This window comes from Mixophyes fleayi, chromosome 2 (assembly GCF_038048845.1).
Source record: "Mixophyes fleayi isolate aMixFle1 chromosome 2, aMixFle1.hap1, whole genome shotgun sequence".
NCBI classification, from domain to species: Eukaryota; Metazoa; Chordata; class Amphibia; order Anura; family Limnodynastidae; genus Mixophyes; species Mixophyes fleayi.
Window position 1 is genome coordinate 9,465,841 of NC_134403.1, and position 72,089 is coordinate 9,537,929.

Sequence of the window (72,089 nt, forward strand, 5' to 3'; positions counted from 1 at the left end):
GGCGGTTGCCAGGGGTAACTGCAACCCGCAGTACCTGTGAGAGGTCGGAGATTTAGGGGTAACAGTTCTTAGGCAGTTGCCAGGAGTAACTACAACCCACAGTACCGGTGAGTGTCTGGAGATTTGAGGAAAACAGCACTGTGTAAACAGTCAAAAGTACCTGTGGCAAGGTTGAGTTCGGAGCCAGAGGAAGATTGTTGAAATCTCAGCGCAGAGATGCTGTAGGGGCTCCGTATAATGTTAGGATGAGCAGAGGAGCTGCAGATCATGCCGGAGCCATGCCTGGGAGCAAGACTCCAGGAGATAGCTGACTGGAACTGGTGAGTAGATAGTAGAATAGTCAGGAACAGAATCAGGTCTGGTACACGGGATATCAACACAGGAGAAGATTTAAAGCAGAGCTGAGTTGGTACACAGGGAAATCCAATGCAGAGTAGACAGGAACGGAAACGGTATGGTACATGGGGATACACTAAGCCGCCAGGAAATAACAGGAACAGGTAACAGGGAAAACACAAGGGAGGAGAACACTATGATAAATGTATTACCGGCAATCCTGCAGAGGATTAGCTGGCTATTTATGGAGAGCAGAACCAATAGGCTGCATGTGATAATGAGGAGCCAGGTGAGTTAGCTATGAGAAACAGGCTGGCCAGGTGAGGCATTACCTAGAAATGACAGCATGAATGAGGGCAGATTCTGACAAAGAACAGACCTAATTGACCCTATCTAAGACCTATCTAATCTATCTAGCTAATCTATATTCCTATCTAATCTACCTAAACTATCTATCTAATCTAAGAGCTAAACTAACTACCTATATAAACACCCAAGTGGCTATCTAATACCTAACAAACTACCTATCTACCTACCTATCCCTAACTATCTACCTACCTATCTCTAACTAACTATCTATCTACCTAACTATCTATCTAGTTACTCTGACAGAGAGCCCGGCGAGTCATAACAGGTAGTTTGCTCCCCTCTTTGTTGCTTCCACTTTTGTGCAGAAGGACTACATTTGCTCTTTTAAAGTCTTCTGAAATTACTCCTGGAGCTGGTGACCGGTTGAATAATTCTGTTAACTGTGTTACCAGCATCCCTTTACGCTCTTTTAATATCCTTGGATGTATCCCATTTGGCCCTATTAATTTATCCACTTTCAGTTTTGAGAGCTCTGTTAGGCTCTTCTCCACTGCCAATGTATTATTATTATTATTATTATTATTATTATTATTATTAATTTTTATTTATAGGGCGCCACTAAGTGTCCGTAGCGCCGTACAGGGACAAACAAGTACAATACAAGGTGGGACAGCACGGTACAGTAAACAATAAGCACAGTAACTCAGTAAGCTCAAAGCACAGCTAGAGAGAGGGGGAGGGAAGACCAGCAAGCGCTGGAGCCCAAGAGGAAGGGAACGGATGACGGGGAGACCCCCAGAGGGGTGGGGGGAAAGGTAGTTGGAGAGCAGAGTTAGAAGTGAAGGAAACAGGAGGAGAGATGGCCCTGCTCAAGGGAGCGTACAATCTAAGGGGAGGGGAAGACAGACATAGAGACACAGGGATGAGAGGGAGAGAAGGGGGAACGGGAGCAGAGTCAGGGGAGGGGGAAGGAAGAATAGCTCTCACACCCTATCCATATCTTGAGTCGTTGGTGAGAAATGGAGGCGTACGTAGTGGTTATGAGTGTTCCACCGGTGGGTTGAAACAGGGGAGGGGGATAAGTGACAGAGTCACTGATTTAAATGGCAGGTATCCATTCCCAGGCTGTTTGACTTACATCCATTAGGCCTGTACCCGGGTCTTTCAGGAAACTATGCTAACCTGCTGCTAATTAGATGTGCAGGTAAGAAGCTGCTCCTCAGCACAGTCTCGCTCAGTCCTGGGGAGGAGGCTGGATGCTGGAGGCCTGCTGAAAGATACTGCTGAGGTTAGCAATGATGTGTATATGATTTGTTTGTGGGACATAAGGTCCTGCATAGGAGAGAAAGTCTCCACAAATGTTTAAGCAAATGCCGGACAGGCAAGGTTTTTATTTATGTTTTGTATATTTTGATTATGCTAATAAAACTAGAGGCCAATTAAACCGAAAAAACACTGCATTCAAGAAACAAATTGCTGCTGTTCGTTGCCATCTATCCCAGGAGATGGTACCTGTTCCCTCACATGGTCTCACCTGTTATTAAGTAACCCTTTCTGTCACGTAGTGACATATTTAATGATTTAAACTCAACACTGAGTATAGTCCATTTTTTATAAGCATATTGATAATTTGATGATTCCCATCTTCAGGAAACACCAGGGGTATATGCTGAAGATAATAAGTGGATGCTATGGGCTGGATGTTCAATTCCACATTGTATCCCACGTTCTTTTTATTGGTTGGGATTCCTGGTCTAGAGAATGAACTCAAGTGGATTTCTCCCTCCTTCTGTATATTTTATTTACTCGCCTTGTTGGGAAATATCACACTACTGGTTGTCTTCTCAGCCTCATCTGGACTCCACAAGCCTATGTTTATATTACTTTCGATACTGGCCTTCAACGACATCCTACTTAGCACAAGCATAGCCCCTAAAATGTTGTGTATATTTTGGTTCAATGCCAGACTCATTAGCTTTGATGCATGTCTTTTCCAAATGTTCTTCATCCACTCCTTTACAAGCATTGAATCTGGGTTACTACTGGCCATGGCATTTGACCGTTACATTGCCATTTATCAGCCACTCAGGTATGGTTCTACAATGACCAATAATCTGATAGGTAAATTGGTCATCATGCTGCTGGTCAGAGCTGCTGGTGTGGTTGGTCCATTTCTCATTATGATCAAGAGATTTCCAGCTTTCAAGACCAACATCATAGAACATTCTTACTGCGAGCACATGGCGGTTGTGAAACTTGCTGCAGCTGACATTAGAATAAATAGTGCTTATGGGTTATTTGCAGCCTTTAGTATTCTCGGTGTTGATTTACTATTTATTCTAATATCTTATGGCATGATATTCCGTGCAGTCTTCAGTCTTCCATCTAAAGACTCTCGTCTCAGAGCATTAAACACATGTACACCTCATATTTGTGTTTTTTTAAGTTTATATATCTTGGCCTTTTTTTCTTTCCTATCTCACCGGTATGGTAAGAGGATTCCACCCTATATCCACATTATACTCTCTGATTTGTACCTCCTGGTTCCACCAATGCTAAATCCACTTGTGTATGGTATGAAGACAAAGCAGATTCGGGAACAGTTTTGGAAAGTCTTATGTAGATATCAAGGAACCTCATTACCTTAAGTGGTATAAAAAAATAATGTCCAATGTAAACTGAGGTTCTGCATCACTTACCTTACAGCTGAAAAACTGAGGTTGAAATTACAGGGAAGAGACAGCTCATGTGAATGTCGCTGGAGAAAACGATTACATTTTGTGAAGTGAGATTATGATATTGCAATATCAGGGGTGAGGATTGGAGGCTGCATGGTCATTGGCAGATGGCCATTTCTATTCCACAAGATGATTGGATTGTTGCACCAGCTGGAGTCTCTTCCTGTATTTTTAGTAGGATTTATTTTGAACCTTCCAGGTGCATGTTATTTGAGTAGTAGATTTTTAGATGTACTTAGTGCAATATAAAAATAAGCTTCAAACATATGAGTGCACCACTTGTAATAGAAACAGCCCAGGTGTCAACTCACTTTTATTATAATTTTAGGCATAAATAGGGCTAAAATGATCATTTTAAGATAAAAACAAATGTTTTATTTAATGAAAAGAATTATTATTATTATTATCATCATTATTATTAATTTTTATTTATAGGGCACCACAAGGTATCCGTAGCGCTGTACAGGGACACACAGTATCACAGTACAGAGTGAGCTCAAAGTACAGCTAGAGGGGGTGGGGGAAAGGGAGAGTCTGGATACGTTGGTAGACTGAGTCCAAAAGGTAGGGCGCAGATGACAGGCGAGAGCCCCAGAGGGGTGAAGAGAGTAGAAGGAGGGGTCAAGGGCAGAAGGTCCTCAAGGAGGAGGCTAAGTAGCTGGAGAGCAGAGTTATAAGTGGTAGAGAACTGGAGGAGCGGTGGCCCTGTTCGAAGGAGCGTACAATCTAAGAATGGTCTTAAAGATGTAGGAGGTTGGGGTTTTCATGTGACTTTTGCACAGATCTGTACCCCTCTCTGCACACATAGCTGTTCTTCTGGAGTAGAGAGTAGGCAATTACCTTGATGTACTTATGGCAGATCATAGAGGTGAATTGGGGTAAACCAAGGCATTGTGTACTCCGCATCAAGTGTCTTTCATACATGAGGTCCAATGGAGAATATAGTGGAAACGTCTCTCAGTTAGAAATAGATGACTGGCAGACATGGCTGATAGCTATATGGCGTCAGGTAGAGTTGGTTGTATTTGCGCCCCAAATGTACGCAGGAAAAGACACATAAAAGGCGTATATGTAACATATGTTCTGTTAGATGCATCTCCAGATGTGTCCAGCTGTACATCACTAGCATCTGTGCCCGGTGTACTGAAGGAGTACATCAGCCATAGCAACACCCACTTCTACATACCAACATGGCTAAAATAAAGGACAGGATACTTTGAATGTAAAATAGGGCCTTTCTCACATTTCTCAATAATGACAGCTCAAATATAAAAAGTATTTGTTACATTATATTTTTGCAAACAGAGTAATTCTACATTAACAGTCACATGTCTTGTGTACTGCGACCGCTCCAATAACAATTAAGAAACACACTTGTTTCCCTCTGCATATTAACATCTTATTGTCTCTGACAACAAACATTAAACTTTATTTTAACAATAAAATAAATAATATGAAACTAATAGAACAAACCAAAATAAAAAATTGAGTCCAGTGCTTAATTAATGTGCACACAACTGCTGTATACGACCATAGTTTGACCCAGAGTAAAGCAGATGACACCCATATGACAATGGATGTCTTCCAGATATGTCCGGGAAAGTTCTCTCTACAGCTTTGAAGCTTTGGCTCGGTCCAGTCGTCCTTGTGAGCAGCATCTAAAAATAAGATCTTTTAAGTGTAATAATATACAACTATTATTTCTTAAATTTCAAACATGCCGTAAATACTGAGGTCATCCATTGCAGTTTAAAATTGTGTGTATATGTATTTTCAGTTTTTCCATTTTCAAATATTGTATGTTAAGAATATATGAATTATATGGTTTTGGATTATTTTTTCTTAATTTATATGCTTCTGTACAAAAGCACCGATTATACATTGGTCTACTCTATATAGCCTGTTGCCAGGGAATAATACACTGAAGCCTCTATGGATTACACTTCTTTGCCACATTTGGTCTATTATCGATTATTCTGTTTTTGCTAATAAGTATTTTTAATGTCATAGTTTGGAAAGTGCTTCAATAAACAGTTTGTAGATGACTTGTATTTTATAACAATATCTGGGTTCATCTATCATCATCATCGCTATTTATTTTTATAGCGCCACTAATTCCACAGCACTGTACAGAGAACTCACTCACATCAGTCCCTGCACCATTTGGGGCTTACAGTCTAAATTCCCTAATATACCCACACAGACCAGGGTCAATTTGTTAGCAGCCAATTAACCTACCAGTATGTTTTCGGAGTGTGGGAGGAAACCAGAGCACCCGGAGGAAACCCACGCAAACACATCGAGAACATACCAACTCCTCACAGATAAGGTCGTGGTCAGGAATTGAACTCATGACCCCAGTGATATATATATATCTGTCATCTAGTGACTTCTTGACATGTAATGACACTTTTCACTGAAGTAAAGGCAGAGGCCTAGTTATCTTCGCCTCTCCTCAGCCCCAAGCTGTGCAGGCTCAATGAACAGGAATGGCATGTGGATATAGTGGAATAAAATTGCACTCAAGCCTCTTATCTCTTAAGCGTTAACCAATTTTGATCGCCAATTGCATTAAAGTTTCCATAGTATCAGGAACTGTACTAAATGTCCAAGATTTGGGATCACTCTGGACTGTCTAAAATATTTGAGCGTTTTTTGATTACCAGTAAACCGGTCAGTGAGATGCTTCTAAGACACAAGAGACTGCACCCTTAGTCACTCAGGTTAATTCACTATGATCAGTAGCCCTTACAGATACATTCTGTATTAGCTGGGTCAGGATCTGTAACTGGTTTGCCAATAGCTGGGCAGGGCTAGACTCCATGAGGGTAGAAGGACTGTTTTTATGTAATGTATGTCTCATAATCTAATATCACTGCATCTGTATCACCTATAACAGCCCATATTTCCCATAGAGTGCTTTTTACTAAGTGGTAAACAGTTGCCCCCAGGTTTTGTGGAGATAGAGAGGGGCACCAGAAAATGTGGAGAGAAATTGGGGGGCACCTGAAAATGGGGAGAGAGAGAAGGGGGTGGGGAAAATGGGGAGAGAGAGAAGGGGCACCAGAAAAAGGGGAGAGAAGGGGGTGGGGAAAATGGGGAGAGAAAGAGGGGGCTGGAGAAAATGGGAGTGTGTTACATTCAGATATCCCCACAAGTTTCATACTATTAATTTACAGGAATCTAAGGTTTGAGAAACCGTTTATTTTATTAGTATTTGCACACCGTTTGGCTCTCCCCTGTTGCTATCTATTAGTAAAATTAATTTCAAACTGCAGAATACATTAACACATAAACAAAGGTAATCTACATAACATGCATACAGCATTAAGCTGTTTATTTCTTAGAATTTTGTGGGTAAGAGTGAGAGAAAAACTGGTGGGGAAGGGGCATATGTGAAAAAAATCTGGTTAGGGTGCCTAGGGCAGCAGTGCATATGAAAGAAAAGCTAGTGGGCAGGTGGCATGTAAGAAAAGCTGGTATAATGGAGGTGGCATGTGCAGGGCTGGCGCTCCCATTAGGCAGCCTTAGGCAGCTGCCTAGGGCGCCGGCCTCTGGGGGGCGGCACTAAGGCCAGGGACCCAGTGCTAATTTATAAATAAAAGCTGGCGGTGCGATCGCCCGCCCGCCTGCAATAATGCGGTGCTGCACTGTAACAGCACCGCATTTTAAAATTTACCCGGCACCTGGCTCCCGGCTTCTGGCAGCATCGTGACGTCATGACGCTGCCAGTGTAGAGGAGCCGACAGAGAAAGGAGAAAGAAGCAAGAAGTGAGCAAGAAGAGAAAGGAAGGAAAATGAAGAAGCTAAGGTGAGTACAGGAAAGAGGAGGCTACAGAAAACAGGAGGGGACGGGGACGGATGCTATACATAGGGGGTAGAACGGAGGCTATAGAAAGGGGGGAGAACGGAGGCTACAGAAATGGAGAGAGAACGGAGGCTACAGAAAGGGGTGAGAATGGAGGCTACACAAAGGGGGGAGAATGGAGGCTACAGAAAGGGGGGAGAATGGAGGCTATACAAAGGGGGGAGAATGGAGGCTATACAAAAGGGGGAGAATGGAGGATATACAAAGGGGGGAGAATGGAGGATATACAAAGGGGGGAGAATGGAAGCTATACAAAGGGGGGAGAATGGAGGATATACAAAAGGGGGGAGAATGGAGGCTACAGAAAGGGGGGAGAATGGAGGCTACAGAAAGGGGGATGAAGGCTACAGAAAGGGGGGAGATGGAGGCTATACAAAGGGGGTGAGAATGGAGGCTATACAAAGGGGGGGAATGGAGGCTACAGAAAGGGGGGAGAATGGATGCTACAGAAAAGGGGGGATGGATGCTACAGAAAATGTGGGGGGGGTGGATGCTACAGAAAATGTGTGGGGGGGAATGGATGCTACAGAATATTGGGGAGGGGGAGGAGACTGGAGAAAATCGGGAGACGGGGGATTAACCTTAGAAATGTCCTTGAGTTAGAGACTATGGGGTCTTTGTACTAAAATAGTGCCGTGACAAAATGCAGCTATGCATAATGAAGCACAGCTTTAATTCACCTTGCTGGGGCTACTCTAGGATAGTTAAGGAACCATTTATGTGTTTTAGTATTTGCCCTCTATTTGGCTCTCCTTTGTTGCCCTCTATTAGTATAATTAATTTTACATCTGCAGAATACATTAACAAATGCAAATAAAATACGGAGGCTATAGAAAGGGGGGAGAACGGAGGCTATAGAAAGGGGGGAGAACGGAGGCTACAGAAATGGAGAGAGAACAGAGGCTACAGAAAGGGGTGAGAATGGAGGCTACAGAAAGGGGGGAGAATGGAGGCTATACAAAGGGGGGAGAATGGAGGCTATACAAAAGGGGAAGAATGGAGGCTATACAAAAGTGGGAGAATGGAGGATATACAAAGGGGGGAGAATGGAAGCTATACAAAGGGGGGAGAATGGAGGCTTTACAAAGGGAGGAGAATGGAGGCTATACAAAGGGGGGGAGAATGGAGGCTATATAAAAGAGGGGAGAATGGAGGATATACAAAGGGGGGAGAATGGAGGCTACACAAAGGGGGGAGGCTATACAAATGGGGGGAGAATGGAGGATATACAAAGGGGGGAGAATGGAGGCTATATGAAAGGGGGAGGATATACAAAGTGGGGAGAATGGAGGATATACAAAAGAGGGGAGAATGGAGGCTATACAAATGGGGGGGGAGAATGAAGGATATACAAAAGGGGGAGAATGGAGGCTATACAAAAGGGGGGATGATATACAAAGGGGGGAGAATGGAGGATATACAAAAGGGGGGAGAATGGAGGATATACAAAAGGGGGGAGAATGGAGGATATACAAAAGGGGGGAGGCTATACAAATGGGGGGAGAATGGAGGTTATACAAAAGGGGGAGAATGGAGGCTATACAAAAGGGGGGAGGATATACAAAGGGGGAGAATGGAGGATATACAAAAGGGGGAGAATGGTGGCTATACAAAAGGGGGAGGATATACAAAGGGGGGAGAATGGAGGCTTAACAAAGGGTTGAGAATGGAGGCTATACAAAAGGGGGGAGGATATGCAAATGGGGAGAATGGAGGATATACAAAAGGGGGAGAATGGAGGCTATACAAAAGGGGGAGGATATACAAAGGGGGGAGAATGGAGGCAATACAAAGGGGGAAAAAGGAGGATATACAAAAAGAGGGAGAATGGAGGATATACAAAAGGGGGGAGAATAGAGGCTACAGAAAGGGGGGAGAATGGAGGCTACAGAAGGGGGGATGAAGGCTACAGAAAGGGGGGAGATGGAGGCTATACAAAGGGGGTGAGAATGGAGGCTATACAAAGGGGGGGAATGGAGGCTACAGAAAGGGGGGAGAATGGATGCTACAGAAAGGGGGGATGGATGCTACAGAAAATGTGGGGGGGGTGGATGCTACAGAAAATGTGTGGGGTGGGGGAATGGATGCTACAGAATTTTGGGGAGGGGGAGGAGACTGGAGAAAATAGGGAGACGGGGGATTAACCTTAGAAATGTCCTTGAGTTAGAGACTATGGGGTCTTTGTACTAAAATAGTGCCGTGACAAAATGCAGCTATGCATAATGAAGCACAGCTTTAATTCACCTTGCTGGGGCTACTCTAGGATAGTTAAGGAACCATTTATGTGTTTTAGTATTTGCCCTCTATTTGGCTCTCCTTTGTTGCCCTCTATTAGTATAATTAATTTTACATCTGCAGAATACATTAACAAATGCAAATAAAATAGAACGGTCTAGATTACCTGTCATTTAGATTACCTTTCTCTATTTATTTGCATGTGTTAGTATATTTAATATATCATCTACAGAATACATTAATAGACAGCAACAGAGGAGAGCCAAGTAGTGGGCAGGGGGGCATGTGAGTAAAGCTGGTGTCGCATATGCGGCTGGCATATGTGACACAAGCTGATGGGCAAGGGGTGACATATGTGAAAATAGCTAGTGGGCAGATGGGTATGTGTGAGAGAAGTTAGTGGGCAGCGGGTACATGTCGGTGTGTAACAGGTGAGTGATAACAACTTTTCTTTTCTTTTGTTTGTTTTGTTCTGGAGCCTCCCCTCTAGATATCCTGTGTTTGCTCCTGGACAGCAGTGAAGCCTGGACAGCATTCTGCGTCAGACATCTGGGGGTAAATGTATCAAGCTGAGAGTTTTCCGGCGGGTTTAAAAATCCAATCAGATTCTAGCTATCATTTATTTAGTACATTCTACAAAATGACAGCTAGAATCTGATTGGTTGCTATAGGCGACATCTCCACTTTTTATACTCGCCGGAAAACTCTCAGCTTGATACATTTACCCCCTGGACTGCATCCTAGCCAGCCAAGAGGAGGTAAGAGTAATTTTTATTTTAGAAATGTCAAGTGTGTTAGTGGGCTAGGAAATTAGATTTATTTTTTTGGGGGGGGGCGACAAGCTTAAGCTTTGCCTAGGGTGCCGGGCAACCTGGCACCGGCCCTGGGCATGTGTGATAAGATCTGATGGGTATGGGTGGCATGTGTGAGAAAAGGTGATGTGCAACAGGGAACATGTCAGTGTGTAACAGGTGAGAGATTTTTTTGGAGCCTCACCTCTAGATATCCTGCATTTGCTCCTGGGCAGCATTGAAGCCTGGACAGCATTCTGTGTCAGACATTAGTGCATCTGAACATCAGAGCATCTGGACTGCAGACTTACCAGCCAGGCAGGAGGAGGTAAGAGTTACTATTTTCATTCTACATATATCAAGTGTGTGAGTGGCCAGTAAGTGAGAATAGGGGGGAGGAGGTGCGGTAGGCTGAAACTTTGCCTAGGGCGCCTGTTCTTGATTCTTTACTCTTCTATCTCTATATTGCCTCTCTTGATGAACTGATATCGTCCTTCATCCTACACTATCACCTATATGATGACAAAACTCGGATGTACTTTTCATCTGCTGACTTCTCTTCATGTGTCCAACTGCCTCTCAACCATCTACACCTGGATGACCCAATGCCACCATAAACTGAATGTCAAAGTCTGAGCTCACTATCTCCGCATCCTCTAAAGCAACTGCCCCCGATATACACACACACACATCTCCCTTCTAGTTTAAAACATCACCACTGCCTTGGTGTGACAATCTCACGCACCTTTTTGTAAAGTTTTAGCCCAAAGCAAAGAGGGTGGTGTCTACTGATTACTGCCTACGCCATGCTATGCACTCAGGAAAAGATTGGCAATAACCATACTTGAGTACTATGCAAAAATCTCTGCATTACTTCAAATGACCACAATTTTCTGGATTTTAATGACTTGAAAGACTTTTAAAATTGTTTCCCATTTAATTAATAGAGTCTGTAAAGTTCATGGTGAAGATCTAGGTCTGTTGGGATTTGGAGACTGATAGAAACCTGCTGGGAGAGCAATCAAATTCCTCCTCGCTCAGTATTAATATCTCCCAGCAAGACTGGGGCTGCAGGTTGTCTGAACATTACACAGGTGAGTCTCTCAGTCCTTCATCCAGGAGATGGGAGGAGATGGAGATGTTTTACTACAGGTACTTCATCATCATAACTGTACTGTATTATTACATAGTGTATCATACTGTCCAATGCTGTATGTTCTGTCATGTTTATCTCTTCCTTTCCTGTATCTGCATCTATATCAGTAAGATAAACACATATGTGGTAGACAGACGCTATGGAGCTGGGTTGTGGGTATTGGAAACTGCTTTATGCAGAGTGTGCAGAGTGTAGATTGGGAGCAGTCTGTACTCTGATGAATAACACATAGTGACAGGACACACAACACGTTACATGCTTTGCAAAACATTTCTGTATCTTTATTCCATAAAAGTAAGGTATGTCATTGTTTTGTACCAGCTGAGTTCCTGCACGATCCCTGTATTAAAGTTTCCAATAGAACTGAGCACGGAATATAAGATCAGCCATGAGAATTCTGGACACATACAGATGTAACCATACATGGTGTGTATGTGTGGGGGGGTATATAGGTGCCAGGAAGCCCCCCCCCCATACCATGCTTACTGTAACATTTAAAGAAAAGATGCTGAGCTGTATTATGTAGCCCAGTGCAGACATTTACATGGACCTCTATATTCTGTGCATGTTATTTTTGGTATCTACACTCCATGTAATATTTGTAGATCATGGACCCATAGAATATGAATATAGTGGAAATAAACCTTAACATATCCCCTGTATAAATCTTGTGCTTGCCCCTGACATACAACACGCGTCCTGCCCCTGGCATATAACACACACTTCCTGCCCCTGGCATATAACATGCACATCCTGCCCCTGACATACAACACGCGTCCTGCCCCTGGCATATAACACACACTTCCTGCCCCTGGCATATAACATGCACATCCTGCCCCTGACATAAACACACGCGTCCGGCACAGTTTCTGTACAATAACTTGTGGCAACTGAAGCACCTTGTGCTATATTTTTCCATCGATCTATGTTCCATCCCTCATTCTTCCTGCATCACCCAGAACATTCATGTGACTGATCCTTGTTATATGGTCCTTATTTGAAGCCCCATGTGAGATGTATTCAATGTATGTTTATTGGAAAGCAGATAAGAATGCCGAACATTGCTGGCTGACTTTTTATTTTCATTTTGTATGTTCAGTTGAAATTTAAGTGGAAATTAGTCATATTAAATATTTCACCAATCACTGACCTAATCTGATGCACATTGGTCGTAGGAAACAGCCATGTGTCTGTGTGAGGAACATCTGGGAGTAAATTTATCAAGCTGAGATAAATTTGGAGGAATAAATAATACTGATATTCTGATGATTATGTGAAACTATTTTTTATGTTTAACTGTCAGATTAATTGTCATTTACAAACAGTTAAATATATCTCACTGTCTCATCCTCTTCTGTTATCTTTTTCTATCTCTTATCAATTTCTCATTATAATCCTATCTTTCACACACTTTTTAATGTCTGTCCCAGATTTTTTTCTCAATGTGTCTTACCACCTTTGTTCAGTGCTGCTCCTTTGCCACTTCGTTAGCTGTATTTTGTATCTGTTTTTCCTCTATTTTCTCCATTTACGAGGCTCCTCAGCCCTCTATCTGTTACCCTGCTTCCCTTTTCTCCATAGTATTTCTTTCCTATCACACAGAACACAGAACTTTTCAGCAGACTGACAGACTGGGTCTTAAGATCTCTCTTATATCATGCTACCAGACAGTCCTGTCCCACAGGGTTCCAGTGCCCAGCAGTTTTCTGGGTATTACAGCCTCCAGAATTGAACTATTAATTCTAGATGAGGCCGTACCAGTGACCTATACAGTGACATTATTACTTATTTCCTTCTGCTAATGATTCATCTCTCTTTGCAACCAAGCAGCTGACTTGCCTTTCTCATTGTTTTGATACATTGCTTACCTGCCTTTAAGTCACCTGAAATAGTGACTCCTAGATCACTTTCCTCCTCAGTAGTTTCCATTAATACTATATTTAGCCTTTGATTTTTTGGGACCCAAGTGCATGATTTTGCATATTTTGGCATGGTACTATAATTGCCACTCTCTTGACCATTTACCTAGATTATTGATCATTTGTTTTACCCACCCTGTTGCATATCTTTTTGTCATCTGTAAAAAGGGATACTTTCCCTTCAATACCATTTGCAATGTCACCAAAAAGGATATTAAAAAAACACTGGTCCATGTACAGATCCTTGGGGTACTCCACTGGTAACCTTTCCCTCCTGTGAATGCACTCCATTTACTATAACTCTCTGTGTTTTATCCTGCAACGTGGGACAGTGTCAAAATCTTACTAAAATCTAGATAAGTTACATCTACGCCCCACCTTGATCTATTACTTTAGACACCCAGCCAAAAAGTCAATAAGATTTGTTTGACATGATCTCCCCCCAGTAGATCCATGCTGTTTGGGATCCTGTAAGCTACTGAATTTAAGATATTCTACAACTTTTAAGAGTGTTTCACTAATTTTCCTACTACTGATGTAAGGCTCACTGGTCTGTAGTTGCCTCTTCCTTGCTTCCACCTTTGTGTAGTGGGAGTACATTTGCTCTTTTCCAGTCCTCTGTTATTATTTCTGTAACTAGTGACTGGTTGAATAATTCTGTTAATAGTGTTACCAGCCACCACTTTAAGCTGTTTTAGTATCTTTGGATGTATCCCATCTGGCCCCATTGATTTATCCACTTTCAGTTTTGAGAGCTCTGTCAGGACCTTCCCCTCTGTAGATGTACTTGTATCTACCTACTTTTTATGAGTAAACTTACAACTTAACTGTGGTCCCTTCCCCGCTCTCTGTAGTGAACACTGAGCAAAAATAATTATTAAGATGATCTACTATTAACTTGTCTCCCTCAACAAGACTCTCACTCTTTCTTTAGTCTTATTATTCCTCCTTTTGTTTTTCTCCTTTCAATTTTATACCTAACAAAAGTTTTGCCCTCTTTACCTACTGACTGGGCCATTATCTCTCCAGCTTGTGCCTTTGCACATCTGATTACCTTCTTAGCCTCCTTCTGTATAACAAAATACACCTCATTGTCTTCATTATTCTGAGTCTGCTTATATTTCTTGAAGGCCATCTATTTTTCTTTCACAATACTTGCTACATCTTTTGTAAATCACACTGGCTTCCTTTTCCTTGTGTTTTTCCTAATCCTTTTGACACAAAAGTCTGTTACTTTTAGTATTGCACTTTTTAATTTTCCCACCTCTCCTGTGCTCCTTTCAAGTTATTCCACTCTGCCAAAAAAGTCACTTACACATTTTTTCAATTTCTGCAAAGTCAGCCTTCCTAAAATCTAACACCTGTTATTGTGTGGTATGAGTCGGTCTCTGTCTTCATACTAAACCATACTGCTTGATGGTCGCTGGATCCTAGGTTCTCCCCCACATTTACATCAGATATTCTGTCACCATTTGTAAGAATTAATAGCAATATTGCGTCTTTGCGACTGGGCTCCCTCACCATTTGATTGAGGAATGCTCTCTGCAAGGAATTCAGAATGTCCCTACTTCTAGTGGAACTTACAAAAGACCCCTCCCAGTTCACATCCTGTAGATTAAAGTTTCACCATGATTATTGCCTCTGCTTTTAATGCCATTTTATTGATGTTCTGCAATAGGTTCCTGTCCAGTTCCTCTTCTTGACCTGATGGTCCATAGGTCACCCCAATACAAAGTTTTTATGGTCATCCAAAGGGTCTCAGATTTTTCTTCAATACTTTGTATTAAAGTTGCATTTATGCTTTTTTCACATACATTGCTACCACTCCTCCCATTCTTCCCTCTCTGTCCATCCTAAATAAATTATATCCCGGTATATCTATGTCCCAGTCTTGATTTTCATTGCACTATGACTCCGTAATAGCCACAATATCCACATTGTTCCTTGTAATTATCGCACAGTTCTGGGATTCTATTTCCTAGGCTCCTAGCATTAGCACACATAGCTTTAAGAGTTTTGTTTGTGCAACTTTTATTCCTAGCTATGCATATATATCTCTCTGTCTATGTTTATTTGGTTTTGATCTGCATTGTGTTCTGCTGCTGTGGATATAACTTATTTGTATTAAATTTCATAAATTTGCAAAAGTATTGAATTCTGCCACATTTGGGGATATGCTATAACTAAAATTGCAGCTTCACACAAAGTCCGAGATGAATTAATAATCTGTATGAGTAGTCTCACCACCCCCAATCCCCACCAGATCATTTAAATATTCAATTCTGCACAATAAAAACTTTGATTAGTGGATATTTAGGTGCATGATTGTCCAGTAGCAGAGAAGAAAGACTATGGGCCGCTATTTTTCTGTTCTAAATGTATATTCTTTTGATCCAACTGTAGTTCCACAAATTTAGGCACATGGTCTGCAGCTAGAGCTTTGGAATACTTGTTGGGCACTTCCGCTGTGTATCCTGTTCTTAAGTGACCCTTTCTGTCACATATTTAATGACTTAAAGCCTCGGCTGAGTATAATACATTTTTTATAACCATATTCATAATTTGATGATTCCAATCTTCAGGAAACACCATTGGTATATGCAGAAGAAGATAAGTGGATTCCATGGACTACAATGAAACATGTTCAATTCCACAATTTATCCAACCTTCTTTATATTGGTTGGGATTCCTGGTCTAGAGAACGAACACAAGTTGATCTCTCCCTTCTTCTTTATATTTTATATACTCGCCATGTTGGGAAATATCACACTACTGGCTGTCTTCTCAGCATCACCCGGACTCCACAAGCCCATGTTTATATTCCTTTCGATACTGGCATCCAACGACATCCTACTTAGCACAAGCATAGCCCCTAAAATGTTGTGTATTTTTTGGTTCAATGACAGACTCATTAGCTTTGATGCATGTCTTCTCCAGATGTTCTTCATCCACTCCTTTACAAGCATTGAATCTGGGTTATTACTGGCAATGGCATTTGACCGTTACATTGCCATATATCAGCCACTCAGGTATGGTTCTACAATAACCAATAATCTGATAGGTAAATTGGTCATCATGCTGCTGGTCAGAGCTGCTGGTTTGGTTGGTACAATTCTCATTTTGATCAAGAGACTCCCAGCATTCAAGACCAACATCATAGAGCATTCTTACTGCGAGCACATGGCGGTTGTGAAACTTGCCGCAGCTGACATTAGAATAAATAGTGCTTATGGGTTATTTGCGGCCTTTACTGTTGCCGGTGTTGACTTACTATTTATTCTAATATCTTATGGCATGATATTCCGTGCAGTCTTCAATCTTCCATCTAACGACTCTCAGCAGAGAGCATTAAACACATGTACACCTCATATTTGTGTTTTTTTAAGTTTTTACGTCCTGGCCTTTTTTTCTTTCCTATCTCACCGGTATGGTAAGAGGATTCCTCCTTATATCCACATTATACTCTCTGATATGTATCTACTGGTTCCCCCCATGCTAAATCCACTTGTGTATGGTATGAAGACAAAGCAGATCCGGGAACAATTTTGGAACGTCTTATGTAAATATCGAGGAACTTCTGAACAATAATGGCTAGGAAGTAAAATAATGTAAAATTTAAGTTGAAGGTCTGCATTACTTACCCTACAGCTGAAAAAATGAGCTTGAAATTAGAGGGAAGAAGACAGCCAAATACAACAGCTCATGTGACTGTCACTACAAAAAAACAATTACATTTTGTGGAGCGAGATTATGGTGTTGTGTGGGTTAGAGGCTACATTCTGTGTAGAAGGGCAGATAGTCATTTCTGTTCTGCAAGGTGATTGGATTGTTGCACCAGCTGGCGGTCATTGAGTCTCTTTCGGTAGTTTTAGTTGGATGCATTTTGAATCTGCCAGTTGCACGTTGGAGTAGTAGATTTCTAAGCACACTTAGTGCAATGTAAAAATAAGCTTAAAAACACATGAGTGTGCCAGATGTAATAACAGTCCAGGGGGTATATTTACTAAACTGCGGGTTTGGAAAAATGGAGATTTTGCTTATAGCAACCAATTCGATTCTAATTAGCATTTTGTAGAATGTACTAAATAAATGATAGCTAGAATCTGATTGGTTGCTATAGACAACATCTCCAGTTTTTCAAACCCACAGTTTAGTAAATATATCCCCCAGGTGTCAACTCACTTTTATGATAATTTAATATATAAATAGGGCTAAACTGATTATTTTAAGAGAGAAACTGAAATGTTTCATTTAATGAAAAGCATGGTCTTAAAGAAGTAGGAGGTTGGAGTTTTCATAAGACCTTTGCACAGATTTGTATCCCTCTCTGCACACATAGCTGTACTTCTGGAGTAGAGAGTAGGTGATCACCTTGATGTGCTTATGTCAGATAATAGAGGGGAATTGGGGCAAACCAAGGCATTTTGTACTTCACATCAAGTGTCTTTCATACATGAGGCCCAATGGAGAAAGTACTGGAATCTTCCCTCAGTTAGAAATAGATGGCTGGCAGACATGGCTGATCACTAGATGACCACAGGTAGAGTTGGTTGTATTTGCGCCCCGAATGTACGCAGGAAAAGACACATAAAAAATTCTATGTATGTAACATATGGTCTGTTAGATGCATCTCTAGATGGTTACAGCTGCGGTGGTAATCGGATTACTGATTACCACTATACCGACAAGTGTGATTCCTACATAAAAACCCTGATGGCAGAAAAGACGACTGAAATAAAAGCAGACTTACCTGAAAGACGACGAGGGAGATGTCCGACGGCCCAGCAGGCTGACAGGCACCGATTGCGACTGGAGACCTGTCCGGCAGCCAGTGTCCGGACCCAACAGGCTAATTGCTTCAACACTTAGCCTACGGGGTCCGGACATTATAGCTTGAAATTAAAATTGAAGCAAGTCGCGCCCACGTCACACTGCAGTGCCAGACAGGTTTCCAGTCGCAATCGCCGCCTGTCAGCCTGCGCTGCCATCGGACATCTCCCTCGTCGTCTTTCAGGTAAGTCTGCTTTTATTTCAGTCGTCTTCTTCTGCCATCTGGGTTATTATGTAGGAATCACACTTGTCGGAATACTCAGAATCATCCAGCTGTACCCCATCCATCCAGCTGTACATCACTAGCATCTGTGCCAGGTGTACAGAAGGAGTACATCAGATATACCAACACCCACTTCTACATACCGGTGTGTCTAAAATACAGGACAGGTGATTTTGAATGTAAAATGGAGCATTTTCCGCATTTCTCAATAATGACAGCTCAAATTTAAAAGTATTTGTTACATTATATTTTTAAAAACGGAGTAATTCTATATTAACAGTCACATGTCTTGTGTACTGCGACCGCTCCAATAACAATAAATAAGAACATTTGCTTCCCTCTGCATATTAACACCTTATTGTCTCTGACACAAACATTAAACTTTATTTTAACAATAAAATAAATAATATGAAACTAAAAGAACAAGCCAAAATAAAAAATTGAGTCCAGGGCTTAATTAATGTGCACAAAATGGCTATATACGACCATAGCTTGTCCCAGAGTAAAGCGGACAAAGGATGTCTTCCAGTTATGTCAGGAAAAGCTTTGGCTCGATCGAGTTAGACTTGTGAGCAGCATCTGAGAAGGAGAAAATAATATCTTTTAAGTGTGATAATATACAAATATTATTTCTTACATTTTAAATATGCCATAAATACTGAGTTCATTCATTGCAGCTTAACATTGTGTGTAGATATTTTTCAGCTTTTCCATTTTCAAATGCTGTATATTAAGAATATTTAAATGATATGGTTTTGGATTCTATTTTCTTAATGTATATGCCTCTGTACAAAAGCACCATCTATATATTGGTCTACTCTATGTAGTCTCTTCTCAGGGAATAATACACTGAAGCCTCTATGAATTACACTACTTTGCTACATTTGGGGGTAAATGTACGAATGTCCGATTTCTGCAAGTTGCCGGAAATCGGCGACTTTGCAGGTAAAATTGTAAGCGGCAATGGTTTGTAAAGGCAAGTTTTCCTTTACAAGCCATCGCCCTTTAAATTTTCACTGCAAAGTCGCCGATTTCCGGCAACTTGCAGAAATCGGACATTCATACATTTACCCCTTGGTCTACTATTGATTACTCTGTTTTTGCTAATAAGTATTTGTAATGTCATAGTTTTGGAAAGTGCTTCAATAAACAGTTTCTAGTTGTTTTATTTTTTTATATGCAAATACAGCACCTTCGTTCATCTATAGAAATATATAAAAGGCTAACGCTGCTCCTCACCTTTATAAATACAGACACAAAACACACAAGCAAATTTTGTAAAAAATATATTTATATATATATATATATATATACACACACACACACACACACACACACGATTAACAGAATTGCATTATTACGGTTATAGACCATCAAGCCATAACCAGTTTAACCCTTTTCTACTTGCTGGTAAGCTGAATTAACAATATTTAGTTGATGCTTACGTGAAAACTGGAGCCGATCGGCTTAATTATATACATCAAAATCAAAAGCAATTGAGAACGGAAAAATATACCGGCCTTATGAATCACTTGCATAGTGAAGCAGCAGCACAAGGTTTGCTCCAAGGAAAAGCTGTCATTCCAAGGAAGCCCAAGAAATAACGCACTATGTGACTAAGATGCAATGACCATTGTTCAGTACGGAAAGCCCGATTATTTTATCACAATGACATGAAATCCGAAATGTCCCAAAATAATGGATAACTTGGTATATATTTACCTGATCCTGTTTTTAGTCACGGTCAACTTTATGTGGTAATATCCAGAGTATTGCGATCTGCCAATATAAAGCTCAAAACTATTAGTGGCATGGAACAGGGGAAATTGGTAAAAGACTCTGAGAAGATTTACACAAAAAATGTGGTATATAAAGAAATGTTTGTGAAATAGGACTTGTGTTAAGTTCTTTTTTTCTTATTTGAGCTGGTACTCCATACCACATTCTGGCTCCTATTTTGAACTTAAAGACCCCACTTTGGTGCCGATCAGCAAATTTCTTAAACTGGGAGAGAGATTGGTTCAAAGATGCCTGCACCTTCCTCCAAACTGTTCTCAAACTTTGGGAGAGACGATCCACCTCTGGATCATCCTAAGGTCTTACCAGGGAAAATTAACAATACCTTGTATGATATCCATAGACCCAAACAACTGGGGAGACGTAAGACAAAGAATGTGCCACGTTATTGCTAGCGAACTCTGTCATGTAAATCAAAGCCAAAACACCTGATGTATTGTTCAAGGGTTTAATTGATTTGTTCTGGATGTCTGTTGGTTTGAGGGCCGTAGCCAGACAGGGATGACATGTTAATACCTAATGTAAAACAAGAAAACTCTCCAAAATTTAGACACAAGCTGAGAGCCTCCATCAGACACAGGAAAATCATGGAGTCTGACAATATTCTGGTATCTAGTAAGGGAGGTAGGCCTACTAGAAAGTCCATTGGCTGATGCGCCCAAGGTCTTATGGGCACAGGCAGAGGCATAAAATGTCCTGCTGGTCTGCTTCTACTAACATTATTCCTGGCAGAAATCGAGCACCATCACACTTCTTGGTTTTATATGCACTGTGGCCTGAAATATTGAGATCATGAACCTCATTTCAGACAACCTATCTAAGGTTCTCAAGTACAAATAATCAGTTGTCAGTTATCTATTCCATCAGAGCTTGTTCCTGGGCAATAAGCAAAAGACCAGACAGAGCTTCAGTTAAGAAACAATACAGAACCTCGGGAATGTTAGGTACTCTTTTTATATAATATATTGCAGGTTTTGTGATGAGTGTAAAACGTGAACAGATGGATTACTTCTTCCAGCCAGTTCCTACATTCCTCAAATGCCAATATAATGGCCAATAAATTCCTGTGGCCTACGCCCTAATTAATTTTGGAAGATGTAAATTCTGTGGAAACAAATGGACAAGGATGAAATTTTCCATCGATTCTGCCATCCTGAGACAACGCAGCCCCAACGTCTGAGACATCCATCTCAGCAACAAATGGTAGACATATCATGATGTTGCAAGATAGGTGCTGAGATAAAACAATCCTTAAGCAGATTAAGAGCTGCCAAAGCTTCTGAAGAGCACACATTTAGATCAGCTCCCTTTATGAACATGGCAGTGATGGGGGCCACAGTGGTGGAAAATCATCTAATAAATTGTCTGTAATACGTAGAGAAACCCAGAAATCTCTTGAGATTACCGGGCAATTTCCAATTGGTAATAGCTTGACCCTTAACTTGAACTATAAAGATCCCTCTGGGTGAAATAATATAGCCAAGGTTGCCATCTCATCCATATCAAACTCACATTTCATAGGTTTAAATGATAATTTAGCTATTCCAGTACCATATTAAGCTGATCATGGTGTTAGATAGAAGAAGGAAAGTTAAGGGTCTTATCCAAGTAAATTTCTAGGAATTTTCCCAAAATATTCTCTAACTAAGCATCACTAACCCCTCATAATGCCCTGTATAAGTGCTAAATCCTGTCTTCCATTCATTACATTCTTTGATCCTAATAAAACTATAGGTCCCTCTCTGGTCAATTTTAGAGAAAATTGTAGCTCTTTGAATTTAGTCAAAACATTCTAAGAATAATGGAAGAGGGTAAAAAGGTATTGTGGGCATCTTTAGTGCATGTGCCCATAAAATATCCTGCTGAACCATTATCAAAGAAACCAAGATTATCAACAAACACTCCCCCAAAAGTTAACTTGATAGGCACTAATAATGTGCTCTGTGAGTAAGGAAATATGTGTGCGTCTAGATGTGCTTCCTTGTACACATCTCTTCCCTGTCATTTCCTGACTTCTTGAGGCAGGAATGCATGTACTGCCCCTTTGCTCCAAAGTAAAGGCAGAGACCTAGGGATCTTCACCTTTCTTTAGGCCCAGGCTGCGTAGGTTCGAATGGAGAGGAATGTTATGAGGATATAGTGGAATAAAAATTACACTCAAGCCTCTTGTCTTTTAAGTGTTAATAATTTTGATTGCCAACTGCATTTAAGTCTCCAAAGTATCAGGAACTGGATTCTGTAACAGACAATCCTTAACCTGCTAAGATAGACGCAACCAAAATTCTTAAGTGCTGAGTTGTTCCAACCACATTTAGTGAACCGCTGCCTGAATCCAGCAATAGTCTTCCACAGCAATGCTCAATTGTTGCAATGAATGGAGGATATTTTCTGCTGAGATTATTCCATTGGGGTTGTCATATAATACCCATAACTTTCAAAAAAGGAGTCCTCCAAATGAAATGTACTGTGGTGGGGATTTAAACTAAATGTCCACGTTTGGGGATCACTCTGGACTTTCTAAAATATTTGAACGTTTTTCATTCACCAGTCATGGAGATGCTTCTAAGACACCAGAAGCAGCAATCAGGATAATTCACTCTGATCAGTAACCCTTACAGATAAATCCTGTACTAGCTGGGTCAGGACCTGTAACTGGTTTGCCAACTGTTGGGCAGGGCTAGTCTCCATGAAGGGGGAAGGACTGTTTTTATGTAATGCATGCCACATAGCACTGCATCTGTATCACCTATAACAGCCCATATTTCCCATAGAGTGCTATGCACTTAGAGGTGCACAGCTGCCCCCAGGTCTTCTGGAGTGGGGGCACCAGGAAATGTTGAGAGAAATGGGAGGGCACCAAAAAATGTGAAGAGAAATGGGGGGGCACCAAAAAATGCCAAGCGAGAGAGTGGACACCAGAAAATGTGGAGTGGGATAAGGGGCACCAGAAAATTTGGAGAGAGAGAGGGGGGGAAACAGATAATGGTGAGAGAGTGGGGGCACCAGAAAATGGGGGAGAGAGAGGGAGCACAAGAAAATGGGGAGAGAGAAAGGGAGCATCAGAAAATGGGAGAGAGAGGGGAACCAGAAAATTGGGAGAGAGAGAAGGGGCTGGAAAAAATGGGGAGAGAAGGGTCTGGAGAAAATGGGGTGGGGGGTTAAATTCAGAAATCCCCTCAAGTTTCATACTATTAATTAAAAGGAACTTAAGGTTTGAGAAACCACTTATTTATTAGTATAATTAATTTCAATCTGCAGAATACATTAACACATAAACAAAGGTAATCTACATGACATACATACAACATTAAGCTGTTTATTTCTTAAAATGTGGGCAAGAGTGCATGTGAGAGAAAAGCTGGTATGGAGGCTGCATGTGTGACAACAGCTGATGGGTATGGGTGGCATGTGGTGTGCAGCAGGGAACATGTCAGTGTGTAACAGGTGAGTGATTTTTTGGAGCCTCACCTCTAGATATCCTGTGTTTGCTCCTCAGCAGCATTGAATCCTTGACAGCATCCTGCGTCAGACATCAGTGCATCTGGACTGCAACCTTACCAGTCAGCCAGGAGGTAAAAGTTACTATTATCATTCTACAAATATCAAGTGTGCGAGGGGCCAGTAAGTGAGAATTGGGGCAGGAGGTGCGGTGGGCATAAGCTTTGCCTACGGTGCCTAGAAACCTTGCACCGGCCCTGCCATCAAGGCTCTGTTCTTGGACCTTTACTCTTCTCTCTCTACATTACCTCTCTTGGTGATCTCATATCCTCCTTCAACCTAAACTATCATCTCTATGATGACGATACTCAGAGCTACTTTTCCTCTGCTTACTTATCCCCTTGTATCCAACTGCCCTCAGCCATCTCCCCCTGGATGACCCAATGCCACCTTAAACTCAATGTCAAAATCTGAGCTCATTATCTCCAAATCCTCTAAAGCAACTGTCCCTCATATACACACACATCTCCCTTCCAGTCTAAAGCATCACCACTGCCTTGGTGTGACAGTCTCACGCACCATTCTGAAAAGTTTTAGCCCAAAGCAAAGAAGGTGGTGTCTATGATTACTGTCTGCACCATGCTATGCACTCAGGAAAGGCTTAACAATAACTATACCTGAGAATTATGCAGAAATCACTGAAAGACTTTTAAAATTGTTTCCTATTTAATTCATAGAGTCTGTAAAGTTAATGGTGAAGATCTAGGTCTGTTGGGATTTGGAGACTGATAGAAACCTGCTGGGAGAACAATCAGATTCCTCCTCGCTCAGTATTAATATCTCCCAGCAAGACTGGGGCTGCAGGTTGTCTGAACATTAAACAGGTGAGTCTCTCAGTCCTTCATCCAGGAGATGGGAGGAGATGGGGATGTTGTGTTACTACAGGTACTTCATCATCACCATAACTGTACTGTATTATTACATAGTGTATCATACTGTCCAATGCTGTGTGTTCTGTCATGTTTATCTCTTCATTTCCTATATCTCCATCTATATCAGTAAAATAAACACATATGTGGTAGGTAGATGTTGAGGCACTGGGTAGTGGGTATTCTAATTTATATTATGCAGAGTGTGCAGAGTGTAGATTCGGAATCATTCTGCACTCTGATGAATAACACATAGTGACAGGACACACAACACGTTACATGCTTTGCAAAACATTTCTGTTTCTTTATTCCATAAAAATAAGGTATGTCATTGTTTTGTACCGGCTGAGTTCCTGCACGATCAGAGCTGGATTAAAGCTTTGGGGGGGCCGGGGCACTTAAAACGGGGGGGTCCCTAAGATCTGAAATTAAGAACATAGTGTCATCATGCACAAGAGAGCATTACAAGTTGATGGTAAATATTAAAAAGACAATCTGACCAATTCTATCATAAAAGGAATATTTATTTAACATCTATCCAAAAATAATAGTGAAAAATAAAATGTTTTATATATTATATGTATCTATAAATACACACACATATATACAATACCACAAATTCATATGTATACATACAGATGTTACAACTGCACTCTGATGAATTACACATAGTGACTGGACACACAACACACAACACGTTACATGCTTTGCAAAACATTTCAGTACCTTTATTCCATAAAAGTAGCATCTGTCATCGCTTCATACCAACTGAGTTCCTGCACGATTCTTGTATTAAAGTTTCAAATGGAACTGAGCACTGATCATCAGATCAGCCATGAGAATTCTGGACACATACAGATATAACCATACATGGTGCGTGTGGGGGGGTTTATAGGTGTCAGGAAGCACCCCCTATACCATGCTTACTGTAACATATAAAGAAAAGATGCTGAACTGTACAAACTGTATTATGTAGCCCAGTGCACACACATTTACATGGACCTCTGTATACTATACATACTATGTTTGCAATATACACTCCAAGTAATATTTGTAGATCATGCAAACCCATAGAATATGAATATATTGGAAATAAACCTTAACATATCCCCTGTATAAATCTTGTTCTTGCCCCTGACATATAACACACATGTCCTGCCCCTGACATATAACACACATGTCCTGCCCCTGACATATAACACACACTTCTTGAATCCTGACATATAACACACACATCCTGCACAGTTTCTATACAATAGCTCATGTGGCCATACTAAACATCAGGAATTATTGATTACAAATCAATCTAATTTTTTGTTTTAAATATTAATGTTAAACATTGGCAACTGAAACACCTTGTGCTATATTTGTCGATCTATCTATGTTCCATCCTGCATTCTCCCTGCATGGTCCTTATTTGAAGCATCATGTGAGATGTTTTCAATGTCTGTTTATTGAAGGCAGATTAGATTGGGGAACGTTGCAGACAGTTTGTTTTCATTTTGTATGTTCAGTTGACCTTTAAATGGAAATAAGTCATATTAAATATTTCACCACTCACTGACCTAATCTGCTGCACATCTGATCTCCTGAGGGACACGTAGATGTGGTAATTGCAGAGCCGGATTTAGACCTCATGGGGCCCTAGGCAAGATACTGGTTTGGGGCTCCCTCCCTGAAAAAATCCATAGCACTATAGTTTTTTAACATAACATATACCTCTATTCAGGGGCTGGCTGGCAGACTTTAGCCCGGGGGGGGGGCAAGCATATAAAACTGGCCCATAAGTAGCGGCCCATTTTTAAAGGTTGGTCTCACCACCGGCCCTGGGCCCCAGGCATTTGCCTAGGTTGCCTAGTGGTAAATCCGGCCCTGGGTGATTGTGTCCCAAAAATCAATTTATAAAGTTTGAAAACTCCATGGGCTAGATTTACTAAACTGCGGGTTTGAAAAAGTGGAGATGTTGCCTATGGCAACCAATCAGATTCTAGCTGTCATTTTGTAGAATGCACTAAATAAATGACAGCTAGAATCTGATTGGTTGCTATAGGCAATATCTCCACTTTTTAAAACCCGCAGTTTAGTAAATCTAACCCCATGATTCTATTCTTGTTATCTGTGTATTTTTCCGATGCACATGTATCGGGCATGTACATATCACTATCCATGGGGCCAGATACCAGTTGCTAGTTGGCAGCAATATTTTATTTACTCCATTCCACTTGTCCTCATAAATGAAATGATGAGCTGGATTTATCATGAATTATCAGGTATTTATCATGTAGTTTAAACCAAGCCCTCAATAAAATGCATATGATAAAAAAATATATATATAAATGTACTATCAAATCACTCTATTAAATAATATATAAATGATTTAGATCAGGGGTGTCCAACCTTTTAGCTTCCCTGGGCCACATTGGAGACGACGAGTTGGTTTGGGCTGCACATAAGATACACTGACAATAACGATAGCTGATCATCCAAAAAACCATAGAAAACATATTTAACATATATATATGAGAAAAAAAGTTATATATATATATATATATATCACTTTTTTTTCAAATCCCCTATACTTACCTTTCAATCACCCTGTTCAAAAAATCCTCTCTAGTTATTATACTATAATCACTTTTTGTATTGTTTCGATGCAATATCAATAAAGTGCATTTAAGCCAGGCATTGTATATCAGGGTGCCCTGACCAGGCCTGCGGTACCTGACATATACATCACTGTGACCCCAAATTGTGACCTGTTTTGCTAATTACACCACTATGTTAGTTAAGGGACAACAACTTATAATGGGCCAAAGAAAATAATATATAATGCCCCATTAGTATTACAAGTAGAAGCATGTAGCAGGGAGATAAGGTCCATGATGCTCCAGGACCAGGTGACTTTTATTCACTGGTCAGAGTCCCTTGAAATAATAAAAAAAAATCCCCCTTAACTTACCTTTTAATCGGCTTGTTCTCCTGTCCTCTTCTCTTCTTTTCTCCAATTCTGTGCTGCTGATTGTTGTTCTCGCGCGGGGGACTCCTCTGTGCTGCGCTCCGCAATGGATGTTGGGCGTGATGACATCACGCCTGACATTCACTGCTAGCACCGCACGGAGGAGGAGACAAGAGAGGGAGCCGGAGTACCAGCTGACGTGACCGCGTGACCACAAGGTAAGTATTTTCTTTTCTTTTTTTGCAGGATTTTTTTTTTCCATTAACAGCGCTGCCCCCTTGCCACAACCAAAACTCCTTCTGGGCCACATTTACAGGCGTGTTGGACAACCATGGTTTAGATGGAGCAAATTTATCTCAGACAAACAAGACTGGGGGCTTGATTCATTAAGGATCTTAACTTGAGAAACTTCTTATTTCAGTCTCCTGGACAAAGCCATGTTACAATGCAAGGGGTGCAAATAAGTATTCTGTTTTGCACGTAAGTTAAATACTGACAGTTTTTTCATGTAGCACACAAATATCAACTTTACATTTCAGTGTACAAATAAGCTATCAATTATTTGTGTGCTACATGAAAAAACAGTCAGTATTTAACTTATGTGCAAAACAGAATACTAATTTGCACCCCTTGCATTGTAACATGGTTTTGTCCAGGAGACTGAAATAAGAAGTTTTTCAAGTTAAGATCCTTAATGAATGAGGCCCTAAGTGCATAGTGTGTAGCACATCGAGTCCGCTACGCCGCAGTTCATTCATATACACACTGTACTAATCCGGTGTGGCCAATGTGGCATGGCCAGGACCAGGATAGGGGTTAGACAGTGCATGCAGATGTCTAGACCTTGGTGGGTCCTAGGAGGCCTACCTGCTGCCAGCTATTTATATGCATTTATACGTTTTACATTTAATAAAATCACCCTTAGGCCGAGTTCCCAGGAGAGGTGGTGGTGGGGGGAATCTCCAAAATTGGGATCTCATGAAATTAGGATCTCAATACAAAAGCTGTGTGAGAGCAAAGATGAATGCAACACCTTACCCCTACTTTCAGAATGATATAGACCGATCAGAGGGGAGGACTAACCAATATCATGGCAAAGGCCCCATGGGGACTAAATTTGGCTCTGGACAGGACAGGTGCATTTTCTCCATCACATTCATGGAGCCGGATTATCTCATACAACGTCTTTATTCAGGACACAATCAGAAGGTGAGAAGAGGTTTAGTCTAGAGAAGAACATCCATTACATTAGGCAATTTGTGACACCTACCTAATCTTTAATTGATGCATCTCATAGGAATGGAACTTCCCTAATTTATTCTGCAGGGACAGCTCTACTAATTAGCGGGATTCTGCTGTATAGAACTTGTCAAAATGAGTCAGCGATTTATGAATTACCTGTCTTACTAGAGGAGTATCTGCGGATATGCTGGGAGCAGGGAAAATACTGTTATTAACATTTCATGGTAAGTATTGCCTTCCGTCACCTCCGAGGATATGTTATAACTAGAACTGCAGCTCCACCCAAAGTCAGAGATGATTTAATAAACTGTATGAGTAGTCTCAATGCCCCCCAATCCCCAACCGGATTATTTAAATATTCCAGTCTGCAAAATAAAAACTTTGGTTAGTGGATATTAAGCTGCATCATCGTCCTGTAGGAAAGAGGAAAGTCCATGGCCACAATTGTCCTATTCTAAATGTATATTCTCTTCATCCATGTGTAGTTCCACAGAATCTGGCACATAGTCTGCAATTAGAGCTTTGGTATACATGTGGGACACTTGCACTGCATATCCTGTTATTAAGTGACCCTTTCTGTCATGTAGTCACATATTTAATTACTTAAAGCCACCACTGAGTATAGTCCATTTTTTTACAAGCATATTGATAATTTGATGATTCCCATCTCCAGGAAACACCAGTGGTATATGCAGAAGAAGATAAGTGGATTCCAATGAAACATGTTAAATTCTACAATTTATCCCAACTTCTTTATATTGGTTGGGATTCCTGGTCTAGAGAACAAACAAAAGTTGATCTCTCCCTTCTTCTTTATTTTTTACATATTCACCTTGTTTGGAAATATAACACTACTGGTTGTCTTCTCAGCATCATCTGGACTCCACAAGCCCATGTTTATATTACTTTCGATACTGGCCTCCAACGACATCCTACTTGGCACAAGCACAGCCCCTAAAATGTTGTGTATATTTTGGTTCAATGACAGACGCATTAGCTTTGATGCATGTCTTCTCCAGATGTTCTTCATCCACTCCTTTACAAGCATTGAATCTGGGTTATTACTGGCCATGGCATTTGACCGTTACATTGCCATATATCAGCCACTCAGGTATGGTTCTACAATGACCAATAATCTGATAGGTAAATTGGTCATCATGCTGCTGGTCAGAGCTGCTGGTTTGGTTGGTCCAATTCTCATTTTGTTCAAGAGACTCCCAGCATTCAAGACCAACATCATAGAGCATTCTTACTGCGAGCACATGGCAGTTTTGAAACTTGCTGCAGCTGACATTAGAATAAATAGCGCTTATGGGTTATTTGTGGCCTTTTCTATTCTCGGTCTTGATTTACTATTTATTCTAATATCTTATGGCATGATATTCCGTGCAGTCTTCAGTCTTCCATTTAAGGAATCACGTCTCAGAGCATTAAACACATGTACACCACATATTTGTGTTTTTTTAAGTTTTTATGTCCTGGCCTTTTTTTCTTTCCTATCTCACCGGTATGGTAAGAGGATTCCACCCTATATCCACATTATTCTCTCTGACTTGTACCTCCTGGTTCCACCAATGCTAAATCCACTTGTGTATGGTATGAAGACAAATCAGATTCGGGAACAATTTTGCAAAGTCTTATGCAAATATCAAGGAACCTCATTGCCTTAAGTGGTAGAAAAAAAAATAATGTAAAATGTAAACTGAGGTCCTGCTTCATTTACTCTACAGCCAAAAAACTGAGGTTGAATTTACAGGGGAGAGACAGTTCATGTGAATGATCGCTGCAAAACACAATTACATTTTGTGGAGCAAAATTATAGTATTGAAATATGGGGGGTGGGGGTTAGAGGCTGCATGGTCATTGGTACATGGACATTTTTATTCCAGAAGATGTTTGGATTGTTGCACCAGCTGGAGGTCATTGAGTCTCTTCCTGTAGTTTTAGTAGGATGCATTTTGAACCTTCCAGGTGCATGTTATTTGAGTAGTAGATTTTTAGATGTACTTGGTGCAATGTAAAAATAAGCTTCAAACACATGTATGCACCACTTGTAATAGAAACAGCCCAGGTGTCAACTCACTCTTATGAAAATTTAAGATATAGATAGGGCTAAACTGATGATTTTAAGAGAAAAACTGAAATGTTTTACTTAATGAAAAGATTGGTCTTAAAGAAGTAGCAGGTTTTAGTTTTCATGAGGCTTTTGCACAGATTTGTACCCGTCTCACAGAGCTGTACTTCTGGAGTAGAGAGTAGGCAATTACCTTGATGTACTTATGGCAGATCATAGAGGTGAATTAGGGTAAACCAAGGCATTGTGTACTCCGCATTAAGGGGCATATTCAATTCGCGGGATCGCGCCGGAATGGCCGCGAACCTAATCCGCGGTACCGCAATAACGTGGATTTTCGTTCGCAGCCCGTAGGGCTGCGTACGAAAATCCGCGTTATTGCGATAACGTATAACCGGCAGTAGTGTGCATTTTCCACGGTAACGCGCGTTACCGCGGATCGGATCGGAATTGAATATGCCCCTAAGTGTCTTTCATACATGAGGCCCAATGGAGAAAGTACTGGAATCTTCTCTCAGTTTGAAAAAGATGGCTGGCAGACATGGCTGATAGCTATAAGACCTCAGGTAGAGTTGGTTGTATTTGCGCCCCGAATGTACGCATAAAAATCCTATTTATGTGACATATGTTGAGTCAAATGCATCTCAAGGTTCGTCCAGCTGTACATCACTAGCATCTGTGCCAGGTGTCCTGAAGGAGTACATCAGGTATACCAACACCCACCTCTACATACAGGTGTGTCTAAAATAAAGGACAGCTGATATGGAGTGCAAAATGGAGCAAATTCAAAAAGTATTTGTTACATTATATGTTAAAGAAATATAATATTCGTGCAATGAAACAAACATATTTTACAAACATTTAAACTGTCACACCCCAGACTCTCAGGTCCTGTCACTCCGCTGTCTTTCCAAGATGTTCCTGAGGCCTTCAGGCTTTGCTGGTTTCAGACCTCTCTGCAAGATGCTGCCCAGTCTGTCTTCACTCCAGAAATCCCTACAAAATCAGTGTATGGGAGCTGCCATCTTGGATTCGGTCACATGATTCCTCCCAGCCAATCATGGGATAGTAGCCCCCACTTTAGGTTTCCCTTTAAAACGAGTTGCTGGGAGTTGCCATCTTGGATATGGTCACCTGACCCAACTCAGCAACTCAGAGTGCTGCTTCTGCCCAGCTAACCGTAGTCTCCAATAAGGAATCATCAACTACTATAAAAGGACTTCCTGGAGCCTTTACCAGTGCAACGTTGTTATTTCAAACGCCAACCTGGTTCCCAGCAATCTGCAATCCTTTCTGCTGTTCCAGTTCAGATAGTGCAGTCTGCATTCCGGTTCCAGCACTCTGGTTCCAGCATTACTATTTCCATTTTGGTTCCAGCATTCCAGCTCCATTCCGGTTCCATTCTGTTTCCAACGTTACCAGTTCCATTCTGGCTCCAGCATTCCGGTTCCACTCCGGTTCCCTCATTCAGAATTCCAGTTCGGTTCCGGTTCCATCATCCAGCATTCCGGAACCAGCATTCCGGTTTTGTCATCCAGCATTCCAGTTCTATTCTGGGTTCAGCTATTCGGTTCCTGTCTGGTCTTCTCTGCTAGCTTTTCACCACCTGTTCCTGTCCTTTCACCTACATGCAAAGGAACATAATTAGGCCCCCCAGCTTTGTGTACGTAGTCACCAGCCTAACTCCAGAGACACCACCCAGTCTGGGTACGGACAGACGTCACAAAAGACCTCAGGCGTGACAAAAACTTTATTTTGACAATAAAATAAATAATATTAAATCCAATTGAACAACTAAAAAATTAAAAATTTTAGTTCAGTACTTTATTAATTTACACAAAACTGCAATATACGATCATAGTTTGTCCCAGGGCAAAGTGAACGACACCCATCTGACAATGGATGCCTGTCCGGGAAAGTTTTGGCTGGAACGAGTCGTCTTTTTGTGCAGCATCCGGCAAGGAGGAAATAAGATGTGATAATGTACAAATATTATTTTTTAAATTTTAAACATGCCATAAATACAGAATTCATCCATTGCAGTTTAAAACTGTGTGTATATATTTTCAGTTTTTCCATTTTCATATACTGTATATTAACAATATATGAATTATATGGTTTTAGATTCTTTATTCTTTTTTTAACAAATAAAAAAGATTCTTTATTCTTAAATGCATATGTTTCTGTACAAAAGTACCAATTATACAGTGATGGCCAAAAGTTTTGAGAATGACACAAGTATTATTTTTCGCAAAGTCTGCTGCATTTACTCCAGAATGTCATGAAGAGAGATCAGATGAATTGCAATTAATTTCAAAGTCTCTCTTTGCCATGACAATGATCTTTATCCCAAAAACAACATTTCCACTGCATTTCAGCCCTGCCACAAAAGGACCAGCTGACATCAGGTCAGTGATTCTCTCAGTGACACAGGTGAGAGTCTTGACAAGGACAAGGCTGAAGACCACTCTGTCATGCTGATTGAGTTAGAATAACAGACTGGAAGCTTTAAAAGGAGGGTGGAGCTTGAAATCATTGTTCTTCGTCTGTGGCTATCTGCAAGGAAACACGTGCAGTTACCATTGCTTTGCACAAATAGAGCTTCACAGGGAAAGAAATTGCTGCTAGTAAGATTGCACCTAAATTAACCATTTATCGGATCATCAAGAACTTCAAGGAGAAAGGTTCAATAGTTGTGAGGAAGGCTTCAGGGAGCCCAACGTTCAGCAAGCGCCAGGGTCATCTCCTAAAGTTGATCCAGCTGTGGGATTGGGGCACCATCAGTGCAAATCTTGCTCAGGAATGGCAGCAGGCAAGTGTGAGGTCATCTGCACGCACAGTGAGATGAAGAGTTTTGGAGAATGACTTGGTTTTAAGAAGGGCAGCAAAGAAGCCACTTCTCTCCAGGAAAAACATCAGGGACAGACTGATATTCTGCAAAAGGTACAGGGATTGGACTGCTTTAAAGCTTCCAGACTGTTTTTCTAAAACTCAATCAGCATGCCAGAGTGATCTTCAGCCTTGTCCTTGTCGACACTCTAACCTTTGTTAACAAGAGAATCACTGACCTGATGTCAGCTGGTTCTTGTGTGTCAGGGGTGAAATGCAGTGGAAATGTTATTTTGAAATAAAGTTTATTGTCATGGAAAAGAGGAACTTTGAAATTAATTGTAATTCATCTGACCACTCTTCATCACATTCTGCAGTAAATATAAATTGCCATCATAAAAACTGAGGCAGCAGACTTAATAATACTTGTGTCATTCTCAAAACTTTTGGCCATGACTGAATAGTCTGTTCCCAGAGAATAATACACTGAAGCCTTTATGGAGTACACTACTTTGCCACATTTGGTCTACTAACAATTACTCTGTTTTTTCTAATAAGTATGATTAATGTCATAGTTTGGAAAGTGCTTCAATAAACAGTTTGTAGACTACATTTTTAATATGGAAATACAGAACCTGGGTTTATTATTTATACAAGGTTATATAGTTTAACAATCATGTTGGTTTAAATAAAAATAACAAGATATACTCTGAAGTTACACTTAAACAGTGACTGATTGTGGGCTCTCTAGACTTGTAGATACCCAGCATATTGATGGAGTCAGTATGTTGGACATTGAAAACCTTCTATCAGCAGAAATTCACCAAACCAGTAAGGGCCATGTTCATTTTAAATATATAAAGGTACTATCTGTGGTACCTAGCATTGCCTGGGTTTAAATCTTCAAGATATTAAGTTAGCAATGAGTTGGATTATTATTATTATTATTATTATTATTATTATTATTATTATTAATTTTTATTTATAGGGCGCCACTAGGTGTCCGTAGCGCCGTACAGGGACAAACAATATTACAATACAGGGTGAGACAGCACAGTAGAGTAAACAATAAGCACAGTAACTCAGTGAGATCAAAGCACAGCTAGAGGGGCAGGGGAGGGGAGAGTGGAAGGTCCTGCATACGGCTGAGCCCAAGAGGGAGGGCCCGGATGACAAGGAAACCCCCAGAGGGGAGAGGAAGGAGCGAGAGGGGACGGGGGGAAGAGGGTCCTCGAGGAGGAGGGCTAGGTAGCTGGAGAGCCGAGTTAAGAGTGGTGAAGATAGGAGGAGAGATGACCCTGCTCAAAGGAGCGTACAATCAAAGGGGTGGGGTAGACAGACAGAGAGACACAGGGGAGAGAGGGAAAGATAAGGATAAGGGAAGGGGAATGAGGGGGAAGAGGTAGAAGAAAAGGTAGGAAATTAAGTGGGAGACTAGAAGGCTTTAAGAAAAAGGTGGGTTTTTAGAGCCCGTTTGAAACTGGACAGATTAGGGGAAGTTCTGATAGAGGGAGGGAGCTTGTTCCAGTGGAGGGGGGCAGTGCGGGCGAAGTCTTGGATACGCGCATGGGAGGAGGTGATGAGGGGGGAAGAGAGGCGACGGTCATTGGCAGATCGGAGAGGGTGGGATGGAGCATGAATAGAGAGGAGGGTGGAGATGTAGGGTGCAGTGGAGTTGGCGAGGGCCTTGTATGTAAGAGTGAGGAGCTTGAAGAGGATTCGGTAGGGGAAGGGGAGCCAGTGAAGGGATTGGTAGAGGGGGAGACAGACGAGGAGCGGCAAGAGAGGAAGATTAGCCTAGCGGCTGCGTTAAGTACAGATCGAAGGGGAGCGAGATGAGAGTGGGGGAGGCCAGTGAGGAGGAGGTTGCAGTAGTCCAAGCGGGAGATGATCAGAGAGTGAATAAGACATTTGGTGGCATCTTGGGAGAGGAAGGGCCGGATGCGAGCGATGTTACGCAGCTGTAAGCGGCAGGATTTAGCAAGAGAGAGAATGTGGGGGCCAAAGGAGAGAGAGGAGTCGAGGATGACATCGAGGCAGTGAAGTTAGGGGACAGGGGAGATAGAGGTGTTGTCGACAGTGATGGAGAGGTCAGAAGGGGATGAGGTACGAGAGGGAGGAAAAACTATGAGTTCAGTTTTGGCGAGGTTAAGTTTGAGGAATCGAGAGGACATCCAGGAGGAGATGGCAGAGAGGCAGGCGGACACCCTAGAGAGGAGGGAGTGAGAGAGATCAGGAGAGGAGAGGTAAAGTTGAGTGTCGTCAGCGTAGAGGTGGTAGTTGAGGCCGTAGGAGCTGATGAGTTCACCCAGGGAAGAGGTGTAGAGAGAGAAGAGTAAGGGTCCCAGGACAGAGCCCTGGGGGACCCCGACTGGAAGGGTGGACGGGGGGAGAGAGATCCAGAGGTGGTGACGGAGAAGGATCGGTCAGCAAGGTAAGAGGTGAACCAGGACAAGACTGGGCCGGAGAGGCCAAAGGACTGGAGGGTGTGGAGGAGGAGGGGGTGGTCGACGGTGTCAAAGGCTGCAGAGAGATCAAGGAGGATGAGAAGGGAGAAGTGGCCCCTGGCTTTAGCAGAGAGGAGATCGTTGGTGACTTTAGCTAGGGCCGTTTCAGTGCAGTGAAGGGGGCGGAAGCCAGACTGGAGAGGATCAAGGAGGGAGTGTTCGGAAAGGTAGGAGGAGAGACGGCTGCAGAAGAGCCTCTTGAGAATTTTGGAGGCAAAGGGGAGAAGTGATATGGGGCGATAGTTAGAGGGAGAAGTAGGGTCAAGATTAGGTTTCTTAAGGATGGGGGATACGAGAGCATGTTTGAAGGAGAAGGGGAAGATGCCGGTGGAGAGGGAAAGATTAAAGAGGTGAGCGAGGTGGGAGCAGGTGGTGGGGGAAAGGGAGCGAAGAAGGTGGGAGGGGATGGGATCCAGGGGACAGGTAGATGGGGGGGAGGATGAAATGAGAGAATGGACTTCCTCGCCCGTGGTGGGGCAGAAGGAGTGGAAGGGAAGGTGGCTAGGGGGGAGAGTACGGAAAGTGGGGGGTGGATGAGAGAGTGGAGGAGGAGATATCAAGTCGGATGGCCTCAATTTTAGAGGAGAAAAAGGAGGCGAAGTCGGAGGCAGTCAGAGTGGAGGGGGTGAGAGGAGGGGGTGGGGCCAGGAGAGTGCTGAAGGTGGCGAAGAGGCGGCGGGTGTTAGAGGATTGGGAAGAGATGAGGGATTTAAAGAAAGATTGTTTAGCGAGTGAGAGGGCAGAGCTGTAGGACGAAAGGATGAATTTAAAGTGGAGGAAGTCAGCCAGGGAGCGGGATTTTCTCCAGTGGCGTTCAGCGGTACGGGAGCATTTTTGGAGGAAGCGGGTAAATTTGGAGTGCCAGGGTTGGGGTTTGGAACAGCGAGGGTGGACGGAGTGGGCAGGGGCGATAGCATCCAGAGCAGAGGTGAGGGTGAGATTGTAGAGGGAGACCACCTGGTTGGGGCAGGCCAGGGAAGAAAGGGGAGAAAGAAGGGTATCGAGAGAGGAGGACAGAGAGGCCGGATTGAGGGCGTCGAGGTTGCGTATGGACAGAGTAGGTTTGGGAAGGGGGAGGGGAGCAGGGGAAGAGGAGAGAGAGAAGGAGAGAAGATGGTGATCGGATAGAGGAAAGGGAGAGATGGAGAAGTCAGAGAGACTACAGAGGTAGGAGAAGACAAGATCTAGGGAGTGACCAAGGCAGTGGGTAGAGGAGGAGGTCCATTGGGTGAGACCAAGGGAGGATGTAACTGTCAAAATTTTAGAAATAATTAGCAGCTTAGCAGCTCTTCCAACACACCCACGCGGTGACTGGCCAGTGTCGTTTTTGTATTTATATTAAATGTCATCGAAATCCAACCAGTGGAAGGCCCAGAACAGACTCCTCTGATCAAAATTCTGTCCAGCGTATAGCAACGAGAGGTCCGGCCGGGACCTCAACCCTCTAGTATGTCTTCTGGGATCCAATGTTATCAGTTTTTGAAGTTTTTGTCCAAATCTATACAGTAGCAGGCTCAGAACAGGCTCCCCAGGTCAAAGTTCTGCCTGGCATACAACAACGGAAGGTCTGACCGGAACCATAACCCACTTAAAACCTGGCAAAGATCCAACTGTACCACCTCGCATTGGTTTCTTCCTAATTGGTGCAGGGGTATCCAAATGCATAACCAGACAGACAAACAAACCCTATCCATCCAGTGGAAGGCCCAGAGCGGGCTCCCTGGGTCAAAGTTCTGACCAACATACACCAAAGTAAGGTCCAACCAGGACCTTGACTGCCTAGTATGTCTTTTGGGTTCCAATGTTACCAGTCTGTGAAGTTTTCATTCATGTCTATCCAGTGGAAGGTATAGGCACCCCAGGTCAATATTCTGACCAGCGCACACCAACGGGAGGTCCAACCAGGACCTTATCCCCCCTAAAACCTGGCCAAAATCCAGCTGGTCCACCTCAGGTTGGTTACATCCAATTGGTGCAGGGGTGTCCTAATGCGCAAAAGAAAAGACAAACAAATCAAATCCAGCCAGTGGAAGGTCAAGAACAGGCTCCTTGGTTTAGAGATCTGGACAGCATACACCAACGGGAAGTCCAACTGGCACCTCAACCCCCTAATATGTCTTCTGGGATCCAATATTACCAGTCTGTGAAGTTTTTGTCTAAATCCATCCAGTTGAAGGCTCAGAACAGACTCCCAGAGTGAAAGATTTGACAGCATACACCAACGGGAGGCCTGAACGGTACCCTACCCACCCAAAACCTCGCCAGGATGCAACAGGACCACCTTGCATTTGTTTCATCCCAATCGCTGCAGTGGTGTAAAAGATATTCGCCAACAAACAAACAAACAAGAAAACTTCTTCTTTTATATATATATATATATATATATATATATAGAGAGAGAGAGAGAGAGAGAGAGAGAGAGAGATAATCACTCCCACCTCTTTCGCTTGTGAATCCGAAAATTAGGGATATAACATGTTATGAACTACAGCTAATGTATACACTCAGTGAACACTTTATAAGGTAAACCTGTACAACTGCTTGTTAAAACTCTAATCAGCCAATCGTGTGGAAATTTAATGCCTAAAAGTATGCAGACATGGTCAAGAGGTTCAGTTGATATTTAAACCAAACACCAGAATTGGGAAGAACTGAGATCTATAGTGAATTATGAGTAAACCAAAAAACATCCAGTGAGCTGCAGTTCTGTGGGAGAAAACACCTTTCTAATGAGAGAGGTCAGAAGAGAATGGTCAGTTTCATGCTGACAGGTAAGTGACAGTGACTCAAATAACCATGTATTACAACAGTAGTATGCAGACAAGCATCTCTGGACATGAAGCATGTCAAACTTTGTAGTGAATGGGCCCCAGCAGCAGAAAACCCCACTGGGTCCCATTCATGTTAGCCAAGAAGAGGAAACTGAAGCTACAGTGGGCACAGACTCAACAAAAGTGGACAGATGTAAATTGGAAAAACGTTGCCTAGTCAGATGGTGGGGTCAGACTTTGAAATAAACAGCATGAATCTATAGATCCATCATGCCTTGTGTCAATAGTGCACAGTGATGGTGGTGCTAAATGGGAAATCTTTTCTTGGCACTCATTATGCACCTTAATCAGCCAATTGACCAGTGTTTAAATGCCACAGCCTGTATGTGCAGCAGACAAATAAGCAGCAACCGTGTGATGTTCTCATGACCCCATGGACCAGAATCTCTAGGGAATGTTTCCAGCACCTTGTTGACTCCATGCCACGAAGAATTCAGGCTGTTTTGGGGGCAATGGGGAATCCTACCCAGTACTAGAAAGATGTACCTAATAAAGTGTCCACTGAATATTTATACGTAAATCTGCAATTTGTGTTTTTATTTAAAGCATCACTGTTACATGTATAAAGTATAACCTTAACTGTTAAGTAGAAATTAAAAACTAGGTATGATTAATATAAATATATGTAAGCATACAGTCTATGTATTATACACATTTATTAGATATTTAAAAGACCAAAGAATATTTATCAAGGGATTTATTATTTTAACTCATTAACACACCTGGCCCTTGTTATTGAGGAAGGTTCTGACAGATGAAGTTATTTAAAACTTATTTTTCAAATGTGACATTTGAAAATGATGGTATTCAGTTGCTCCAGGTCTTGTGTGCAATAGCATAGGTTTATTTGCAGTGCTGGTGCACACAAACAGTAGTGACTAAAGACAAGGAAAATATCAAATAAACAAGCAATGAACCAGTAATATAAAAGGCAAGAATAGTCAGAAGGAATCCAAAGTTCAGACCAGGGACCTAACAGAATTGTTGGGGTCACGAACCGTGGTCAGGTTGAGTGGCAGACAAAGAATAGTCAGTGTTAGGCTGTCTGGTCAGATAACTAAACTGCAGAACTGATAGGCGGAGGTCCTCACCTATAGCAGCCGCCTTTCCCGTAGAGCTAGATGCGCTCACAGGTACTCGGATGCCCCCAGAACTTAACTCCAATGTAGTGTAGGTTTGTTATACTAAACCGCAGCTGCAGGCCAGGAGACAGAGTAGATGGCAGCAGATGGTCAGACGAAAGCCGAGGTCAGGGGTCACTAGCAAGCAGGATGGTCTGACAACACGCCAAAGGTCAGGGTCACGAGCAACAAAGCGGGGTCCAAGGTAAGGACAAACGGGTCATGGTCACAGGCAAGCAGGCAAGGTCCAAGGTACAGGCAAGGGTCATACACAGTAATCAATCCGAAAGGTATATCACCAAGATAGCACAGGAGCAGGTTAGCTGACAGGGAAAACTGGACGCTATAACCGGCAGGGAGGCTAAGCCCTCGATGCCTTATATACTGATACTGGCCAATCAGGGCTTAGCCCTGTAATGAGTATCAGGCCTCGTATAATTAATGATGCCCCTAATTAATTAGCCAACAGGCACAGTATTAGTGCATGCGCCCGGCTGCAGCACTTGCCGGGGCGCACCGCTCAGTACACCGCCGTCCGCCGTTGCCTTGGCAATGGTCGGGCCCGAGTAACAGGCAATGACGTCCCGTCTTGGAGACGGCCGGGACGCTCGTAATGGGAGGAAGAGAGTCGCGGCGGTGCCCGTGGCCGCCGCGGCTCCTGACAGTCAGAACAAAGATGTTTTAACAACAAGCAGACTACACACTGATACAGAGCACGACCAAACTCTGTCTTTTACTTTGAACTTAAAGGTTCCCTGTTGGAGCTGATCAGCAAATTTCTTAAACTGAGAGAGAGATTGGTTCAAAGAAGCTGCACCTTCCTCCAAACTGTTCTCAAACTTCGGGAGAGATGACCCACCTCTGGAACATCCTAAGGTCTTACCAGGGAATATTAACAATACTTTTAATTATATCCATAGACCCAAACAGCTGTGGAGACCTAAGACAAAGAGTATGCCACATAATTGCTAGCAAATTATGCGAGCAAAAGTTGCCATCCAGCCTATGAACTGGAGGCACAGAAGCACTTCATGTGCTTGTAGATGCCTTTTGGTGACCACGTTTGACTGGAGCTGGAGGAGTTTGGTAGGATGGAATGTGGCCAAGTGGTGCGTGTCCAGATCCCACTCACCTATTTAACATATGTAACAACTGATGAATGCCAGAGAATACACATCATCACCTATTGGTCCATTCAAGGCAAGCGTCATTGCCTCCATTTGACTGCTATTGTCTCTTCCTTCTTCTAGATGTCGGAGAAGATTCACCACAAAGACCTGCTCCTATTTCCAGTATAGCATTGAGACGGTATAAAGCTCACCCTACCCCAAGGTGGAAGGAGACATGCTGACAGTGCTGCATTAAACCCAAACATGTCCTTACAAAGAGGAGGTGTCAGTCCAGTGCCCTCTGTGGCTATTCAATACCATATCTGGATGTATCTGCACAAATTTACAAGTCCTCAGATGGCTCCCTGATCTGCCCATTGCACTGAGCCATTGCAGAAGTGGCTGGTGACTATTTCATAATGTCATAGTTCAAAATAACTTTGAAACGTAGCTGGAGGTCTGGCCTACATCTTACTGCACGCTCAGGGACTGTGTCTGCAAGAGCTATGCTAAAATATGATTATTACATAAAAAAAACCACAATTTTGTGGATTGTTAGTGACCTTGAAAGACTTTTAAAATTATTTCTCATTTAGTTATGAAGTCTGGAAAGTTCATTATTATGTTTGTTGAAGATCTAGGACTGTTGGGAATTAGAGACTGATAGAAACCTGCTGGGAGAACAATCAGATTCCTCCTCGCTCAGTATTAATATCTCCCAGCAAGACTGGGGCTGCAGGTTGTCTCAACATTACACAGGTGAGTCTCTCAGTCCTTCATCCAGGAGATGGGAGGAGATGGGGATGTTGTGTTACTACAGGTATTTCATAATCATAACTGTACTGTATTATTACATAGTGTATCATACTGTCCAATGGTGTATGTTCTGTCATGTTTATCTCTTCCTTTCCTATATCTCCATCTATATCAGTAAGATAACATGTATGTAAATGGGAGATGCTGAGGAGCTGGGTTGTGGGTATTGGAAACTGCTTTATGCAGAGTGTGCAGAATTTGGGCTGGGATCAGTCTGCACTCTGATAAATAACACATAGTGACAGGAGACACAACACGTTACATACTTTACAAATAATTTCTGTATCTTTATTCCATATAAATAAGTTATGTCATTACTTTGTACCTGCTGAGTTCCTGCACGATCATTGTTTCATATAAAACACAGATAGAATTTCCAGATCAGCAATGAGAATTCTGGATACTTGCAACGATAATTGTGAATAGGGGGAGTGTGGGGGATATAGATGCACAAAGTTCCCTCTAGACTCTCACTAGACAGTATAAATTAGAAGTATAATATAAATGTCATATTTGTAGATAATGCGTATACATAGAATATCACAATTCTGATAGGATTCCCCTTATCAGCAAAAACCCTATGGCAGAATGTTCTGCAAACTAAAGTTTGGCTCGATACTTATTATTAAACTCATTTAAAAAAAATTATAATGACATAATCAGACACACTTCCATTAAAACCTCCTCATATGAGCCTGAGTAAGCCATTGATATAGTGCCATATAATACAGATTAATCACTGCAAATCAAAGTTTATATGAACGAATAACTTAAAGTCCTAAATAACTAGAGATGTGCGCTGATCCCCGTGTTTTGGTTTTAGATGTGGTATTGTTTTTAAAATGTCTTTCTGTTTTTCATTTTGTTGCTGGTTTTGCCTAAAAATTCTGAAAGGTTTTAGATTTAATTTAAATTGTGAAAAATAGGTAAAAGTATGTGATTTTGAGCTGCTTTTGCTCCTGTATTACCATTTATAGCATTAACAGTCATTTACAGTCTATTTTCTAGTGGTCTCTTCACAACTGTCAAATTTTCACTAATTTTAGCCAAAGTCTGAAGCGAGCTGCCTGGCTAAAAGTATTGACAGTATAGCGACAGAGCTGGATTAAGTATTTTCGGGGTCTGGGCACTTCAAACAGGGGGTCCCCTATGATGTAACATAGCTAACATTTTAGACATATTTTAGACAAATAGACAGGTAATACAGTTCTGCCTTCACAAGCAGTACAGTGTGAAGCAGGACATACCTCCCAACTGTCCTTTTAATCGGACAAAATTCGGACTAAGTGAGACAGTCACCCTAATTCGGTCCTGCCCCACCAGATTTAGGCCAGTTGGCAGACTGTCCTGCTCTCTCCTACCTGTTCTTGTCACTTTCATCACATGTGGCTGCTGGTTTCTTTATTTGCTGCTTGTCTGAATACTGGAATGTTGGAGCCCCTATTTGGAATAAAAACTGGGTACATGAAATTTACAAAACTCCAACCAGCCCCGGTGTTAAATCAAAAGCACCCACTTTTTATAATAAGGGCTCCCTTTTGCTCCAACATTAAAATAATACACACATTTAAAATAATATTCACATTTGCTAAATAGATCTATTTCCCTCAAACCAGCCCTGACATTAAATTAACAGTATACACATTTAATAAATAAGCCTATTGCCCTCCCTCCAAACAGCCACAGAAATAAAGTAAATAGCATTTACATTTAATAAATATAACCATTTCCCGCATTAAATAATTCATATTCGCATTTAATAAATAGCCCTTTTCTCCAAAATCAGCCCCATAGTAAATTAATAGTTCCAAACCACCCCAGCATTAAATTAAAGGTGCCGTCACCTCAACTAGAAATAATAGGCCTCATTATTAAATTAAATAACCCCACCAATAAATTTAATTGCCCCACCAGCACCCCACAAATAAAATAGCACCCATTAAATAATTAGCCCTCACTCACACTCCACAGTAACCACTGTGTCTGGTGTATATTACACTGCAGCACGTTTCATACATGTTAATAACAGAGCAGCCAATCAGCCTGTTTGTTGTATCTGTCCAGATTTACATTACTGATCTGTTTACTCAGAGACCTTTCCTATGTGTAACATGACTTACACACATATAGACACACACATGGAAACACACATACATAAAGACACACACACACAGATGAAGACACATACATACATACATACATACATACATACATACACACACACACACATGGAAACACTCATACATACAGACACACATATACATGACTGATCTGCACTTACAGTATATTAGGTACATGCTTTGTGCCTATGATGGGTGAGTTATACAATGCACATCATCATCATCATCAACATTTATTTATATAGCGCCAGCAGATTCCGTAGCGCTTTACAATTGGGAACAAACATTAATAAAACAATACTGGGTAATCTCTCTTCTCCCCTATGCCTCCAAATTACTTGAGCAGATTGTCTGTAGCCGCATAACCAGGCACCTCGCGGACAATTCCCTCCTTGACCCTCTCCAATCTGGCTACTGCCCCCTCCATTCTACCGAAACTGCCCTGGCCAAGGTTACTAATGATCTCATTTCAGCCAAATCCAAGGGTCACTTCTCCGTACTCATCCTTCATGACCTCTCTGCAGCCTTTGACACTGTGGACCACCCCCTCCTGCTGCAAACTCTTCTCTCTCTCGGCCTCTCTGGTTCTGTTCATGCCTGGTTGGCCTCATACCTCGCTAATCGCTCTTTCTGTGTATCCACGTCTGGTTCTTCCTCCTCCCCCTACCCTCTCCCCGTAGGAGTCCCGCAGGGCTCTGTTCTTGGCCCTCTACTCTTTTCGCTCTACACTTCCTCCCTTGGTGCTCTCATCTCCTCCTTCGGTCTTCAGTATCACCTTTATGCTGACGACATTCAACTCTATATCTCCTCTCCTGATCTTTCCTCGAACCTCCTCGCTTGGGTATCCGACTGCCTCTCCGCCATCTCCTCCTGGATGTCCGAGTGCTTTCTCAAAATCAATATCTCTAAAACTGAACTCATTGTCTTTCCTCCGCCCAGACTCCCATTCCACCATGACCTCTCTATTGTCGTCAACAACACCACCATCTCCTCTGTCACCCAACTTCGCTGCCTGGGTGTCACCCTCGACTCCTCTCTCTCTTTTGCCCACCACATTCATTCACTTGCCCAAGCCTGTCACTTCCAACTACGCAACATCGCCCGCATCCGTCCTTTTCTCTCTCAGGATGCCACCAAAACTGTAATCCACACACTCATCATCAGCTCGATTATTGTAACCTCCTCCTCACTGGCCTCCCCCACTCCCGTCTCTCCCCCCTCCGCTCTATACTCAATGCGGCTGCAAGACTCATCTTCCTCTCACGCCGATCCTCCCCTGCCTCCCCTCTCTGCCTTGCCTTACACTGGCTCCCCTTCCCCTACAGAATCCTTTTCAAACTCCTCACCACCACTTACAAGGCTCTCTCCAACTCTACTGCCCCTTATATCTCTAACCTCCTCTGCATTCACACTCCTGCCCGCTCCCTGCGCTCGACCAACGACCGCCGCCTCTCCTCCACTCTTATCACCTCTTCCCACTCCAGAATCCAAGACTTTTCCCGTGCAGCCCCCCTTCTCTGGAACGACCTCCCTCGTTCCATCCGTCTCTCTCCTACTCTGTGCTCCTTCAAACGTGCGCTGAAAACTCACCTCTTCATCAAAGCCTACCAACCATCTACTTAACCCCCATCTCCTCCCTTTAGCTCGTCCTCCCTTCTCTCCTCTTGCCTCAACTGGCTCCTCTTGTGCCTGGTCTGTTTACCCTCCCTTAGGATGTAAGCTCGTATGAGCAGGGCTCCCTCCCCTCCTGTCTCCATACCTGTTCTTCCGCTCCGTCTTTACTGCATATGACTAGCCGGAGTTTCTGAAGTATTGGTACTTTTTGTTCATTGTTCTGTATGGTTTCACCCTGTATAGTCTACTGTTAGTACTGTGTGTGGCGCTGCGGATACCTTGTGGCGCCTAACAAATAAATGATAATAATAATAATAATAATGCATACAGACAGAGAGGTATTAGGGCCCTGCTTGCAAGCTTACACTCTATGGGACAATGGGAGTTTGATACACAAGGGCACGTGCTACATCATATTGCACATTGGTCCAGCCAGATTGCAAAGGTAAAAAGTATTGAGTGGGCTGTGTGTGTGGCAATGTTGGTCAGAGGGTTGTTGTCTTGTGTTAGCTGTGTAGAGGGTGGTAATAGGGTAACCTAGGGAGAGTAAGATGCTGATTAAGGAATATCTCAAGCTTGTCTGAAGAGGTGGGTTTTCAGAGAACGCTTGAAGGTTTGTAGACTAGAGGAAAGTCTTACTGTGCGAGGGAGGGAATTCCACAAAGTGGGTGCAGCCCGAAAAAAAGTCCTGTAACCGAGAATGGGAGGATGTGATGAGAGTGGAAGAGAGACGCAGATCTTGTGCAGAATGAAGGTGTCGAGTTGTAAGATATTTTGAGACAAGTGAGGAGATGTATGTCGGTGCAATTTTGTTGGTATCTTTGTATGTTAGTAGAACAATCATTACTTCTGTGTTTAGGACAATAATATTTATATTTATATGATTTTCTTTCTAACTTATTCAGATGTAAGATAACATTAATAAAATAGTTTTAAATAAATAATATTTCTTTTTATAATTCTAGATAATTATTAATATTTATATAGTGCTAACATATCATACTGCACTTTACAGAGAATATTTTTTAATCATTCACCTCAGTATCTGGTGCATTGGACACACACACATAAACAGAACCACACATATACACACACACACACACACACACACACACATACACATACACACACACACACACACACAGAAACACACATACACACACATACACACACACACACACACATACACACACACAGACACACACAGAAACACACATACATACACACACATACACACACACACACACACACACACACACACACATACAAAGACACACAACTACATGCATGCACATTAGAGTTAGCTTCATCAGAATCTATAAGTATATTTTTGTACTGTGGGAGGAACCCAGAGCACCCAGAGGAAACTCACACAAACACTGGGGAACATGCAAACTCTACACAGATATGGACCCTGTCAGACTAGAACCCAGTTGCAGTGCTACCTTGCCAATTAATAAGCACCTTAAACCTCTGGAAATCAATACTACCTGATCTGAGGAAGACAAAATAAAATTGTTATGTTCTTTTAATGCATTGACGTGACTGTTTTGGAAGTGACAAATGTAAGCTCAGAGCAAGGAGGTGGTACATGGGAAGCTACAGTAGATGCATGACCATATTGGGCACTCTATTTTTGAAATGGGTATTCTAGTACGTGCAACAGGACCACTATTAGCAAAAAGTGGGCATGGTCTGAGCCTTTTCTTGGTATATGAAAAGTTAGCTATTTTAAAAAATTTTAGACAAATAACCCCATTAAACTTTCCCTGTAATACTTTGTTAAAATCAAATTATTAAAATTGTATGAAAGATCAATCTGGATTAGTGTATATTTATGATTATGTCGTGTATGATGCGATCGCAATTAAATGCAGACATTTGCGGTTAGTCGCAGCATATGGTACGCTGTTGCGATCACACAAGGGGGTAAATGTATCAAGCTGAGAGTTTTCCGTCGGGTTTGAAAAACCAATCAGACTCTAGCTATCATTTATTTAGTACATTCTAAAAAATGATAACTAGAATCTGATTGGTTGCTATAGGCAACATCTCCACTTTCCAAACTAGCTGGAAAACTCTCAGCTTGATACATTTACCCCCAGATTTTTTTAATATCATTGTTTCAATGTGTATAAAAGCTAGAGATGCTCACTGACCCCCGTGTTTTGGTTTTGGTTTTGGATCTGTATTAGCTTCGGGTTTCGGTTTTGGATTTGGTTTTGTTTAACTATTTTTTATTAAATTTCATTTTTTGCTGTAAAATCACATAATTTCGTTATTATTTTGTACCTACATTATCATTAACCTCACTAACACTAATTTCTATTGATTTCCATTCAATTTTAAGAGAGGTAGCATGTACAATTGATCAAGCCAAGCAGTTTATCCACAAGGACTGCCACTTTTGTGGCTGAAGTGCTTGGTTTGTTTGGGCCCCAACTTAAACAGCTATCAATGGCCTAAAGGCATGTTAGACCAACAGTGCTGTGAAGTGAATTCTACACTGTCAAGATTATGTCGTCATCATCTTCAGCATCATCCTCACCCTCATCAGTGTGTACATCATCATCACAGACTATTATTTCATCTCCGCTGGAATCCGCCATTAGAGAAGTGTCAGTACTTGGATGTATCATCATCATCACCATTTATTTATATAGCGCCACTGATTCCGCAGCGCTGTACAGAGAACTCATTCACATCAGTCCCTGCCTCATTGGAGCTTACAGTCTAAATTCCCTAATATACACACACAGAAAGAGAGAGAGGGTCAATTTTAATAGCAGCCAATTAGCCTACTAGTATGTTTTTGGAGTGTGGAAGGAAACCCACGCAAACACGGAGAGAACATACAAATTCCACACAGATAAGACCATGGTCAGGAATTGAACTTATGACCCCAGCGCTGTGTGGCAGAAGTGCTAACCACTAAGCCACCATGCTGCCGGTAAAGGCCTTCCTCGTGGAAGATGTAGTCCATTTTGATGAACATCAAATTTTCCACATTTTTAGGAAGTAACCTCCTACGTCCATCACTGACAAGGTTCCCGGCTGTGCTGAATACTCTTTCTGAGTACACACTGGAGGGTGGGCAGCTTAGGTATTGCAAAGCACGTTTGCACAAGGGTTTCCAAATGGCTTGTTTTTCCTCCCAGTATGGAAAGGGACTGTCTGACAATTCCATATCAATTAACTCTTGAAAATAATACTCCTCCATTTTCATGTTAATAGTAGGATTGGATGGAGTTATGGCTGAGGTCACACTTTTTTTGGTAAAATCTTTCAAACCAGCCCAGATGTCAAACTGTTGTGGTCTGTCTCCTGCGTCATCCCTGCTTCTCTTTGGAAAGTGCAATTTCTTATGAGCAGCAGCTGCATGAGAAACTGAAGGAGGAGGCGTCGTCAAGCCAAGGCCCAGTTCAGCAGTCAACTTGCAACTGTTCAGATCTCAGTCATTTGGAAGTATAGAATCGATGTGAGTCTTAAACCTAGGATCAGGCACAGTTGCCAAAAACATAGTGATCTGACTTCAAGATTGTAATAACTCTTGGATCATTGCGAAGCAAATTAAGTACTTTATCTACAAGGCCAACATACTTCTTGGAATTGTTTTCTTTCATCTCCTCCTTCAGTTTGTCAAGCTGCTTTTCCAAAAGTCGAATTTAGGGAATGACTTGGCTCAAGCTAGCAGAATCTGAACTCACTTCACATGTCACAACTTCAAAGGGTTTCAGCACCTTGCACAGCACAGAAAGAATTCTCCACTGTGCAAGACTGAAATACATTCCCCCTCCTTTCCCAATGTCATGGCTTGTGCAATACGCTTGTATGGCTTTGCGCTGTTCCTCAATCCTCTGAAGAATTCCACCTTGTTAACACCTCTTGCTTAAGTTGGTGGCAGGGCAAATTAAATTGTTCTTGGAGCTGCTGCAATCTTCTACATGCTGTGGCAGAATGACGGAATGTCCCGAAATTTTACGGGCCACCGAAAACATCTCCTGCACCTCACGGTTATTTCTTAGGAAGCTCTGCACCACCAAGTTTATTGTGTGAGCAAAACAGGGAATGTGATGGAATTCACCCAGCTGTAATGCTCGCACTATATTGTTGGCGCTATCAGAAATAACACATCCTGGGGAGAATCCAAGTGGCATAAGCCATGTATCAATGACATCCCTTAGTTTTCTTAACAAATTATCAGCTGTATGCCTGTTAGTGAAGCCGGTGATACAAAGAGTAGTCTGCCTATGAGAAATGTTACATAGTGGTGTACATGCTGCTGCTGTTCCTGCATGTGAAGGCGAATGACCAACCCAGTGGGCTGTCACAGTCATGTAATATTTGGTTTGGCAACTTCCACTTGTCCACATATCTGTGGTTAAGTGTACAGTGGGTAGAGAGGCATTTTTGAGCCCAATTAGTACATTTTTATGAATGCTTTGGTACAGTTGAAGAATAGCTTTTCTTGAAAAATGGTGTCACGATGGAATTTTGTAACGGGGACACAAAACATGAATCAACTGTGAAAAAACAGCTGTGTTTATAGTGGATATTGGACGCAGATCTAACACTAACATAGTAGCCATGGCGTCTGTGATCCGCTTTGCGACTGGGTGACTGCTGTCATACTTGCTTCCTCTAGCAAAAGAATGTTTCACAGTTAATTGTTGTAAAGTACTAGTGCTCTTCTTCTTGGGCTGCTTATGGGAGGAAGATTCACCCCCAGCAACAGCAACAGCAGCAGCAGTGGGACTAATGCTCAACAATTCTTCAGAGGAATCAATTATAGTGCCGGAGTCGTCGAGCTTTACCAAGTTGCATGCAGGGATAACTCCGATCGGTACTGAGGATATTGATGAGGATAGTGTTGTGGGTGTAGATTGCAGGCGTCGGGATGTAGGTGAGAGAAGGGTCCTAGCTGATGATGGACTGCTTGTTGTTATTTTTTTACCATAACTTTCAGCTTTTCCCAACACCTTGCCATGAACTCGTGTCAAATGGCGTAACATGGATGAGGTTCCAAGATGGTTAAGGTCCCTCCCTCAACTGACTGTGGCTTTACATACACTGCAAATGGCTAGACAACTGTTGTTAGGATTTGGATAGAAATAATTCCACACATAAGAAGTGACTTATTTGGTCTTATTTCCAGGCATGACAATGGCCTTCTTCTTGTCACGTGCCAGAACTGCTTCTACTGGTGCAGTACTTACACAAACAATCTCATCCTTATCAACATCCTCATTAGCGCCCTCGTTGGCTTTCCAATTCCAAAGTGGCATCCTCAATTGGTGTATCACCGGCTACATTTGGGCTGTTAAGGCACACTTCAGCAGAAATGCTGAAAGGGCCCTTCTTTATGGGTACACTATTAGAATGGTCACGATTACACATATCACTCGTGGATTTACTCTCCTCAGGGATTGGTGTCAATTCTCATTCTGAGTATACATTTTCCTCTAATGCCTTACTGTTTTCTTGCAGCTAGGCTTTCACACGTAACAGTAGCTATACACCACATTTGGACTCCGAATTACTTGGTCACGAGTGACCTTACAAGAAGAAGCCTCAGTAACATTTTTCGATCTCGCACTCAGAGAAAGGCGAAGGCCTCATTCTTTCTTTGATACTGCATGTGTATAATGACATGTTGGCAATTTTATTTTTTATTGACAGTTAACTTTTCCTGTATTACAGCTCTTTTTCTCTTCAACACGGTAAAAGGTGTTTTTTTGTGTGATTTTTTCCCTGACCTCAAAAGACTATGTACTTTTACATAGGCTTTACCAAGTGACGTACAGGGAAAACTACCATCAGGACTGGTGGCAGCAGCTGCTTGCTGCTCTTGCTCATATGTATACTGCTTTGAATCCATTTTAATACGACCCTACACTTTGTAGTGCAAATTCAGAAATATACAGTGCTATATTCGGATTTCAGCACTCAACAAATACAGCTTTTTTAGAAGGCAGTATATGAGACCCCAAACACTTTGTAGTGCAAATTCAGAAATATACAGGGCTATATTCGTATTTCAGCACTCAGCAAATACAGCTTTTTTATAAGGGGGTATATGAGACACCAAACACTTTGTAGTGCAAATTCAGAAAAATACAGTGCTATATTCGTATTTCAGCACTCAGCAAATACAGCTTTTTTAGAAGGGGGTATATGAGACCCCAAACACTTTGTAGTGCAAATTTAGAAAAATACTCACCCTCCTATTTCTACTCTATCACTTTGCCTGCTCTACTGTCACCTAACCCTGTCCCTCTCTCAAATGGCGCTAGATCGCCATGGAGGCGGGTAATTATCCATTCCAAAACTCCGAGATTTGACGACGTCACAATGACGTTTTGCCTCGTTTTGGAATCCGAATAGGCGCGAGAGTACCCCAAAGTTCGGGTGGGTTCGGTTTCAAGGAAACCAAGCCAGCCCATCTCTAATCATCTGACACCATAACTCTATACACACTCATCAGTGTTGTATGCGTTAAGGATGTTGTATGCGTTAAGGATAAGTTTAGGAAGATTATAACTAAACACTGGCCGATCCTTTTAAAGGACGAGAAGTTAAAAGGAGTTGTACAAGAGAATCTGAGCATTGTATTTATAAAAAGTCACAGGGCTAGATTTACTAAGCTGCTGGTTTGAAAAAGTGGGGATGTTGCCTATAGCAACCAATCAGATTCTAGCTTTCATTTTGTAGAAGGTACTAAATAAATGAAAGCTAGAATCTGATTGGTTGCTATAGGCAACATCCCCACTTTTTCAAACCAGCAGCTTAGTAAATCTAGCCCATAGTCTTAAACAGGATTTGGTTAAGAGTGAATATGACGGTCAAAGATACAGGAGAAACCTGGCTGAATGAGAGAAAAACAAGTTTCTATCATTGTAATCATTGCTACACATGTAAATTGACCCATGTGAGTCATACCAGACAAACTCACGAATTTATTTCAAACTCAAATGGGAATAAATCCACCATAAGAGAAAAGATCACCTGCAACACTGCTGGAGTGATCTACCTTTTACAATGCCCATGCGGCCTACAATACATAGGCCGTACCATTAGAAGTTTGAAAGTAAGACTTATGAACAATGCAGGAATATCTAGAATAGACTTGAAACTCACAGTGTTTCAAGTCATTATGCCAAAGAACATTACACAGATCCATCTAGCCTTAAGTTCTTAGGGATAAAAGCCATTACCAAACATTGGAGAGGAAGGAACTATCTGACCAAAATCTCAAGGGTGGATCTTTGAATTAGCCACCTTGACCCCTAAAGGGTTAAATATTGATATTGATTTTGGAAGCTTTTTGGAGAAATAAAATTATCCTTACGTATAGGAGAATGTAGGGACACACAAGTACTTAACATATAGGGAGACAAGTGCCCTATGTTAATTATTATATATTCATATGAATTAGTATAATTAGTAATAAGGACATTGTCACGGGCACTAGGAGTCTTTACCCAGGGATCACCAGGTGATAAGCTTACCAGAGCAGTATAGGTGGTAATATGGTACTCTGGTAGGGGGGTGATCACGGAACAGGAGACAGCAGATGATAGAGATGCTCGGGAAAGTCTATGACTAGCAGCACTGGTAATATATATGTAGTAATACACGAGGAACTGAATGGACAAAGGACACGTGAGGGTAGTCAGTGGTCTGCGGTAGCAAGTTGTACCACTGCTATAGTGAGGAGGAATGTCCAACAGAAACGAGGAGGTGATGAGAGTCAGCGGTCTGCGTTTAGCAAGTTGTACCGCTGTCTGGGTGAAGGAATGGGATCCAGGTGAAGGTATCCGGGAAGTCAGTGGTCTGCGTTAGCAAGTTGTACCACTGCTAAGTGAGAGGACACTGGAACAGGTGACACTGGAAACAGGAATCAGTGGTCTGCCTCTAGCAAGTTGTACCACTGAATATATATGTGAGGAGGAGCACGGGAAGAGACTGCAATACAGAGGATACACGGGCACCTTGAACTTGATCCACAATGACATGCACAATATAGTAATGACTGAACAGCACTGCAATAATACAAAGTCATAGAAACTAACCGGGCAAAAGATAACACAGTCAATGATGGCAAAAGTCTCAGCGGATAGTAAGCTCCAGAGGAGAACAACTCAGTCCAGCAAGATATGCAATACACCAGCACAGTCAATGAGAAGTATGCATACCGTGGTTCAGGAGCAGGCTGTCAGACAGGAGTGCAGAGATACCTGAACGGCTGGAGGCCGGCAGGATGCGAAGTCCCTGGAGGGTGAAGCGGTAATCAAGTAGGTGCAGCGCACAGGTAGGTAGACCAGCAGGGGAACAAATACTCAGGAAGCAGTAGTATGTAGAGCTGGACTCCTGGAGGACCCTAAAGGGTAGCGATGGTCTAGACGAGATGAAAGCAGTGAGGCGCAGATCCGATGCAGACTGGCAAGTAGTGACTAGCAGGAACACTGAGAAGCACGGAGAGCGGATCAGCTGCTGCAGACACGAGTAGAACTGAGGAGTAGCAGCCAGCAGGACTCTGCAGGTACACGGAGGTAGCGGATAGCAACCAGCAGGTGCAGCCACGATGAAACACGGGAGAGTAGAGCTGAGCTGGAACTGTTGAGCACGGAGAGCAGCGGATAGGAATCAGCTGTAGCAGTCTCGAGGAAACACGGGAGAGTTGAGATGAGCTGAAGACTGTAGCACACGGAGGCAGCAGATAGGAATCAGCCAAACAGTCACGATGAAACACAGGAGAGTTGAAGTGGTCTGAGGACTGTAGTGCACGGAGGCAGCGGATAGGAATCAGCTAACAGTCACGATGACACACATCAGAGTTGAAGTGGTCTGAAGACTGTAGTGCACGGAGGCAGCGGATAGGAATCAGCTAAGAGTCACGATGAAACACAGCAGAGTTGAAGTGGTCTGAAGACTGTAGTGCACGGAGGCAGCGGATAGGAATCAGCTAAGAGTCACGATGAAACACAGCAGAGTTGAAGTGGTCTGGAAACCACAGAAGTAGAAGTGGTCTGGAAACCACAGGAATCAGCAGCGCTGAATACACGAGGAAACATGAAACACAGGAACACCTTCAGAGGCTCATGGGGAATGAGACTCCAAGATCAGGCAACGAGGAGAGGACAGCAGGTGCTTTAAATAGGGAGTGTTGCTTAAGTTAAAGGAACAGGTACTGAAGGTTTTGAAAGGGCGGACCCTCAGGATGGTGGACGGCCACGGTTCCTAAACACACGGGAAGAAGCACTCACAGTCTGGTGAGTTACAGACATTGTCTGTTCCTCAAATGATATTACTGTATCTCAGCGAGAGTATATGTTTTATATAATCTATAATATAATATACAATCTATGGTATTGATACATGAAGAGAAAAGTAGGAGTCTGACATTATATAATATGAATATAAGATATCAAGTGGACACAGTGTAATAGGAGTGGTCAAGAAGAATGTGAATTTAGGGACGGAGTTTAGCCCCAATCTAATTAGCTGGACAATTAAGAGTGACTATTTAATGAAGATACCATGAGGGAATCCTTATCCCTGACAAAGCCTTAAAGGGTGAAACGCGTAGGGTGGAGAGAAGACCCCATACATGCAGTGTCAAACTGTATTTAAGTAACTTAACAACATAACATAATCTTGCAGCACGGAATATAAGGCGAGGAACGCTGAAACCTACATGCGTTTCAGTGCGGGAGGTGAAAGCCGGAAATTCGGCTTTTGGAACGCACCATGCGTTCCATCTGACGGTAAGTCGGAATGTGAATAGAACGGCTGTGTGCCGCACCGATTTAAAAATATTCCACTGCCAAATGTGACCCACAATATATTAATGGACCAATATACAGGAGCTCCTTTGGAAAGCCATGAGACTGTATGTGAGTACTCACACACCGATATTCATACCAGATCTGTAAGGGGTCATCTTTAACACATACAACACTGACGAGTGTGTAAAGAGTTATGGTGTGAGATGTTTCGATGCACTGGACTATCAGAGCCACATACCAAATCATGTGGACATTTTAATTTAATTTTAGTGTAATTATTTTACATGACTGAGTCATTCCATTACCATATGACAAGTGGGAGATATTATCTTGTATACAATTATTTTTTCAATATAGGTTTATATGAATATTCTAATAAATATATGAAGCACTTAGCAAAGTTATATTGTGCTCACCATTTTATTTGTGGCGCCAGGGAATCCACGTTTATAGAATTTATATAACATTATACTATGTACATTTATGTAACTCTTTAATGGTGGGAGCCTGAGTCGACATAACTGTGTAACCAGTATCTGGTGGTTGGCTGGGACGATACACATTTACCATAGAGAATGACCCAGGCCTCAAGAACAAAGAAATGAATAGCTGACCTATACTGATCTGTGTTATTGGACTGACCCTGGCCTTTGACCTATAGGAAAGTGACCAGTGTAACTGTGACTGAAGCTCCTGTTATAGAATCAACCCCCCCCCATTGCATCCTATTGTGCATGATAACTCAACTCACTCTACCCGTTGGATCACACATTCTGATAGAAGATTCATGCTAGTACTAGCCATGCTTATGCAATATATTGGCAGTATTTTTTATACTTACTTTTATTTGTGAAATAAACCTTGTGTGCTTTGGAACCACAACCTGATCAGACATTCACTTATTTACCTTTAATAACTTATATCAAGAGCTGATGTTTTCTTTAAGATTGACAAAGGATGTTTGGATTTGGGGCGCCCTTTCTTACACTTTCTTCCTATATGACCTTTTTTTATCAGAGAGGTTGAAAAATAATTATCACAGATAATACTACTACTAGGATGCTCCTTATCTATGATTGACAACATGACTGACTGATCCAATGTTGACAAGAGGAGTAGAGCTACTTGAAGTTGGAACTACTTGTAGCTGCCACCCCCCAGATGGATTCCCAATAAGATAGGGAAAGGAGGGACTGTTACCTTACAATGTAGATGCTGCTCCACAATATCATTCAACTTAATTAAATTGGATCCTTAAAGAAAATGTTTTGGTTTTATTTGAGAAGTGCCATCAAACACTGCATCTTGTATTTTATCCGCCTACTAGCACAGATGTGATACTGACCTTCACACAAGTGCTTTCACAGTCAAACACTTGGATTTTAAAATGAAGAGATATTGATATGGGGGTACGGATGCTGCTTAAAGTCAAACACAGACAAGCTCCTCTCTGTGTCAGTGGCTTCACTAATTCACATTCAAATTATTGAACTAATAATACATCTACATTTCATTTACGACATTTAAAATGCAGACATCTACATGTCTAGATTTCAAACGTCGACCTAATAATATCTAATAATACTGTTGATGCCATTATTGTTGACTTTCCAACACAGTCTATATTATGGTGTCAACCATATGAATGTCGATCATGTAACTGTTGAACATATGTATCACACACAGCAAGATGTAGCAACGACGAGAAATTCCACACTCAAACCATTTCGGCTGTGGGGGGGCAATTGTGAAGAGATCATTAGAAAATAAGCTGTAAATGACTATATATGAATGTTAATTCTATAAATAGTAGTGTAGGAACAAAAACAGCTCAAAATCACATGATTTGACCAATTTTTCTAAATTATTAGTTAAATCCAGATACAAAACCATAACCAAAATACATGAGGATTTTTGGCCAAAACCAAAATACGAAGATGGTTTTAGAACCAAAACCAAAATGCGGGGCTCTGCGCACATTTATAGTTTTAACTATAATTGTCGTTTAAGAATTGCCAAATGAAGCAACTTCTGCTATGTTTGTTTATCTATTGTCCATCCTGCATTCTCGATAGCATCCATGTGAATGGCCCTTATGCTACAGTCCCTACTTGAAGCCCCATGTGAGATTTATTCGATGTCTGTTTATTGGAATGCAGATTAGAATGAGAAACATTCCCGGCTCACTGTTGGTTTTCTTTTTGTATATTCAGTAGAAATTTAAGTGGAAATCAGTCATTTGAAGTATTTCACTGATTATTGGCCTAATTTGATGCATATTGGTCGTAGGAGACAGTTACGTGTCTGTGTGAGGAACATCTGATCTCCAGAGCTTAGGACTACAGATGTTGGACCTGAGTCATTAAGGAGAGCAAAGCATAAAAAAGGAGTAACTTTGTACCTGGGCAACACCATGTTGCATTGGAGGGGGAGGTAAACTTAAAATGTAAGGACATATTTATAGTTGGGGTAGGGCATGTCCTAGATCAACTTTACATTTCATTGTAAAAATAAGTGACTCTTTTAGACATGAGGCCCATATTTAATGATTTAAAGTCACCACTGAGGTTTTAATAGCATGGTCCATTCTCTATAAGTGAATTGATTGTTTGAATTTCACATTCAGGATGATGATCAGATTCCATGGGCTGCAGCAAAATATTATAAATTCCACATTTTATCCAACATTCTTTATACTGGTTGGGATTCCTGGTCTAGAGAATGAACACAAGTTGATCTCAACCTCCTTCTGTATATTTTATATACTCGCCGTGTTGGGAAATATCACACTACTGGTTGTTATCTCAGCGACATCTGGACTCCACAAGCCCATGTTTATATTCCTTTCCATGCTGGCATCCAATGACATTCTACTTAGCACAAGCATGGCCCCTAAAGTATTGTGTATTTTATGGTTCAATGACAGACTCATTAGCTTTGATTCATGTCTTCTCCAGATGTTCTTCATCCACTCCTTTACAGGCATTGAATCTGGGTTACTACTGGCCATGGCATTTGACCGTTACATTGCCATATGTCATCCACTCAGGTATGGTTCCACAATGACCAATAATCTGATTGGTAAATTGGTCATTGTGTTGCTGGTCAGAGCTGCTGTTTTGGTTGGTCCTTGCATCATTTTGATCAAGAGATTTCCTGCATTTAAGACCAACATCATAGAGCATTCTTACTGCGAGCACATGGCGGTTGTGAAACTTGCCGCAGCTGACATTAGAATAAATAGCGCTTTAGGGTTATTGGTGGCCTTTACTATTCTCGGTGTTGATTTGTTGTTTATTCTGATATCTTATGCCATGATATTCAATGCAGTCTTCAGTCTTCCATCTAAAGACTCTCGGCTGAAAGCATTTAACACATGTGCACCTCATATTTGTGTCTTTCTAAGATTATATGTCCTGGCCATTTTTTCTTTCCTATCTCACCGATATGGTAAGTGGATTCCACCCTATATCCACATTATTCTCTCTGACATGTACCTACTGGTTCCACCCATGCTAAATCCACTTGTGTATGGCATGAAGACAAAGCAGATCCGGGAACAAGTATGGAAATCCTTATTGAGATATCAAAGAAACTCTAGACATTAACGATTAGAATGATAACTGGGTGATTCTGAAATAATGTAGAATGTAAATTGAGGGTCTGCAATGCATCACTTACACCTACAGCTGAGAAGCCGAGGATGAACTGATCAGAAAGAAGACAGCTCCATATAACAGCTGCCATGACTTACTCTACAATTTAAACATACACAAGGAATTGAAGATATAACAAAGAGACTAAATTAGAACATGTTTATGCATCTGTTATTTATATTATGAGTTTGTTTTGTTTAAGTTTTTATTGTGAGAAATAAATTATATGCAATATACATGAATTTTCTAAGATGTTGCCAATAATATCTTATTTATATCCAGGGCCGGTGCAAGGTCACTAGGCGTCGTAGGCAAAGTTTCAGTCTACCCCCCACCCCATACCCTCCTGCGTGGCTCTCACTCACTTAATTCCTTTTTGAAAATGAATGAATAGAAATTCTGCATTTGTCCACACCGCTTGAGTCTAGTGGAGAAAGCGCAACAATTACTGGAGTGCAATAATCTGGATGTGAAGGAAGGGGGGTGTCCGAGGTGAGGGTCAGAAGTAGAGACCCAGCACTCTACTTCTATTGCTGACACCTCAATTTGCTTTGGGCCTGGGCGTGGGACTACAGCTATTCGAGGCAGGGAAGTATCTTGCCTGAATATCTTACTCACCGATGTACTGGTGAGGGCCCCACCAAGAGAGAGGCGAAACCACACAATGATTGGTGAGGGTCCCAGCCCACAGCCAATCAGTGATTACTTTGGTTCAAGATGGAGTGTAAAATAAAAAGAACAACCCTTACCTTCTCCTGGCTAACAAGGATGCAGTCCAGATGCACTGATGCTTTCAACACTTTACAAGCTCCACTTCTACCCTTTGGCAAGTTACTGAAGTAACATCAGTAATTTATTTAATATTGCTTGTTGACATAATATATATTTTTCACCCCCATACTTTGCAAGTCAAATATAGAATATAATAGAAAAGTGGGGATAAACCGCGCTTCCAAAATATTAGTGTGTGGAATGCTGCCTCTTGTGGTAATACGTTAAAGGGGGGGGGCCTTCCCCTAGAGAAATCAAACAAAGGTAAAAGAGCAGTATTACCTGGCGCACTGAGAGATGGATAAGATTAGTATTCTCAGTCAAAGGAAGTGTATGTTATTCAAATATATATTGTGCAATACAATATTTATTAATCAGGAAAAAAAAAGATAAAAATTAAAATTAAAACATAAAGTTCATATATGGTCCGGACCAGCAATACTCTGGTATATACAGTCAAGTGTTATAGGCACAATATACCATAAATCCAGCTATAAAAAGTATTCCTCCATATAAATTCACATAGATATAATTTCTATAAGAATTATTATTTATATTATTATCTTTAATTTATAAGGCGCCACAGAGGGTCTGCAGCGCCGTTGTGAGAGTATAAAACAATTAATAGTTATTAAAAGGCACAAATATATGTGTAAAATACCTTAAAAACTATACTACAGATACAGAACTATAGAACTCCTTGAATAAAAATAAGTGTTTCCTATGGAACAGACAATAGCAGGATGCCAGACTGATAAAAACGGCCTGGAGGAAACCACGTAGTACTGGATAAAGGATGTTGCCTTATATGTATTTACTGTTGCAAAGAAATATTTGCTGAGCTAAAGATATTTCCTTATATGTACTTACAATTGCAAACAAAGAGATTTCCTTATATGTGCTTGTTGTTAACCAGTTAATGCTGGACCTTAGGTATAAATAAAGGGCCAGTCTAAAAAGACCCTCAGAGCTGATTTTCAAACTGTAACAACTTGTTTGTGCTTCACTTCCTCCTCTCCTGTCGACAGAATTATGCTAATAGGAAATCAGGCTATCAGAGATCAATAATGGGGCACCAAGCCTTGGTACCCTGACATTCACTGGGGGCTCATCCGGGATACTCAACATACCAGCCCAGGACTGACCAGATACCTCCTTAATCTTCGGGAACAGCAGACAAATCCGTACGGTGAGTAGTTGAAGCTCTGTGCATTTGCACCTCTCTACTCTATCTGCTCTTCCTGTAAGACATAAGTGGGGTTCAGTAGGGGATGGTATAACGGGTATTTGAACAATTACTGAATAACCTGTTTTTCTGACATATTTGTTTTTTGTGAAAAATAGATAAGAGTGAATGTATGTGTTTGTTTCGATACAGGATGTATATAAAAGGATGCAAATACATACTTATTAATTGACCTCGATAATCAAAGGCCTCGCCTTGTTCTGTGTAGATGATTGTCCTTGGGTTTGAGAGGTCATTATAAGAAATCCTTCACTCCTGTAAAGACTGAGTGATATTGTACTGATAAGACATGTATAAGGGGGCAACAAAACCTTGAAAAGACTGATCTGATCAAAGACCATACCTTGCACATGCAACTGAGGCTTGACCTTGTCTTGTATAACGTGCGATCACTGGGCCAGCTATCAGTCTAAAAGGGTCCTCAGCTCTCTTAAAGGTTGAAAGAAGTAACAACTGAAAGGTTGCTCACTGATTCTGGGAAGGTTTCTCCGCAGTTCATTGTAGGTACCTCTGTTGAGGGGCACCTGAGGTCGGAGGATAGGTCTGTCTATTGTCTACTGTCTATTGGCTTAAGAAAGATTAGATGACACCTTCAGAAGAAATAGCTGAGTGTATTGGTGGAATTATTGTAATAGTAATAATTGTACTAGTATTAATATATTGTTTCATAAAAACATCAAGGGGAGTGGAGGGAATCAGAGACATGCTATGGGAAGTATAAATGTCAGAAAATAATCTTAGTTGTCCAGACTGTCAATGTTTTGTTATAATTCAAAAGGCATTGACAATACAACTAGTAAATTGATAGCGGTGATAGGAACTGACACTGATTGTTCAGTAACATATGGTAAACAGAAGGGGGGAATTTTTAATCCAACGATATATACAGCAATAGTTGGAAGTCATTGTTGTCCAGACTATCTGAAAACCCAAATAGGATTGAGATGGTGGCATATATATCATTTTTTACCAGAAAACATTAGAAGGATAGGGCCACTTACATGTCCATCAAAAATAAAATATCAGGAAAGTATGTACCCAAGTTGATCAAACAATCCATACAAACAGGATTTAATTGTAAAGGTGTATAAAATTAGAATAACAGTCACTTCTCAGGCACACTAAAACTGCAGAAATGGGGGCCCAGGGCAGTAAAGGTATGATGGCATCATACAGACATAATACACTCTTGTGGATATAGTTAAGGAAAGAGAAGGTATTGTGGCTGTTAGAGAAATCCATATAATTTTTAGGAAGGCAGGAATGCCAGATATAGGGTCATTGGATCCTAGAAGATGGGAGACTTTTCAGAAAGAACATAGTATATGGATTACTAGAAATAAGAAAGAACACCAAGTATCAGCATGGGTAAGGGCATGTAGACAAATAGAACAAGAACAAATAGTAAAGGAGGAGATGTTAGAAGACATCCAGGGAAATACAACTGTAAACTTCCCTTCTACTCAGCCACCCCCAAGTGCACCATCAGACTCACATAGTCATCCATAAGAAGGGACATCAGGACAACTACCCCTTGTAAAAGAAATTATGATCTTTTTAATTAAGCAATGCATAGCTTTCATAGTTAATGTAGAAGTCAATTAGTTAAAAATGACTAACTTCAGACCTTCATAGGTAAAGAAATTTCAATTAGATTAACTGTTTTAAGGATGAGTGGTTATGCTTCAAAAACTTAGCTATAACTCACTTTCAGTAAGATAAGCACGATAAGCTGTCTGTCCTGCTCTAAGTGGGAAAGATTTACAGATGTCTTTGTTCAATTGATTGAAGGTCATAACTACAATGTCAAGGATTTCGTTTATTATTATACTTTGTAACCACAAGAGGGTATGCCATGTTTTATGTATAAATATTAGTATACCATTTTCAGTAAAACAGAACTGATTATTCCAGACAACAGTGTGTGTCTCAGATCAATTTTCCAGTGCGCACTGTACACCTGAATTAGAAGGGATTTTACTGGTGACAAAAGGTCTATTGCCTTTAACATACTTAGAGGCCACAGTGAGCTTCGAAAATATTCCTGAAAACTGCGAAGGAGTCGAGGAGAAACAGAACTTGGAACAACAAAACCGCGGTGGGTAGAAGTTTTATTCTGCTCTAAAAAGGTTGTTGTTATTTCTGTGTCTTCTAAGATTCATCAGTTTGATGTGAAGGTTCAAGAATACTCACTCTTCTGGTTCTGGTACGATGTGTCATTATTAAGTCCCGCACATGTAACAATGAAAAGGTGCACAGTTTTGAATCCTGCTACACTGTTCCCAGTTGAAGCAGATTCAACAGAGGGGAGAGAGGTGGGTGGGACCTACCCCCCTTGATGAATCAGAAATGGAGGAATGTATCAGTACAAGACAAAACACACACAAAAATGTTCCCTTTTCTGAGTCACATGACTGTGCTGAAATAATTAACCTAGAAATGGAGTTAGAAAATGTGACAGATATACCTAATGCAGATTGGAACTTATTTGTTAACGGTTCCAGGTACTATTAAGAAGGGTCACCACACACAGGGTGTGCTGTGACCACCCTGGAAGAGACTTTGATACAACAACCCTCCCACCCTCCTGCTCAGCGCAGGAGATGGAGTTGCATGCACTCACTGATGCATGTATAATGGCAGAAAACCAAACAACTAACAAATACATAGGCCCTATGTCATTAAGGAAAGTAAGGCAAGAAAAAGGAGTAAATGTTCTCCGGGACAAACCATGTTACAATGGAAGGAGTGCAAATTAATTTATTATTTGGCACATAAGATAAATACTGGCTGCTTTTTCATCTAGCACACAAATACTTGATAGCTTTATTTTTACATTGAAATTTAAAGTTGCACTAGGATATGCCCTACCCAAACTATAAATATGTGGCTTCATTTTAAGTTTACCTCCCCCCTCTAATGCAACATGGTTTTGCCCAAATTCAAAGTTACTCCTTTTTTATGCTTTGCTCTCCTTAATGACTCAGGCCCATAGACTCCAGATATGCAGGGACTTTGTGAGATCAGCAGGAAAACCCATCAAGCCTGCAGAACAGATAAGGGCTCTGTTTAGAGCTCTGCAGCTACCCAGAAAGATAGCCGTATTAAAAGTCCAGACACACACTAAAGAAAAGGAGGCTATGGGAAATGTCAAGGCAGATGGAAAAGGAAAAGGGAGGAGGGACCAGGGGGGCAGTATATGACCGAGACGCGGAGATGGATGGGGTAGAAGAGATGGATAGAGTGGACTTCAAAAGAGGAGAACAAGAGTGAGGGTTCAGGAGGAATGAGTCTGAAAGTACAAGTGGAGGATAGGAGAATGCCCACTCCACTGCCTGGACGGTCTCCAGGTCTGGTGGAGTGGGTGAAGGAGAGGCCACCATAGGAGAGAGCGGCAGGGGAGGCAGTGTCGGAATCGGAGGGCCAGGTTTCGGTCCTGTCAAGAAGGTTAAGAGAGTTAGATAAGAAGAGGTCATGGATAGAGGGGAGTTTGTTCTAACATTCCAGAGGGCACAGGAGAAATGGAGGAAGGGAAGTGGGGGGATGGGAATAAGGTTGTCAAGGTTACAACAGGGTCCAGAAACAAGCCAGGGTCATACACGGGAAATCAGAACGAGAATACAGCACAGGTGCAGAAAACAGGGAACAGGGAGCCTAGCTACAGTGGGAGCTATAACTGGCAGTGAGGCTCTGTCCTCACTGCCTTAAGTAGTGAGAGGAACCAATAAGAGCAGAGTGCCAGCGAGACCCCTCCCTACTGCACTAATCACCAGTAATAGCAATGTGGACTGTGGACCACATAAACTGATAATCATATCCCGTTCCTATACATCTAAACACATAACTTGTGTAGACTGAATAGCTACACTAATGACACTAGTGAAAATGTGATATATATTTTTCTGCGCACATGCGCCCAGCTGTAGGACCGCGGGCCAGGCGATGCGGTAGAGGAGGCTGAGCGTCCCGGTTGTTGCCCAGGCAACCGGGACGTAGAGGGCGGAAGTGTCGTCCCAGTCGTCATGGAGATGGCCGGGACGCCCGGAAGTGAGCCGCGACGGCCCCTCGGGGAGCCGCGACTCCTGACAATCTGCGTGTGTCTAGCAATATGAAACATGAGGTATTAGTTCATATTTTGATCAATACATTTAAGCCTGCATCCCAGCGTCAAGGGCACCTCATTATATGCAGGTCCTACACTGACCTATATGCTTTAAACACTTAAAATGCAGTTAAAATCAGATGCACTTACCTCCCAGGTATAGGGGTTTACATCTAGCAAGGGCTGGCATGTGAGCCACACCCAAATGTGCCTTAAATAGGCTTGATGGACAGCTGCTATGACAATAAGACAATATTTTGAAACAAAACCTACACAAATTATATACACAAATACAGCACCTGGGTTCATCATTTAAGGTTAAATAATTCACCAATTATGTTGATTTCAATAAAAAAACAAAGATACTCTCTGAAGTCATACAAAGGCATAGGGCCCGATTCATCAAGGAACGCAAACGCATACGCATCTGCGTTGCATACTTTGAGTGACGCAAACAGGTATGCGAGTGAAATAAGCACCTCAAACAGCAAAAACACACCCTCTTGTGGTCCACTACACTTAGGGGCGGAAATAAGCAGTGCAAACGTTATAAAACACACCCACCTGCGGATCTTTAAACATGGTACAAGCACAAGCGACGGCTCTCAACTGATTGACGGCAAGCTAAGCAATGTATACTTAACGCTCACTGTGGGAGGGGCCAACAGTTTGTTTATACACAACACAACACAAATGCCTGGGGCTTATTTTTACGAGATAGCTCTTTACTCATTAATCACTGGCAAATAACAATGATGTGCAACACTCTGAACGGTTGTTTTTCCTTTGCTACTAATTAGCGTAATACATACTTTTAACAAACAGATTGCTCACGATCTTTCTGCGTTTAGGATTTCAAGTCGCCGTATAGTGCGCAAAATGCATGGACATGGCTACATTAAAAACACATGACTAACGAATATATCAAAATGCATGTGGTGTAAATACATCTTGCCTTTTCAGCAAAATGCATAGCATACTCTTCCATAAAGGATACACACAAGTGTGTATACAACCTCCACACAGAGAAAGGGTTTCTCTCTGGATTAGAACTCATGAGTGATTGTATGGAAAGAGGGACAGCTACCCACTAGGCCAACCTGAGATTTGAAAAAACCCAGACAACACCAACAATACAGCATGTATGCTTCACAGGCAAATGACAATTAGTAGTACTCCTCATTATTCTCACAAATTTCAGTAAAATAACAATTTCACAGGTAGCTCACTGGTTAGCACTTTGGACTCAACACAGCAGCCACAAGTTCAAATACAAACCATACCCATAGCTAATGTGTGGACTGGAATCATTATCCTAACAAGAAACGCATGACTGACACAATGGTTTAATTTTTTGTTTGACATTAGTTAAACACGTTCAACCATATTGTAAAATATGACCTCTCATTTATCCTGTATTGCAAGATAATAATTTTTGGGAGGGAAATTACGAAAAGCCTCACGGCCCACGCTTCAGATGGTCATTATTATGTGCATGCTGACATTGATTTCTATGAATGGACTAAGGGGGGGGGGGGTGGGGTTGTAGGGGACAGCTTCCTTGGAGTTAAATGCAACATTGGCAGCAAACAGATTTTCATCAGTATCCACGGCGTACACGTTATGTCATGCGCTCAGCTTTATCCAAACAGGACGCTCACCACACTCCAGTACCATGGAGCTTGGCAATGTTTGCACTTCTGCTTTACACCACTGACGCCACTTCTGGGTACACTTTCGATGTTCTCTTCAATGTGTGACTGGCTTTGCTTTGACACTTGCCTATCACTACAATGACACATGATGTTGGGAAATTGTTAACTAGGGCGTTTGACCTTTTTGCACTTTATCTTGCACACAGGGCCTACAGATGCCATACCTCTTATAGGGGTGGATTGTTCGTTGAGGGCACATGTTCATTTTGGATTACATGCAAACAGCAAATGAGACTTTTCTCTGCTAGTGAAATGATGCTGGACTTCTAAAGAAACCATCTTATTTAATTGTTAATTTTTTGGGATTATTATATCAAATTATATCAAATTTATTTTGTCCTTACACCCACATGTAGGAGAATTAGATGAATAAAGAAACACACACCAAGGTTGTTTTTTCTTAAATGTATATACAATTTTAGATAAGAACAAGTATAAACATATTTCCAAGAATGTTTGAAACTATTTACAATAAAACAATTTTATACAAAAAACTAAAAACTAATCATACATTGTTGCCCAATATGCTATTTTAGCCTCCAGCTCCTCCACGCATTTTTGCTGCTCCTGTTGGAGCAGTTTTATTTTGGCCCATCCAGCTGCAAATTCCACCCGCATTTCGGTGAGGGGGGGAGGCCAATGGTCAGCTTCCTCCATGTGTGCTGAAAGGAATCAGAAAGAAAATATTCAATACATCTATACCTATTTTGCCAAACAGACAGGATTTACTAGAGATGCCTACTGTTACCTTACTTGTAATTGTTATGGCTCTAGGTACAAATGCATTTGGGCGCACAATACACGTTGTGAAGGCTTTCATGTTAAATTTGGATACATGCTCTACATTCTGGTGTGGGCCAGGGACAGGGTGGTCTTAACAGCATTATAGGGCCCAAGGCAAAGCACTACAGTGGCCCACTATCTACACAACCACTCACAGGAAGTTATAAGAATTTGGTATCGTTTGGAAGTGAAAATAAAAATTAACAAAATATTCAAAGGTTGACAAGGCGATCGGCATCCGCATCCACCACCACTGCTGGTGCCTCCTGCTCCTCCTCTGGTTGCACCACCGGGCGCCAGCGTTGACGGCTTTCCCAGCGTGCACGGTCTGTAGGGAAAAAAAAAAACTTATGTTAACACATTCACCAGCTTTATAAAACAATAGTATTATGACAATCAGCTCATCATACATGTTTATTAAACGTTGCATTGCCAGTAGACGTAAATATTACTTACTACCAATGCAAGGAGCTAAACATGATGAACAAAAAAGAATTTCACATGCCCTGTCACTAATGTTTGTATTTTGCATAGAGATGTTGAAAATCTCAGTGGCCTAGTGGTCACCACTTTGCTCTCACAGCACTGGGGTTAGCAGTTCAAGTCAGTGATAATTTTAAAGGTGTCATGGTTGTGCACAGTTAACATTAGCCCTCTTGGTAGTGCTTTCCTTTACAAACCACAGTGCCTGTTGGTCACAGGATGGTCATGAAGACATAGCATATTCCTAGCCTATTAGGTACTTAGTCACACCAAACTCTCTTTATTGATTGAATATAATTCTAAATGCACCTTTGTGTCAACCACTATGTTTGGCCCGGGGTTTTGATTCGCACTACAGATTGTGTGCCAGTGTGCAGTACTTACTGCTTGCCAATCTGGAGTATGGTCACTCTGCTGCGTGAGGAGAATTATATTGTGGCCTCAGAGTGGTATTATGTGTCACACGTTGAAAGTATTTGAGCTACCACACACGTACACACACGTTCAAGCAGGCATTGGTCTTACTCTACACAAAATATGTCCAACATAGAAATTACTCACACACACTACTTGCAGATATTCCCAACATGATTGTGTTTTAAGGTTAGCTTTTTGAAAGCCCCATTAGCCATCTGAATGCTAGTGCAAAATAACTAATTCTTACACCCCAATCCAATATGAACATTTTAGTTCATATCCATAATACTTGTACCCCTGAATCTCAAGGCCAAAAAATACACAATATGACAGGTGTGTGCAAACTAAAAATCTGAGATTTCACACACATATTACTAGGCTTCAAAGTGTGTATATGTGTGCTGCAGCAAAGGAACATTGCATGACTGCACCAATACACAATATAGCTTAAGTGTAACACCAAACAGTGCTGTCCAAAAGGGAAATACAAAATTATGTGGAGACCAACTCCAACATATGCAGAACTTGCATCTGACACAAAGACCTTGGCCTTGAATAAGTGGACTTTGTGTGTAGCATTTGTCTGTGGCCACAATTCCAAACAAAGCTGTGTGAGTTGCAAGTGTTTTTTGGGCCTGTTGGTTTCACTAGGTCCTAGTCTAGGAAGTGTGGCAGCCAATGCCATCAACATTTAAGGAACACTGACAGAGGTGTTTTGGTCATCTCTATAAGTGCACAGACCATGTTGAACGTGCACATTACCATATTCTAAAACGTGCAACACCCAAAGAGACTATACTAAATACACAAATATCTCTAATATTAAAGGTTAAAACAAAGCACAGCAGTGTAGTAGTCAGCAGATACTTGATTGCAGGGCCGGACTGGGACTAAAAATCAGCCCTGGCATTTAAAGCACACAGGCCCACCTCTGTTGAAAAAAATGTGCGCGACAGTGCAGTGGCGGTGCCGCCAAGGACGTAGCTACATTATGTTGGGGGCGTGGTCAAAATGGTGCGTTGATACATACATTATAATAAAACATTACATTTATCAGACCCTCCCCATCCACATTACGCCACCCCCCCAGATACATTATGACACCCCCAGCCCACTGTACTTATCTATGCTTCTGATGCTGCTGACATTCCTGTAGAGTGAGCAGGGAAGCTCTTAGTTTCACGAGATTAATAAATCTCATGAGACTTAGAGCTCCTCGGCTTGCTCTGCAGGCTGTGTCCAGGGCGGAACTTGGAGCACAAATTCCTCCTGCTGACCAGAACTCGATTAAGGCTCGGGGGCCCGGCACTTAAGTCATAGGGGCTCCCATAATGTAATTTGGCTATTAGACAAATTTTTGACAAATACACAGGCAATACTGTGTGCACTACTGTTAGGTGCACGCAGTTCTGCCTTAACAAGCAGTACAGTGTGAAGTAGGACATATCTCCCAACTGTTCTTGTAGTCAGACCAAATCCTGACTAAGCGGGACAGTCACCCACCAAATTCAGAACAGTTGGCAGACTGTACTGGTCTCTCCTACCTGTCTTGTCATGGTCACCACTTGTGGCTGCTGGTGTCTTTAGATCAGTTGCTGCTTGTCTGGATCCTGGAATGTTGGATGCCCTATTAGGAGAAAAAGTACATGAGTAAATGAAATTTAGCCCTGGTGTTAAATCAATATAGCATCCACGTTTTAAAATTAGGCCTCACTGCAGCAACTCATTAAAATACTAGTATTCACATTTGATAAATAAATCTATTTCCCTCCAACTAGCCCTGACATTAAATAGCATTCCCATTTAATAAATAAAAATATTTTCCTCTCTCCAAACAACCCCAGCAAGAAATTAAATAGCATTTAAGTTTAATAAATATATCCATTTCCTACAACCACCCCAGGTATTAAATAACTCATAATCACATTTAATAAATAGACCTCATTTTCCACACACAGCCCCACATTCAATTAATAGCTCCCAAACCACCCCAGCATTAAATGAAAAATCCAATCACCCCATCTTAAATTGATAGGCCCCACTATTAAATTGCCCCTCCATCCCCCCACAAATTGAATAGCACCCAATAATTAGCCCCTACCTGCAATTCACCATTAGATTAACCAGCCTACCTCCCACATTATATTAAGACCCCCCCATCCACACATTATAGTCATACACCGATCCCCCCCCACACACACACATTATAGTCGTACGCCGGCCCCACCCCCCCCCCCCCACACACACACACACACACATTATGGTCATACACTGACCCCCCACACACACATTATGGTCATACACTGACCCCCCCACACACACATTATGGTCATACACCGGCCCCCACACACACACACACACATTATGGTCATACGCCGGCCCCCACACACACACACATTATAGTCATACGCCGGCCCCCACACACATACAATAGTCATACCCTGTCACACACAAAACATACTATATTTTCACTGTCACACACGTACACACTATAATCATACCCTGTCACACACACATACTTTACATACCCTGTCACACACATACTTTACATACCCTGGCACCCACATACTTTACATACCCTGGCACCCACATACTTTACATACCCTGGCACCCACATACTTTACATACCCTGGCACCCACATACTTTACATACCCTGGCACCCACATACTTTACATACCCTGGCACCCACATACTTTACATAATCTGGCACTCACATACTTTACATACCCTGTCACACACACATACTTTACATACCCTGGCACCCACATACTTTACATAATCTGGCACCCACATACTTTACATACCATGGCACCCACATACTTTTCATAATCTGGCACATAAACTACCCCCCCTCCCTCCTTACCTTGTGCGCTCCGCGCTGCGCTGTGCAGTCTCTCCTATCACGTGGTGCGCGTCCCATGTGACATAGCCAGATCCATTCATAGAAGAGGAGGGGAGAAGAGGACGCGCGGCCACCAGGAAGTAAGTATACAGCCGGCCCCAATTCTCAGCGCACAGACTGTCATGCAGGAATTCTGGCATGACAGTCTGTGCGCTGAGCGATGGGGCCGGCCAGCTAGCAACCGGCCCATCTGGCCATCGGCCCTTCTGGCATTTGCCAGAAGTGCCAGATGGCCAGTCCGGCCCTGCTTGATTGGGAGTGCTTGATGACACTCATGCATGGTCACATTTATTGTTAACAAACATGATTCTATAGCAGCAGAATATATAGCAAATAAGACAGTGGTCTGTGTGCCCAAGTTACTTGCATCAAGAGTAGACAATCTGGGCAAAGTCAAGAAACATAAGCAGCATTAGAGAAATACTTCAACGTGTAGT

At 41.8% G+C, this 72,089-nt stretch overlaps 4 protein-coding genes across 4 annotated transcripts; all 4 read left to right on the plus strand.

Moving 5' to 3' along the window:
* Positions 1-2,336: 2,336 nt before the first annotated feature.
* On the plus strand, positions 2,337-3,293 carry LOC142139751 (olfactory receptor 52A1-like). Its single transcript, XM_075197620.1, has one exon. The coding sequence runs from the start codon at positions 2,337-2,339 to the stop codon at positions 3,291-3,293; it is 957 nt and encodes a 318-aa protein (XP_075053721.1).
* A 12,699-nt stretch (positions 3,294-15,992) lies between these two features.
* Positions 15,993-16,940, plus strand: LOC142139752 (olfactory receptor 52A1-like). Its single transcript, XM_075197621.1, has one exon. The coding sequence runs from the start codon at positions 15,993-15,995 to the stop codon at positions 16,938-16,940; it is 948 nt and encodes a 315-aa protein (XP_075053722.1).
* A 12,549-nt stretch (positions 16,941-29,489) lies between these two features.
* Positions 29,490-30,437, plus strand: LOC142139753 (olfactory receptor 52A5-like). The gene has a single exon (XM_075197622.1). It carries the CDS (start codon positions 29,490-29,492, stop codon positions 30,435-30,437), a length of 948 nt encoding a protein of 315 aa, XP_075053723.1.
* Positions 30,438-58,203: 27,766 nt separating this feature from the next.
* LOC142139754 (olfactory receptor 52A1-like) lies at positions 58,204-59,184 on the plus strand. The gene has a single exon (XM_075197623.1). It carries the CDS (start codon positions 58,204-58,206, stop codon positions 59,182-59,184), a length of 981 nt encoding a protein of 326 aa, XP_075053724.1.
* The last annotated feature ends 12,905 nt before the right edge of the window (positions 59,185-72,089 follow it).

Excerpts from the sequence above, each read along its gene's own strand:
- LOC142139751 (XM_075197620.1), top strand. The coding sequence starts at position 2,337 with ATGGGCTGGATGTTCAATTCCACATTGTATCCCACGTTCTTTTTATTG.
- LOC142139752 (XM_075197621.1), top strand. The coding sequence starts at position 15,993 with ATGTTCAATTCCACAATTTATCCAACCTTCTTTATATTGGTTGGGATT.
- LOC142139753 (XM_075197622.1), top strand. The coding sequence starts at position 29,490 with ATGTTAAATTCTACAATTTATCCCAACTTCTTTATATTGGTTGGGATT.
- LOC142139754 (XM_075197623.1), top strand. The coding sequence starts at position 58,204 with ATGATGATCAGATTCCATGGGCTGCAGCAAAATATTATAAATTCCACA.